The 55631-nt window shown below is 43.4% G+C and overlaps 3 protein-coding genes across 3 annotated transcripts; all 3 read left to right on the top strand.

Annotated features, from left to right (window-relative positions):
* The first annotated feature begins 623 nt into the window (after positions 1-623).
* On the top strand, positions 624-8799 carry LOC120033938 (neuronal pentraxin receptor-like). The gene is made up of 6 exons (XM_038980341.1): positions 624-635; positions 1796-2479; positions 6366-6672; positions 7111-7352; positions 8067-8246; positions 8557-8799. Exons 1-6 carry the CDS (start codon positions 624-626, stop codon positions 8797-8799), a joined length of 1668 nt encoding a protein of 555 aa, XP_038836269.1.
* A 20599-nt stretch (positions 8800-29398) lies between these two features.
* LOC120034354 (dynein light chain 4, axonemal-like) lies at positions 29399-32293 on the top strand. The gene is made up of 4 exons (XM_038980875.1): positions 29399-29497; positions 30132-30215; positions 30336-30419; positions 30874-32293. Exons 2-4 carry the CDS (start codon positions 30144-30146, stop codon positions 31036-31038), a joined length of 321 nt encoding a protein of 106 aa, XP_038836803.1. The 5' UTR covers positions 29399-29497; positions 30132-30143; the 3' UTR covers positions 31039-32293.
* Positions 32294-41566: 9273 nt separating this feature from the next.
* On the top strand, positions 41567-52290 carry LOC120033936 (extracellular serine/threonine protein kinase FAM20C-like). The gene is made up of 10 exons (XM_038980340.1): positions 41567-42114; positions 42310-42488; positions 47082-47160; positions 48874-48966; positions 49101-49216; positions 49589-49769; positions 50075-50184; positions 50455-50536; positions 51756-51815; positions 52038-52290. Exons 1-10 carry the CDS (start codon positions 41567-41569, stop codon positions 52288-52290), a joined length of 1701 nt encoding a protein of 566 aa, XP_038836268.1.
* Positions 52291-55631: the final 3341 nt, after the last annotated feature.

The raw sequence follows: 55631 nt of genomic DNA, 5'->3' as shown, positions 1-55631 counted from the left end.
TCTAAATGGTGATGTGGTTTAATTAAGTACTGCAATGTGATGCCACAGCTGTAGTCCTATATTGTCATTACATGTGGTGATCCAGTGAACCCTATGAACTCTCCTGGACTGGATTCAGGCCAGCTATGTAGTTGTTTTATGGATAAAACTGTAACCTTTAATACTTAATATTTGAGATCTATTAATGGAAATTATTAATTGGAAAACAGATGTCCCGTTACTGTTGGGTTGTCATCCATTGAATTTATCTCTCTTTCTCTCTCTTTTAATTATGAATTCCCCTTCAACCTCGGTCTCTGAGAGAGTGCCAACACCAGCCTATTTTACTATTCTTCTATTAAGCGAACCCAGAGCCTAGTATTGGCACACTTTGAGTCTAGGCATTTTTCTTCTCTCTGAAACATATGTTAGAGCATAGAACCTATTCCCTTGCCTCGCAGAGGAAAAGCTTTCCATAAACATACCTAGGCTGTCTACTCTTCTTTCACCACAATCTCCTTTTGCAGTCGTTTATGTGTGAGCAGCCAGCGAGAGAGAGTGCGCACACACACACCACTCTGCACGTATGTGCTGTGTTTAGATGAGATTACCTTTGCTGATCCGGTCGTGCTAGGAATGATCTCATGGTTATCCGGGTACGCTAATCGTATCTTGCCGGGGCGGCATGGGGCGCCGCACAAAAAATAAACAAAATAATTAATTAATACATTTAAAAAAAAGATTTTAAAATATTCAGAATGGTGACATTTGTGCGATCTGTTTTCTATCGCTCATTTGCACGTCAGGTCAATGATATCATGTCACCGTGTGGGACTGTGGGTCAATTAACCTTGTCGGAGTGGGCGCCCTGATTCTAGTTTGTGAGCTAGGCAGGCTACTGCCTGGGAACGTCTCCCATTCAGAAGTACGAGGTGGGGAGGGGGCGGGCGGTAGGTTGACCTCAGGTCCCCCCACTGGAAGCCCCAAGGTAGGGGGAGCGGGGGAATCTATCAAATAGCGCATCTCTAACTTTGTACAGTACTAATGCAATTAGTTGTGCAATTTATTTTGTGTGTATCTTGTTTTGAAGTGCAATAGGCCAGGGAGCCATACAAGCTAGAACCGCCACTGCTTACAACACTTCCACCATCAGTCTTCCTGTCTCGCGGGAACCTTGGATTTGACTAATGGGAGCGCGCGCTAGAATGTGCGCTATGTGCCCGCGCATCGTTCCTGATGAGAACCCGCTGTACGAGCTTTATGATACCCTAGGCTACTACAGTTCCACGAGAGGGCCTGTTTTGTTATTTAGGTTATGTATTCATCGACAGAAATACATAACATCAAGCGACCACAGCATATGAAAAGCACCTCGGTCTAAATGTGGTGTGATGCGAGACACCGTCTCATATCATTCGCACCATCTCCCGTTCCCGCCTCTTGATATTGACTTGCATACTGTTTCGCGCTCTCTCGCTCTCTCTCTCTCTCTCTCGCGCGCTCTCTCTGGTTGTCCTGGTGATAACGAGATAGAGAAGCCTTACAACACTGAAGCCAAGAGACAGAGGGATGAGATAGAAACGGTTGGAGCATGTATCTGCATTCATTATAGCCTAATTATTAAATGAAGTGGGACATATCCTATGTATTGACTAAAAGCCTAGCAAAGCCATAAAATGCGTCTTTCATGATATGTTCATGGATCCTTTGATCTGCCAAAAATGTTTTACTCAGGCTGCCCTATTTCAGTGTTGTTGAACTAGATAGACAAGTTATTTTATCATAATTATTGATTTCTTACGCCGCCAACCTGAAGTTCATCGTTATCATCTTGGCCGCCGGGATGGTGGCCTTCGTTGGAGCAGTCATCTGCATCATCGCCGCGGTCCATACCGGCTCCGCTGCCGAATCTACCCAGCAGCCCGTGGCAGACAACCAGTCGCAGTCTCCATACGCTGGAGTGCAGCAGACTTTCCCCGGGGGCTCCGTGGCGCGAGCGGGTCCCCTGGGCGCTATCCATGGTTCTGAAAGACAGGACGGAGAAGCGCCCACCTTCTTCCACCTCGCCAGCGGCTCAGATGCCGTTGGTGGAACTAGACAGGTTAGCCGACTTATCTGCACCCCATTCCCCGCCGGAGAATGCAACCCCAAAAACGTTCAGCAACAAGCGGACGATCCGTCGCTGTACGCTGGCGAGGACTGGGGATACCTCCGCACCACGGCAGAGGAACTACAACAGACAGTGCTCCAGCAGAAGGACCAGATTATTACCGACCAGCGGACCATTAGGGATCTGTCAGGCAAGCTTTCGGAGTGTGAGAGTGGAATAGAGGGGCGTAGAGGCGCGGGGCTCTGGGGAGGTAAGAGGGTAGATGAGGGCCGGCTCGTGGTCCGGGACAGTGCGCCGTCGTCGACTGTGGCACAGCTGCTCACCGCTCAGGCTGTGGACGAGCTGGAACAAGCTATCGTTCAGATGAAAGACCGCATAGAGAAACTGGAGGTAAGGGGAATGGGAGAAACGTGTGTGTGTCATGTCTGTTGGTGTTGAAATCCACTATCACATATCTTCATTTTAAACGAACTGTTATTGTATCGTTAAATAGAGCAGTGAGTAGGCTAATTCTGCCCCTCTTTTGTGTGTCAGTTGACCTGCTTGGCAGACCTCGATAGCACTCACTCAATCTGAATTTCTACTCACGTCTCTGACGGCAGTATGTCGGTGTGGGTGTGGCTGCGTGGTTTTACTGTTTAATTGAGACCATTTCCAGTTGATATAAATCATGGATAGTATTAGATTAGGTGAGATGACCACCTACAGGTAACTGCCAAAATAAAGGAAACCACATAAAGCCACCACAAGCCGCCAGAACAGCAAGGCTTGGCATAGATTCTACAAGTGCCTGGAACTCTATTGGACGGATGCGACACCATTCTTCCACAAGAAATTCTATCATTTGGTGTTTTGTTGATGGAAAACACTGTCACAGGTGTTGCTCCAGAATCTCCCATAAGTGTTCCAATGGGTTGAGATCTGGTCGCACGCACGCACGCACGCACACGCACGCACACGCACACACACACACACACACACACACACACACACACACACACACACACACACACACACACTTTAAACTTCCTATGCTCCTTTGAGACCCCATCTTTCAAAGTCACTGAGATCTATTTTTGTAGCCATGGTTAAAATAAAGGTAATTGCTATCTGGGATAATAATGGGCAACTGGGAATTTTTATACATGACCCTAAGCATGGGATGTTAATTGCTTAATTAGCTCAGGAACCACACCTGTGGAAGCATCTGCATTCAATGTACTTTATATCCCTCGTTTACTCAAGTGTTTCCTTTATTTTGACAGTTACCTGTATATCAACATCTTTGACTTATTGTCGCTGAAAATTGATTAGCTGCATTATATTAAAATTGATTAGCTGCATTATATTAAAATTGATTAGATGCATTATTTTCGACTTGGCTATAGCTTATTAGAGTTCAACTCAATATTGAGGAACCAATCAGTTACTTCACCAAAATGTATTTACATATTTTGGTATCACTTGTTGCTATTGCATCGTTACAATGTCTTCTCAACACTGCTTCACAACTCAAGTTAAATGTAGCCAATTTGATGAATGGAAACCACAAAACTAGAATGTTGTAGGATCATTGATGAGGCCTAGTCTACAGATACATGAGCATTTGTTATTCCAGGCACCTCTGCTTCCCAACATAACCAACCCAGGGGAGGAGAAGAGGGGGGATGGAGGAGGGAGGGGAGAGTAGAGTAACACAAAGCGGCTTTATAGCTGCCTGCCAAGCAACATGTGATGTACAACCCCATTTCTTCTGGAGAAAATATAATCAATTATTCATCCGACCAGTTACCTATATTTGTTGAGAGCAGAGACCATCATATTCTTTTTTCAGCCTCTGCCTAGCACACTACTATTATACTATATCAGTGGTGTACCTCTGTATCTGTGGTCCTACCGTCTTTGGTCACTGAACCCCCAGTCACGGTGCAACTGATCATTAGGCCTATAGTCTTAACAAATGTACCCCATGTGGAAAGGTGAGGTACCCCCAAGGGTACTAGTACCTCATGTTGAGAACCAGTGCTCTATATGTAACTTACAGCATGTGCCTCACTGTAAATAATATGTTGCGTTGTCTGTGTGTCTATTTGACTGCACTTTGCTTTGCTGAAGTTGTAGTGTTTTTCCTTGGCTGACTAATGACTGAGAGGACCTTCAATTACTTGTTTTCCTGGCACTATTTCTGCATTTCTCTGCACATAATTGATTGTCCATAATAAAAAAGAATAACAAATCCAGAGATTAGAGTGCATATCTAACACAAAAGGCCCACATTAATCACAGCACATTAAAAAGTGTGAGTGCAGCTCTGAAAATCGAACTGGCTTCCAGTGTTGCGTTCGAGACCACCTAAAGCGAGACCGATTCAAGACCAAGACCGGAGCATATCGAGTCAGAGTCAAAACCAAGATCGGAGGGGGGGTGAGACCGAGTCAAGACTGAGACCGGGAGGAGGACAAGGGGTCCGAGACCAAGTCAAGACCGAGACCAGAAAAATTTGAGTCCAATTCAAGACCATGATTGTAATTTAGTCAAATCGGCACCCTAATAAGAGTTCAAAATGTCCAGTATTTCTGTGTTCATATTTCAGAATAACATACAGTATGGATTTCTTAGACTTAGAATGGTGAAAAAATGCATGCGGAGGGCAAATAGAGCCACTCTACAAATGATTACTAACGCAAACACAGTGGGGAACAATGAGGACCTTCTACGCCTTCAGAGAAGGGCAAATGATTTATAAAATACTAATAACAATAATAATAATTATTATATTATTCTTTTTAATTATGTTCTGATTTAATCGCTTCAGTTTTTGTTGGAAAGGAAAGGGTTAACACATATCCAATCAGGATTTTTCTTTGGTCATCTCTGGGGCTAGCTAAGTCAGCCATTGGCTAGGCCATCAGAAGCTAGATAGAAGGCATCTGCCATTCAACTGTATTAGGGAAACATTTTGGAGTGACAGTGGAATCAATCAATCACATTTTGACTTGTAATCGGTGGGATCATTTTAACAAAAAAGCACTCTCTTCTCAAAGGCCAACGGGTCACTGCGCAACAGCAAGCAGTAGTTTTCACATGGTCTAGCTAGCTATCCTTTGTTGTAGACTAATCTGCAGCAGCTGCAGCAGGTGTTATCGAAGAGGATGTTGCAAATTTGTTAGCTTCTCCCTTTTCAAGAATAACTTTCAACAAGAAGTTAACCTTTTACTGCAGTGGGCTAAGTCAGGGTCACACAGAGTGATTCTTGGTACTTAAACAAATCTACTTTGAAACAAAAAACCACACACATGGTTATGGGATTAAAAAAAGACACCTGTACCATGTCAGATATAGAGTTGAAATTAATAAAAATGTATATGCAATACCCACTGAAAAAAAAGTGGGTAAACGGTGTATACCTGCATATAGTGTCACACCCTGATCTGTTCCACCTGTCCTTGTGATTGTCTCCACCCCCTCCAGGTGTCGCTTATTTCCCCCAGTGTATTTATCCCTGTGTTTCCTGTCTCTCTGTGCCAGTTTGTCTTGTAGGTTTCCAAGTCAACCAGCGGTTTTCCTGTTCCCCTGCTTTTTGCATTCCCCTTTTTCTAGTCATCCTGGTTTTGACCCTTGCCTGTTTCTGGACTTTGTACCTGCCTGCCTGACCATTCTGCCTGCCTTGACCACAAGCCTGTCTGCCACTCTGTACCTCCTGGACTCTGATCTGGTTTTGACCTTTTTGCCTGTCCACAACCATTCTCTTGCCTACCCCTTTGGAATAATAAACATTGTAAGACTCCAACCATCTGCCCCCTGTGTCTGCATTTGGGTCTCGCCATGTGCCTTGATATATAGTTTCCACCTCACCACTGGCCCTTTCTGTTTTACAAAAAGTGCGCTCTCGTACATGAGTGCGCTGGTATTTCCATTGCTGTCCTTTCAGAATCATAAACCTGTCACACACTGAAGGCCTAGGTCCAATAGGTTCGCCACTGCCCAAACATGTCTATAATAGATATAAAGACTGTTCAGGTATTAATGTTTCAAGACAGGAGTGTATATGGCTAAGCGGTTTTATGTGCTTATTGAATGGAAGCTTATAATTCCGAGTTTTTTACTCCGCTGGTCTCGGGAAGAAATTACGAGTCCTCACTGTCCTCACCGAGACAAGACAGAGACACTCAAAATGTGGTCTCGAGACCGGACTGTACTACAACACTGCTGGCTTCATTTGTCTTTTTATTTCATTGTCTGCTCTTCCCTCCCTCCCACACTCCCTCCCATGAAGTCAGATATCGGACCGCTGGCGTTCCCTCACAACCACACAGATGCAGCAACTGCAATGACTTCAAGAGGTGGTGGTGGTGGGCTCTCTGAGGCCCCTGATGGTTGGGGTGAGGCAGGGCCAGGGGGACAGGCAGGGGATGGACCAAAGCAGTGGCCACGGTTGGAGGATCTGGAAGGAGAGCTTGAGAGGAAGCTGGAACTCCTGGAGAAGGAGAGGAAGGCCCTGCGAAAGGAATCCCAAAGACACAGGCAGGAGATCGACCAGGGGATGAACTCCCTACACCACCGCATCGCTGGCCTGGAGGAGGGTGAGAGGAGGGGCAGAGGGTTGGGTGTAAGAGAAGATCAATGGTCATGAGTGATAGTCACACCTGAATGATATTAATTTATATGGTGGGAGAGGTTAAGAGTCGGGGACATGAAACCATAACTGATGTACCAGAAAGGTAACTTATTATCAATCTATGAAAACGACATCAACACATTATGATACAGAATAAGAAAAAAGTACATAACAAGAAAGAAAATCCAAGTGGATATATCATAGAAGAGAGATGAGATATGAGATATCCTGGGGGCAGGAAATAAGTCAAATGTGTGATGTAGCCATTGTATAAACCCCCAAATACACTACAAAGTCCTAATAAGGCAAGTCTAGTCAACATCCCCCCCCTACCAAATTACCTCATTACTCAAACACTCTTTCCCTCCCTCTCTATTTCTCCACCCATACCTCCTTACCCCAGGACTCTCAGAGTACACCTATCCAGAGGGCTACAAGCTGTCCTTCCCAGCGCGTACCAACTATATGTACGCAGTGGTGCACCACCCCATCCCTGAGCTGCGTGCCTTCACCGTGTGCCTCTGGCTGAGACCCACAGAGGGGGGTATCGGCACCCCTTTCTCCTATGCTGTAGCGGAACAGCCAAACGAGCTAGTTCTGCTGCAGGGCATGCATACCCCTGTGGAGCTGCTCATTAACAACAAGGTAATGGAGGAAACAGAGCAGAAGTATTTTATGGCACACTGAGTTAGACACAGCACAATTTAAGATGGAGCTATAACAGTACCTGAGAGTTTACTGTAGAATGATGTCTGTGACCAAAATGGCACCCTATTCCCTATGTACTGCACTACTTTTGACCAGAGCCCTGGTCAAATGTAGTGTGCTACATAGGGAATAGGATGCCATTTGGGACAAAGACAAAGCACCGTTTAGGCTAGAGCTGGGAGTGTAGTGTAGATCAGCATGATGCCATTATGGTAATACATTGCCTGGAAGGCATAGAGAGCTACCTAGCTGGCTGTGCCCTTGAGGAAGTGCAGTCTGTGCCTTTGAAAAAGTAATGCTGCAGTCCCCAAATGTTACTGTAATAAAAGTGCTGGATTAATATATTCCAGGGGGAAATTTGTTTAATGTCTCCATACAGTGTGTTATTAAGCAGCAAGATATCAACACTTAAAAAGCACAATATTTTATTTAATATAATATTGAGTTTTAGTCTAGAATATTCTGTACAACACATGGTTAGGGTCAGTACTGAGAACCACTTCGTCGTATGATTGATTGTCCATTGATTTGTTGCTGTTGCCATCTTAAATACTAAATTTGCAGTCTAATGTAGTCTGCAGTATCACTGCATTACCTGCACTATAGCACTAACACTCACACTAACCCAAACTGTTGTCCTCCCACCCCTAGGTGGCGCAGTTACCTCTGAACCTGTCTCGGGGAAGCTGGCACCACATCTGTGTAAGCTGGAGCCAGAGAGGTGGGGCGTGGCAGGCCTACCAGGGGGGTAAGCTGAGAGGAGAGGGGCAGGGCCTGGCAGCCTGGCACCACATCAGGCCTGGGGGAGTCCTCATCCTGGGGCAGGAACAGGTAAGACCTGGAGGGGTTGGTATTTTGGTGAGGTCAGGGGTGGCTGGTTGAAGAGACCGCAACGGCATAGACCTATAGGGGGTTGTTGTTTTTAAAGGAGAACATATTTTATTGTTCATTGAGATATAGGGACAGGGATGAAATGAGAGGGGGCAGGTGAGAGGAACATGCAAAGTTGAAGTGGGGGACTTGAGCATCAAACCCCAGTCTCTCAGGGCAATGCCAAGTCCGGAGTTACCACTAGACCAAACTCTGACACATCCCTTCCTCTCTTCACCCCTTTCACTCCTCCACCTCCTTCTGCCTGTAGGACACTCTGGGCGGGCGTTTTGACTCGTCCCAGGCCATGGTGGGGGAGCTATCCCAGTGGAACGTATGGGAGCAGGTCCTGACCCCCAGCGAGGTGTCCAGCCTGGCCCACTGCAGCCAGCACAGCCCCCAGCCAAAGGGTAACGTGGCCCCCTGGACCAACCGGGAAGTAGAGGTGTTCGGAGGAGCCACCAAGGTGCCCATGGAGCCCTGCGCTGCCAAATACACCAACACCCCACTGTGAGGGGAAGGGTGATATAGGATCCAGGGACCTTATTTACAAAGCGTCTCAGAGTAGGACAAGTGATTGGGGAAAAATCAATACAGTTACATATTGCAATATTCTTTTGGACAATATTATAGTGATACTTTTTGTTGTTTTTGCTAGGTAGTGTTAGCTAGCACTAGTCAGCTATGCCTGCACCAAAACGCTGGTATTTTGTTGCTCTCCATCTTCTTTTTAAATAGTGAGCCATCATGTTTTCAATGCTTTTATTTCCATGACTGATCAAAACTCATTGTCTCCTGCTCTCTCGTCTCTCCTCAGCAGACATATAGAGAGCAATATCTTTGGAACATCAAATTGCAATAAAATCGCAGTATCGAATCGCAATACATATAGAATTGTGAGAATCAGTATTGTCACCTAAGTATCATGATAATATTCGTGAGATCCCTGGCAATTCCCAGCCATACTGTACATGTCATATTATACATGATTTATTATGATCTAATAGGCAAAGCTGATTTTTCATCAGCATTTCTACTTTGAGACTGAGAGTCCTGAGCTGTGTTCAGTAGGGCGAAACATTGTGGAGGTAACATATTTCTATTTGAACAACTAGTTATGTAGAACAGCAGGAATGCCTCACTGACGTTCCGATTAAGGAATCATGTCAGCTATATTCATCACATTTCTATCTGCAATGTTCGGTATATTGCACATTGTGAATTTGTGAAGTGAATTTATGGGTGGAGCTTGGGTGAAAAGGGAGTAAGGGAATAGGGGAATGAGGCACGTGGTTAGAAGTGGGAGTAACACTGGTTCTGTAACTACTCATAAAGACTTTATTTATCCCTCAAGGGGTAATTTTGTTTTGTTTTGCATGTTTTATTTATATATGTTTTACATCTATTGTTGATTAAGTTTATTCAGAGCTACAGGATACAGTGGGTAGGCTAGGCATACATACTTCTGCATTTGAACTGCTGCTTTGGACTCGGTCTATGGCCAGGCACTGGGTCCGAGGAGCCTATTTTGTTTACTCAATAGGAGCAAACAATTGGGTATCGATAGCGTTCTCTATCATCTGACTTGTGTCTAACTGAAGGGGATAACTCAAGTGTACATTATGATTTTATATAACATTTTATATGCAGACATTAAGAAACACACAATCGTGTCTGTATAGCATTGATTTTTTACTGTATCTCTTTTCATATTCCTTCTCGTTAACATTTTTATAAATAGTCTATCTTAGTAATACAGCATGTCTAATCATTCCCTGTGACTAATATTAACTACAGAAATAGAGATATGAACTAATCTCTTTGGCACTGATTCAAATTCAATAACTGTATCCAGTAATGTCAACGTGTGTCTTGAATTGATCCAGAAAAGATGTCTTAGACTTGGGCAGTGCTATTACCCAAGCTCATTGAATAACTTTGTTGCACAATATGGTATAGCACAAAGTTTGATACTTTCTAGAACACTAGAATAGGTTTTGGTACCAAGTTGTACTGTCATGTATAAACTGTGTTATATAATGCTTATATATTCAATGAATGCAGTGATATGAATAACAATGGGTTTAAATGCATGTCATTTTACTGAATACATGTATTCATTTTACATAGCAATGCACATTCATATATAATTCAATGTATGAAAGCCCTCTTAATCTTCTACACCTTGCCATCCAGTGACGTGAGGTCTGAGGCCGGGTAGGCACATTCTATTGAGGCTCATAAAGCTGATTTTTGCTACGGTGTTTATCGGTATGACACGATCACAAAGATAACCATCAAACAGCAGCAGGTAGGCGGCACAACCATTAGACTCGCATTCACAGGCCGTAATTGCTTGTGCCCCACTCAACTGCCCTGCACGAACAGGCGACTTTCAGCACCACAGAGAGCGACCCAAATGCAAGTGAGTAGGTCTACTTGTAAACAGCGCTACACACACAACATCAAATTTGATTTGTCACATGTGCCCGAATACAACATGTGTAGACCTTACAGTGATATGCTTACTTACAAGCCCTTAATCAACAATGCAGTTTTACGAAAAAATAAGTGTTAAGTAAAAATAGATAAATAAAAGTAACAAATAATTAGAACAGCAGTAAAATAACAATAGCGAGGCTATGTACAGGGGGTACCGGTACAGAGTCAATTGGGGGTAGAAGCTGTTAAGAAGTCTTTTGGACCTAGATTTGGCGCTCCGGTACCGCTTGCCGTGTGGTAGCATGATAACAGTCTATGACTAGGGCTGCTGGAGTCTTTGACAATTTTTAGGGCCTTCCTCTGACACCGCCTGTTAAAGAGGTCCTGGATGGCAGGAAGCTTGGCCCCAGTGATGTACTGGGGCGTATGCACTGCCCTCTGTAGTGCCTTGCGGTCGGAGGCCGAGCAGGTGCCATACCAGGCAGTGATGCAATCAGTCAGGATGCTCTCGATGGTGCAGCTGTAGAATTTGAGAATCTGAAGACCCATGCCAAATCTTTCCAGTCTCCTGAGGGGGAATAGGCTTTGTCGTGCCCTCTTCACGGCTGTCTTGGTGTGTTTGGACCATGATAGTTTGTTGGTGATGTGGACACCAAGGAACTTGAAGCTCTCAACCTGCTCTACTACAGCCCCTTCGATGAGAATGAGGGCATGCTCAGTCCTCCTTTTCCTGTAGTCCACAATCATCTCCTTAATCTTGATCACGTTGAGGGAGAGGTTGTTGACCTGGCACCACACGGCCAGGTCTCTGACCTCCTTCCTATATGCTGTCTCGTTGTTGTTGGTGATTAGGCCTACCACTGTTGTGTCTTCAGCAAACTTAATTATATTATGGCCGTGCAGTCATGAGTGAACAGGGAGTACAGGAGGGGACTAAGCACGCACCCCTGAGGAGCCCCCGTGTTGAGGATCAGCGTGGCGTATGTGTTGTTACCTACCCTTACCACCTGGGGGCGGCTCGTCAGGAAGTCCAGGATCCAGTTGCAGAGGGAGATGTTTAGTCCCAGGGTCCTTAGCTTAGTGATGAGCTTTGAGGGCACTATGGTGTTGAAATCTGAGCTGTAGTCAATGAATAGCATTCTCACATAGGTGTTCCTTTTGTCCAGGTGGGAAAGGGCAGTGTGGAGTGCAATAGAGATTGAATCATCTGTGGATCTGTTGGGGCGGTATGCAAATTGGAAAGGTTCTAGGGTTTCTGGGATAATGGTGTTGATGTGAGCCATGACCAGCCTTTCAAAGCACTTCATGGCTACAGACGTGAGTGCTACGGTCGGTAGTAATTTAGGCAGGTTACCTTGGTGTTCTTGGGCACAGGGACTATGGTGGTCTGCTTGAAACATGTAGGTTTTACAGACTCAGTCAGGGACAGGTTGAAAATGTCAGTGAAGACACTTGTCAGTTGGTCAGCGCATGCTCGGAGTACACGTCCTGGTAGTTCAATTGCCGTGGATTGCCAGTACGCACCTCATTACAACGGCTGTTCTATCCTGCCCGAAAAAGTGCAAAACCCACCACCTGTGTCACGGTCGATGCTGGAAAAAGACCAAAGTGCAGCGTGGTGAGCGTATATATTCCTTTTATTATAGAAAAATGACGCCAACAAAACAAGAAACGAAAGAACAACCGTGAAGCTTACAGGGCATAAGTGCCACTAACAAAAGTCAACTACCCACAACAAAAGGAGGGAAAAAGGGCTACCTAAGTATGGTTCCCAATCAGAGACAACGATAGACAGCTGTCCCTGATTGAAAACCATACCCGGCCAAAACATAGAAATACAAAATCATAGAAAACAAAACATAGAATGCCCACCCCAAATCACACCCTGACCAAACCAAATAGAGACATAAAAAGGCTCTCTAAGGTCAAGGCGTGACAACCTGTATGTTATTTATGTCGTCATTAGGCCACGACTCGGTGAAACATAACATATTTCAGTTTTTAATGTCCCGTTGGTAGGATATACATGCTCGTAGTTCATCTATTTTGTTATCCGGTGATTGTACGTTGGCTAATAAAACCGATGGTAAAGGAAGATTACCCACTCGCCATCCGATCCTTATAAAGCAGACAGACCTACGTCCCCAATATCTCCATCTCTTTCTCCTGCAAATGACAGGGATGAGAGCCTTGTCGGGTGTCTGGAGTAAATCCTTCGTCTCCGACTCGTTAAAGAAAAAATCTTCCAGTACGTGGTGAATAATCGCTGTCCTGATATCTAGAAGCTATTTTCGGTCATAAGAGACGATTGCAGAAACATTATGTACAAAATAAGTTACAAATAACACGAAAAAACACACACACTGTAGCACAATTGCCGTAAAACAGCAGCCATCTCCTCCAGCGCCGTCTGTGCCTGTCACGTTCCTGACCTGTTTTCTGTTGTTTGGTATGTGTTTATTGGTCAGGGCGTGAGTTTTGGGTGGGCAGTCTATGTTTTCTGTTTCTATGTTGGTTTTGGGTTGCCTGGTATGGCTCTCAATTAGAGGCAGGTGTTTGACGTTTCCTCTGATTGAGAGTCATATTAAGGTAGGTTGTTCTCACTGTTTGTTTGTGGGTGATTGTCGTCCGTGTCTGTGTCTGCGCACCACACGGGACTGTAGCGTTCGTTTGTAATAGTCTGTTCCTGTTCGTGCGTTCTTCATGTTTTATGTAAGTTCTCTCGTTCAGGTCTGTCTACTTCGTTTTGTTGTTTTGTAAAATTATCAAGTGTTCTTCGTGTGTTTAGTTTCGTCTTGTTAATAAAGTATCATTATGTATTCACAACCCGCTGCACGTTGGTCCAATCCTTGCTACTCCTCTTCGGATGAGGAGAAGGAGGAGGCCCGTTACAGTGCCTAGTAGTCAGCACTACTAATTGACATATATACTTACACAATAGACATGTAATGTCATAATAGTAGATGGCGCTACTGTAAATAAACTCTTGCATTTACGTTTACCTGTTAACAAAGTCCATTTGTCTATCCTTCTGGGTAAAGACATCAGTAACTGAACTGTAAAACTCCTCCCTGTTTGCCCTCAGTTTTAAAAGTCTCTTGGTCTGAATGTGATGGAGATGATGGCAAGGGATGAGAGTCATCCTTGATCGGTCCGGTTTTCGACTGTATGTCTTTATCTGTTTCAGCGCAGAAAATTACTTCTCAATAGATACTATTATGGCGGTATAGTGAGGACCAGCTGCAGTAAATTTGTTGCCTCGGGACAGTCTGTGTCAGGTCATGCTGGAACAAAAAGCTGAGGAGCTGTCCAGGTGATTTGTCATGTACCATTTGTGAACTCTACAATCCGACAAGATCAGTCTTAAATCTAACAAAATCGAAGTACTTGGCATATTTTGACAGGCCTTGTTTGCTGGTGTCGAACTTTTGAGACATTGTTTCACCTTTTTTGCAGTCCACTAAGCCAAGGAAATTAAGTTCACAAAAGTGGTCAAACTTGGCTCTCATCTGAACATTGATATTGTCCAGTGTGTTGTTATAGATTTGCCCCCTCCTTACTATGATCGGCTGTTTACTACGAGTTTTGCTTCCTGCCAGGTCCAGATCATTACATTTCTGCTCAAATCACTCATAGAAGCGATCAAAGTCTTGTTGCTGCCGTTCCAGTGCTTTCATTGTGTCGCTGATCTGGGGATGGCAGACACTCACATCCATCACTTTGTTCTGCAGAACACGGAAGAGCGCATCAGTTTCCTTGAAAATTCCATCATAGGCCATGAGCAAAAAGGAAACACGGTGGCGGTCTCTAGATGGGTTGCTAACTGTTCATTTTTTTCAGCAAAGGCATATAATAGTTCCACATAGTTGCCCCTAGGCCTGTTTGATGTGCTGGCACTCTCATCGTTGCCGCAAAATGCCAACTTCTGTAGCAACAACTAGGTAGCATGCCGTAGCTTTAATTAGCTAGGGCTTTCAAAATCTCACGGTTCTCTTTTACCTTTGCATTGTGCATGCTGATATTCAATCTCCATTGTTCATTGAATGCCAGATCTATCCGTGAGCTGCCAAATGTCTGAAGAGCTATCTGGCTTTTGATGTGAGACACAGGTTTCTCACGCTTGTTGAACGCTATAGACCAATTGTTCAAGTTGCAGTAACCGACTCTTGTCCACACACTGTCGCTAGTGGAGAACAGCAGGCAGGGGAAGCAGTAGAGTCGACTGCTAGCAGTGCAGCCACAGAGCCAGTCTTTCCGTTGATACAACTCAGTTTGAAATTATCGTGTCATTTTCTGTCCCTTCTTTAGATGTAGGTCGCTAAACTCAGTTGTTGGTCTTCACACTGTTTCTCTAGAAAATCCAATGTGATGACTGCTATTTATCGAATAATTACCTACCACTTATAATTATTACTCTATTAAATTAATCAACAATTAGGTAACAATTACCTCATTAGGAATTAGGGGCACCACAGGAAAAGTTGTTTCCTGAGTTACTATCTCCCGACTTAAACTCTACAGATTATCTAAATAGCTCTTACATCAATAACAGTAAATTATTAATTATTACCTCATCAGTCTCTGTCAGCCGTCGTCGGGAGGAGACCAAGGCGCAGCGTGATAAGCGTACGTTCTTCTTTATTTAAAGAATGAACACTGAACAAAACGAACAAAATAACAAACCGAACCGTGAAGCTAATATGGCTAGTGCAGACAGGCAACTAAACATAGAATAAGAAACCACCAAACCAAAAGAGAAAATGGGAACCTAAATATGATCCCCAATCAGAGACAACGATAAACAGCTGCCTCTGATTGGGAACCAATTCAGGCCACCATAGACATACATATGCCGAGACTTACCAACACCCCTAGACGTACAAAAAACACTAGACAATACAAAACAAGCATACCCACCCTCGTCACACTCTGACCTAACCAAAATAATAAAGAAAACATAGATAACTAAGGTCAGGGCGTGACAGTCTCATTCTGAACGTTGTTGACTTCGTAAATCTGCACGAACACTAACCTAAGTGATGAATCAGCGATACACAAATTGGCTTAATTATTTATTTACTAACTAACTAAATAATCACACAGAAATACATAAACACACACACACACACGGTATAGGTTATTGATCACTAACATAATGCAATGACAACAGTCCCTATTTTTTATTTCATCTTTATAGGTAGGCCAGTTGAGAACAAGTTCTCATTTACAACTGCGACCTGGCCAAGATAAAGCGAAGCAGTGCGACAAAAAACAACAACACAGTCAATAACACAATAGAAAAATCTATATACAGTGATTATATAGTCCCTAGTGGACTAACCTGATATGACAGCTTGATAAACAATGGAAAGGGGGAGTATGTAAGGAGAGGGAGAGACAGAGTCAACTTCTCGTACATACATTTGGAAACTACGCTCACCGTAGTCAGAAGATTTAGCACCCTAACAACCGCTCATTCGGATTAGAAATGCAACATATATTTACACGTTGATGTCTTTCTCTGTCGTCTCTCTGTAGTTTGATGTAAGTCTCTGGTTGTCCACCATAGGTCACAATGTCCTTAGTTGTATGCTTCTTTGTTCTGGAGTGGTCTTAGAATGGATCCTTCAGGTGTACCACGCGGTGGTGAGAGGGATCTATTCCTCCATCCCGTCTTTGGTCAATTGTCCTAGACTACTTCACATACCAGCTGCAGACTGTGAATGTTTGGTCTAGTCTTCACCTTCTTCACTCATCGAGAGATTCAGAGGGTCTTACCATTTTCTGGTCTTGTAGTTTTAAACATTTCAACGTGTGGACCACGTCCTCACGTTCTCTGGTCTGTATTTAAATTGTCAGTGAGTCCTTTTAAGCACTCTGGCCTTGGAGGGCGTTCCGTCCTGTTGATACAATGTTTGTGCTAATGTATGTGCTCACGTGGGCGTGGTTACTGACTGGGCTCAAGTTTATATGAAAGGCAATATCTCATTCAGAAGGCTAAAATAACATTTCTATCTTCACAAAAGTATTTTATACTTAAAAAGTGTTCTTATACTTAATAATTTATTTTTTACAACATTTAGATGCAAACCTGATAACTAGGACATACAGTGGGGCAAAAAAGTATTTAGTCAGCCACCAATTGTGCAAGTTCTCCCACTTAAAAAGATGAGAGAGGCCTGTAATTTTCATCATAGGTACACTTCAACTATGACAGACAAAATGAGAAAAAGAAATCCAGAAAATCACATTATAGGATTTTTAATGAATTTATTTGCAAATTATGGTGGAAAATAAGTATTTGGTCAATAACAAAAGTTTATCTCAATACTTTGTTGGCAATGACAGAGGTCAAACGTTTTCTGTAAGTCTTCACAAGGTTTTCACACACTGTTGCTGGTATTTTGGCCCATTCCTCCATGCAGATCTCCTCTAGAGCAGTGATGTTTTGGGGCTGTTGCTGGGCAACACGGACTTTCAACTCCCTCCAAAGATTTTCTATGGGGTTGAGATCTGGAGACTGGCTAGGCCACTCCAGGACCTTGAAATGCTTCTTACGAAGCCACTCCTTCGTTGCCCGGGCGGTGTGTTTTGGATCATTGTCATGCTGAAAGACCCAGCCACGTTTCATCTTCAATGCCCTTGCTGATGGAAGGAGGTTTTCACTCAAAATCTCACGATACATGGCCCCATTCATTCTTTCCTTTACACGGATCAGTCGTCCTGGTCCCTTTGCAGAAAAACAGCCCCAACGCATGATGTTTCCACCCCCCATGCTTCACAGTAGGTATGGTGTTCTTTGGATGCAACTCAGCATTCTTTGTCCTCCAAACACGACGAGTTGAGTTTTTACCAAAAAGTTCTATTTTGGTTTCATCTGACCATATGACATTCTCCCAATCTTCTTCTGGATCATCCAAATGCTCTCTAGCAAACTTCAGACGGGCCTGGACATGTACTGGCTTAAGCAGGGGGACACGTCTGGCACTGCAGGATTTGAGTCCCTGGCGGCGTAGTGTGTTACTGATGGTAGGCTTTGTTACTTTGGTCCCAGCTCTCTGCAGGTCATTCACTAGCCCCCCCCTGTGTGGTTCTGGGATTTTTGCTCACCGTTCTTGTGATCATTTTGACCCCACGGGGTGAGATCTTGCGTGGAGCCCCAGATCGAGGGAGATTATCAGTGGTCTTGTATGTCTTCCATTTCCTAATAATTGCTCCCACAGTTGATTTCTTCAAACCAAGCTGCTTACCTATTGCAGATTCAGTCTTCCCAGCCTGGTGCAGGTCTACAATTTTGTTTCTGGTGTCCTTTGACAGCTCTTTGGTCTTGGCCATAGTGGAGTTTGGAGTGTGACTGTTTGAGGTTGTGGACAGGTGTCTTTTATACTGATAACAAGTTCAAACAGGTGCCATTAATACAGGTAACGAGTAGAGGACAGAGGAGCCTCTTAAAGAAGAAGTTACAGGTCTGTGAAAGCCAGAAATCTTGCTTGTTTGTAGGTGACCAAATACTTATTTTCCACCATAATTTGCAAATAAATTCATAAAAAAATCCTACAATGTGATTTTCTGGATTTTTTTCTTCTCATTTTGTCTGTCATAGTTGAAGTGTACCTATGATGAAAATTACAGGCCTCTCTCATCTTTTTAAGTGGGAGAACTTGCACAATTGGTGGCTGACTAAATACTTTTTTGCCCCACTGTATACATGTTCAGAGTTACAGTTATCTTGTTATATAATGACATCACAAAATAATAAATGATATGACATGATTACTGTTTGGATCCCCACCAACAATTCCAAATGTTTCTATTTCAAAACAAATGTTCCAATGTCCAATCTTTTGATGTTAGAGTTCTTAGCCAAGAGTCTCTCTCTACCCACAGCACATTCCTTTGTTCAGTACTGCAGGGCAAGAGAGAGAAAGTTTACGACCGGCGTTAGGTCATAAAACCAGCCCAACTCCCCTTCCTCTCTGGTGGGAGAGGGGTCTGGCTATCTGTCAGCCCTGTGCCGAGCTGATCTGGCAGCTTTGAGCCTCACCAAGGAGAGAGAGTCATGACAATAGGCAGGGGCGAGCTCTGACTATTCTCTTGCAAAGCTCTCTACCTGCCTTCATCCGTTAGCTGGCAGTATAAGGTGGAAACACGAATGCGCAAGTCATGTCAATTCCTTTCATTGAGTTTGAATTTGAAGGGCGGGAGAAAGGTACATGGTGAGGCTGCCTTTCCCCTCGCCTCCTTGTGCATTTTGTACCAGATCACTGCAAATTTGGGAAGTAGTAGTACTAGTTCAGACATCTATTTTATCATGCAGAAAAAAATGAAGTTGACAATGAATATTGATAAAAAGTATATTTATTTATTTTTCATTAGATATTTTATCATAGATTTTCCCACTGCCTACCCTGCGTACCCTAACCGCACGTCACTGTCACTTTCCCTGGTTATGACTAAGTGGCAAGTGCCTGTTTGGGTATCTTTACCCATATTAAAGAAATGTCCATTCATTTCTCGACTGTAGTTATGATTCCAACATCATTCTGCAGTGTGATCAGTGTTTTGCCTGCCTCTGGTCTGTTCGGCTCATGTCTGCACTTCTATGGTCTCTGTGATATTGTGTCAAACTGTACAGCTTAGAAAATGAATAAACAAGATATTTTCTCTATTAACCAAACAATGTCTTATAGCCGGTGTTTGGAAAATTACTCTTTGTATTACCTGTATTTTTTAACAGGTTTTTCCTTCATGTGTAGGTCTATGTTTAGGCAAATTTGGCATCTCTGTCTTTTTCCTCTTCTTTCCTGTCAGAGTTGGTATACTCTGTGTGTTCATGTCCTTGTCTTCACTGGAAAAGCTCAAATGGCCAAAAGTAAAGTCTGTTTCATATGTGAGTTATGTGTATTTCCTTTCTTTTCCTCTTTGTGTCAATTAATAACCTACTACATCTCAGTTTCAAAATTATTGATTATAATATCAGCCTTAGATGGTGGCTATAACACATGAATAGGAAACTATATTAATTGATTTCACTGTGCATGTTCTACATGTGATTGCATATATTTGGACTTTGCGTGTTGATGTGTCTGCGTCTTGCATAGGGTTAGAGCTTTAGGTATTACTGTAGCAGTAAACGCTCATACATACTTGCTTGCACAGGCTAGATAAGTGTGGTTTAAGCATATCTAGTAAGTAGACTTTTACTGTATGGTGAGAGAGGTGCTTGGGCGTGCATGCTTTTGCACACCTGTGAGCAAACAAATTGGCAGGATTAAGTGTGTGTGAGTGAGAGCGAGAAAGAGATAAAGCTCATGGCTATTTGGACAAACAGTGGGATTATACATACTGTGCAGATTAACAGTGTGTGTGGGACAAGGACTGTCCCTGTTAGGCTACTTAGTAACCACCCTGTTACTCACTGACACACAAACCCTCACTCGCACTGCTGCCAGTCACATCCTGTGCAGTCCAGGACACACGCCACAGGCTCAATTTAAAACACCACTGCTCCAAACACACTGAATTGTAAACACACACACACACACACCACACACACACAGACACGCAAACACACACACACGCACACATTCAGCATCAGTGTGAAGCCTTTTCTTCAAGCCACAGGTGCTTGAATAGGGCAGGGTCAATGGAAACCTGCGTACTGGATATGGAAAAACACAACACAGGATTATAAAAAAATATATAGCTTTTACTACAAATATTCAATGTATACATTTATGAATATGGATGTAGTCTGGTAAATGCAATAAATATCAGGCAGGACCAATACACAACCGTGTAAACAATAAATAGCATACCTGTCTCCAAGTCCAAACAGCCACAAGACAAAAGTTGTACTGAGAATACTTACAATTGCTATTTCACAAACACAGAGACTGGAAAAATGATTATCGTTGTGACATTGGAAATGTTGGTTGAGACTAGTTGCTCGGGGGCTCTGGCAGGCAGAAAGAAATGCATCACCATTCTTCTTTGTGTGGTTTTCCGGCAGACTAGACGCTGTGTTGCGTATCCGTGCTTTTCGCACGTCGGATTGCGGATTGCACATTTTGGTCACCCCCCCAAAAAGGAAAAGGGTAATGGGATAACTTAAATATCACCACCCTCTAACTCTGCACCTATACACTATACCAAAAACCCACCACCCCATTCCACTACTTTGGCAGTCGGCCTGGGATGATGGAACCCCTTCTCTCAAAACTTCCTGTAGATCTTCTGCACTCATCTCTCACACCCAAATATTTCTCTGCTGCTGCAACTAGGACATCTATCTTCTATGATTTCCGCTTCATCAGTGCAGTGCAGTTAATCACCATGGCTATAAATGCAAGAAATCCAACCCTACTATAATTCATCCTCTCTGGCTCTCTCTCTTCAGGCCTACTCACTGAGGGGCTACCAGTCATCTCACTCACCCTTGGGCTATCCTCTACTCTCTTCACTGCCTCAGCATAGGAAACTTTCTGCCCCACTCAGGCTCTAACAATCTCAACCTGTCTCTCTCTCACAGGGCACTTCGGATCCCTATCTGCATGGGGACCCCCACAGTTGACACGCAGTGCTTTCTCTATCCCAACTGTATATTCCCTCTGACTATGTTCTCCTGCCCATTTCTCACATCGTGGGATCTCCACGCTGCTGCAACATGTCCGAATCCTTGGCACCTAAAGCACCATAGCAGGTTCGGAACATAGGCCCTCACAGAATAGCAAATATAACCTAACCTGACCTTATCAGGTAGAAACTCTGTGTCATAGCTCAACAAGACAGACAGGGTATTCTTAGTCACTGGGTCTAAATCTCACTAAATGGCGTGTGTCACAAACACTAGGAATATTCCTTTTCATTTGATCCACCTCAACACTCAAGGCAACCACACTGATCACCTCTTTTAGCAGCACCCTGCTCCGGAGTCCAAAGCAGGCCACAGGTTGAGCCCCTAGCTGTGTGACTCAAAGCGCCGCTTCCTCTGGGAGGCGGATACACAAAAAATCAAAACAATTCTACTTCTCGAAACATTCACAGATGTAACCATTTCCAGTTTGTCCTTTACCCAGCATGACACAACATATGGGTTGGCCAAAAAGCAGGAAATGGAATCCACTCATTCCAAAAGTCTCACTCCTACCGGCCCAAAATCATGGTAAGATCTGGTAAGATTCTCAGGGCAAACATTGGAAGTCTCTACCACACCTGTTGCTGCGGGTAGACCCACTACATCCTGAACTGGCTCAACTTCAGAGCGCGCACCACTGCCGACTGACTCCATTTCAGGTTCTCAAGAGACCCTGAAGACCTGTCACACTACTAGCCACCTAGCAATTTTATGAAGATGGCTTTAGCTAGCCCAGATAGGTTCCCAATCTCCCAACCTCATAACTAGCTACCAAGAATTCATTTTTAGGCTATCAATCAAGTTAGAGTAGCTTGCTTGTCTAACTATCTTAGCTGGCATGCCTGTTAACAAGGTTAGTAGACTTTAGAAAAGTAAGCCATCACTAAATCTACTGAATAAGACTTACATTCCTTTCAATATTTTACCAATATTTTGACAGAGATGCAGGAAAGCATATTTAGTTTCTTGAAATAAATAACCACCAGTCAGGAGGATACAGACACCTCAAAAGGTATTCTCAAAAAACATGTTTTTTTTTACATAGAATTAAGCATAAGGGAAAGTTTGATGTTTTGGACTTTTTTTTAAAAGTCTATTGAAAAAGTTTGGTTACTAGCTAGCTACCTTTGGAGTTTGGATCGCGCCACGCGGTTGGCATCAGTTGCTGGGACAGCTACTATCTGTCCAGTTATCCTGCTGACTAAGGCCAGGTCTGAGGAGCTGCTTGGTGTAGCAGCTAGCCTAGTTGCTAGCCAGTTGCCGATCAAGCTAGCTGGTTTTTCTAGAGGGCTTGAACGCAGCCCGCAACGCAGTTAGCCATTGTGGCTAGGAGCGCGGTTTATCCCGGGCTTATGGCTGTCTAGATCCCTGCTGTTTGTTGTTGTTGTTTCCAATCTTCCCTGCGACCTGCCCTGTCTGGAACTGCAAGGAGTAACAGCGTAACCTAAAAGAAGGTTATTTTAAACAAACATAAATAGCTTCATGTGTTGTGTCCAAATACTGGTGGAGTCAACTAATAAAAGAATGGACGACCTGACCAGAGAGGTCCAGGACCTGAAGAACAGTTTGCAGTTCTCCTAGGGACAGCTCGATGAGTTTAATTAAGAACGGCAAGATGACAGCAAAGTCATTGAGAGAGGACATCAGTTCTGTATGTGAATCCATGATAACAATGACGGCAAAATCTGATTATCTCGAGGGACAATCAAGGTGGAACAACATGGTTGTGGATGGAATTGCAGAATCTCCACATGAAACCTGGACGGAGTCTGAGGATAAAGTGAGGAAAATGATCTCGGAAAAACTGAAGGTGGAAAACAGGGAGGTTGAGGTGGAGTGCGCCCACAAGACTGGAAACCTCACCACAGGCCCAGGTGACAGGCCCATGCCAATAGTGGTCAAGTTCCTGAGGTTCAAGGACAAGGCATCTGTTATGTAAAGTGCCAAGAACTTGAGAGGAACATACATCTTCACCAACAAGGACTATCCTGAAGCTCTGTGCAAGAAGAGGAATGAACTGATCCCAGACATGAAAGCTGCCAGAGCACGTGGGGACATTGCTTACATCCGCTATCAATCAATCAATTAAATGTATTTATAAAGAACATTTTACATCAGCAGATGTCCAGCCTACAGAAATCCAGCCTAAAATCCCAAACAGCAAGCAATGCAGATGTAGAAGCACGGTGCCTAAGAAAAGCTCCCTAAAAGGCAGGAACCTAGGAAGAAACCTAGAGGAACCAGGCTCTGAGGGGTTGCCAGTCCTCTTCTGGCTGTGCCGGGTGGAGATTATAGGAGTACATGGCCATTTAAGGCCAGATTGTTCTTCAAGATGTTCAAATGTTCATAGATGACCAGCAGGATCAAATAATAATCAGTGGTTGTAGAGGGTGTAACAGGTCAGTACCTCAGGAGTAAATGTCAGTTGGCTTTTCATAGCTGAGCATTCAGACAGCAGGTGTGGTAGAGTGAGAGTCGAAAACAGCAGGTCCGGGGACAAGGTAGCACATCCGGTGAACAGGTCAGGGTCCCTAGCCGCAGGCAGAACAGTTGAAGCTTGAGCATACTTAAATTCACACAGGACACCAAATAAGACAGGATAATTACATTAGATATAACAGACTGACCCTAGCCCCCCAGCACGTAGACTATTGCAGCATAGGTACTGGAGACTGAGACAGGTATTGGTTCGGTGGACACTGTGGCCCCGTCTGACGATACCCCCGGACAGGGCCAACCAGGCAGGATATAACCCCAACCACTTTGCCAAAGCACAGCCCCCACACCACTAGAGGGATATCAACAGACCACCAATTTACTACCCTGCGACAATGCTGAGTATAGTCCACGAAGATCTCCTCCACCGCACGAGCCCGAGGGGGTGCAAAACTGGACAGGAAGATCACGTCTGTGACTCAACCCACTCAACCCACTCACCCCTCCTAAAGACGGCATGGAAGAGCACTAATAAGCCAGTGACTCATCCCCTGTAATAGGGTCAGAGGCAGAGAATCCCAGTAGAGAGAGGGGAGCCGGCCAGGCAGAGACAGCAAGGGCGGTTCGTCGCTCCAGTGCCTTGCCGTTCACCTTCACACCCCTGGGCCAGAATACACTCAATCATAGGACCTACTGAAGGGATGAGTCTTCAGTCATGACTTAAAGGTCGAGACCGAGTCTGCGTCTCTCACATGGATAGGCAGACCAATCCATAAAAATGGAGCTCTATAGGAGAAAGCCTCCAGTTGTTTGCTTAGAAATTCTAGGGACAATAAGGAGGCCTGCGTCTTGTGACCGTAGCGTACGTGTAGGTATGTACGGCAAGACCAAATCGGAGAGATAGGTAGGAGCAAGCCCATGTAAATGCTTTGTAGGTTAGCAGTTAAACCTTGAAATCGGCCCTAGCCTTAACAGGAAGCCAATGTGGAGAGGCTAGCACTGGAGTAATATGATCACATTTGTTGGTTCTAGTCAGGATTCTAGCAGCTGTGTTTAGCATGGATAAGCTTTTCTGCATCATTTTTGGATAAAAGGTTTCTGATTTTTGCAATGTTACAAAAATGGAATGACAGGCTCCTTGTCCATCCTCCCTCCCAAAACCTGGAAGGGATGAGCATGCCAAGCCTATGGGTTCGTAGCTTCAACGCCGCAGAACACACACACACTTACACACATCAACTGATTAATGGATTGCTGAATGTATATTTTTTCTCTTGCTTTTTTTTCTCTTGACAAGTGCTAAATAATATGCGTGAAATGCCTGATAGTGTATGTGATGTAAACAGAGAGGTCTATTTTCTTGGAGACCTGAACATTGACTGGTTTTCATCAAGCTGTCCGCTGAAGAGGAAGCTTCTCACTGTAACCAGTCGCCATTGGCGTCGGCTAATGACGTGGATGTCGATTAAGGCAGCCGCCCGCACCTCTCTGATTCAGAGGGGTTGGGTTAAATGCGGAAGACACATTTCAGTTGAACACATTCAGCTGTACAACTGACTAGGTATCCCCCTTTCCCTTTCCCTAATGGGGATCCTAATAAATAAAATAAATCATGATTATTGCTCTAGATTGCAGGAAAAGCTGTTTCAGGTGTTGGAAGAAAAAAAAACTCTGGACCATCCCTCAGCCATACTCACATAATCGTGCCCCCTCAGACATTTGGCTGCCATAGAAGAGAGGCACATCCACCCTGTTACAGTAGGACTGTACAAGACCAATAAAATGTTCTGGACATTAACTAGTGTTTTCAATGTTGGCTCGAGACTAACTAATACATTTAGTTATGGATTTCATGGATTCGATCACTTTTGATTTCCGGAAGACATACCCTCACGTGCTCATTCCTCTATGGAATGAAAGAGAAACACTGGGCCAGTTTGATTGGTAAGGTGAAAGCAACCGACTCCAGACGAAAGTCGAGGAGTGAAGTCGGGGAAGGTTCATCTTCGACAGCTGATAGTCGGATACTGATGTGGTTTTCCAACAGCAAAGCTCAGTGCAACAAGTTAATGTGCCATTGTTTATAATAACCATTTCTCCAACCCCCATATCACAAACTGAAAATATATACACTCCCGTTCATAAGTTTGGGGTCACTTAGAAATGTCCTTGTTTTTGAAAGAAAAGCACATTTTTTGTCCATTAAAATAATGTCAAATTGAACAGAAATAAAGTGTAGACATTGTTAATGTTGTAAATGACTATTGTAGCTGGAAACGACTGATTTTTAATGAAATATCTACGGTTGCCCGTTATCAGCAACCATCACTCCTGTGTTCCAATGGCACGTTGTGTTAGCTAATCCAAGTTTATCATTGTAAAAGGCTAATTGATCATTAGAAAACCCTTTTGCAATAATTTTAGCACAGCTAAAAACTGTTGTCCTGATTAAAGAAGCAATAAAACTGTCCTTCTGTAGACTAGTATCTGGAGCATCAGCATTTGTGGGTTCGTTTACAAGCTCAAAATGGCCAGAAACAAAGTACTTTCTTCTGAAACTCGTCAGTCTATTCTTGTTCTGAGAAATGAAGGCTATTCCATGCGAGAAATTGGCAAGAAACTGAAGATCTCGTACAACGCTGTGTACTACTCCCTTCACAGAACAGCGCAAACTGTCTAGCACCAGAATAGAAAGAGGAGTGGGAGGCCCCAGTGAACAACTGAGCAAGAGGACAAGTACATTAGAGTGTCTAGTTTGAGAAACAGACGCCTCACAAGTCCTCAACTGGCAGCTTCATTAAATAGTGCCCGGAAAACACCAGTCTCAACGTCAACAGTGAGGAGGCGACTCCGGGATGCTGGCCTTCTAGGCAGTTCCTCTGTCCAGTGTCTGTGATATTTTGCCCATTTGAATCTTTTATTTTTTTAGCAACTCTGCCTAGAAGGCCAGCGTCCCGGAGTGTATGTGTACATTGTACTGTACAATCAATTGGTGACAGAGACCCAAATATCACATTCATTTGTACATAATCCACTGCATACATGAATTGTGGCAAAGTTGGTTTCTGTTTCAGTCACATCTTTGGTCACGTTTGTGTGGGTCAAACAAAAACACACTAATGATTGGTTAACAATAGAGCCTCACACAATGCAGGTGAAGGCTGCAGGATGAAGTTGCTGTTGATTAAGTGAATTTTGTAAAGTTCATGCAATCGACATGTAGGTGCAAGTCGGACAACTATTATAACCCCATAATGCAACGATGGTCACCGACTTGACAAGTGTGGTCTGCTCAAACACAACCACTCTTTCCACGCCATTTCAATACAGCTACGACTGGAAGTGACTTTTTCATAGCAGGTTAGGAGAACTTATGCAGCAGGTCAGGATAATTTATTTAACAGAGTAGGATAATTAGGTTAAGGTTAGGAAAAGGGTTAGGGTTAGCGAAAATGTTCTCCTAACCTGCTACGAAAATCACTTTTAGTCATAGCTGTCTGGAAGTGTCGTGAAAAGAGTGAGTGCGTTTATGCAGATCCCTTTTGTCAAGCCTTGAGCCTACTCCACAACTGCATGAAATTTACAAAAAGCATGTGATCAAAGGTCATGACTGCAATCGACTGCAAATTTCTTCAGTTGATCTTCACCAACTTCATCCTGCAGCCATCACCTGCATTGTGGGTCAACCAATCATTAGGGTGTTTTTGTTTGACCCACGAGAACATGAGCAAAGATGTGATTGAAACATGAACCAACATTGCTGTGATTCATGTACAGTGGGTATCTACAATTTAATGTGATATTTGAGGCTCTCTCTCACCAATTGATAGTACAACATACACACATATATTTACAGTTAGATATGGGGGTTGAAGACGTCTTTTTTTACATTACAAAGAAAAACGTTCATTAACAATGGCAACACTGCCATATTGCTCTAAGCCTTGCTGTAAGTATTCCCTGTTCACCCACGACTGCGTGGCCATGCACGCCTCCAACTCTATCATCAAGTTTGCAGACGACACTACAGTGGTAGGCTTGATTACCAACAACGACGAGACGGCCTACAGGGAGGAGGTGAGGGCCCTCGGAGTGTGGTGTCAGGAAGATAACCTCACACTCACACTCAATGTCAACAAAACAAAGGAGATGATCGTGGACTTCAGGAAACAGCAGAGGGAGCACCCCCCTATCCACATCGACGGGACAGTAGTGGAGAGGGTAGAAAGTTTTAAGTTCCTCTGCGTACACATCACGGACATGCTGAATTGGTCCACCCACACAGACACCGTGGTGAAGAAGGTGCAGCAGCGCCTCTTCAACCTCAGGAGGCTAAAGAAATTTGGCTTGTCACCAAAAACACTCACAAACTTTTACAGATGCACAATCGAGAGCATCCTGTCGGGCTGTATCACCGCCTGGTACGGCAACTGCTCCGCCCACAACCGTAAGGCTCTCCAGAGGGTAGTGAGGTCTGCACAACGCATCACCGGGGGCAAACTACCTGCCCTCCAGGACACCTACACCACCCGATGTCACAGGAAGGCCATAAAGATCATCAAGGACAACAACCACCCAAGCCACTGCCTGTTCACCCCGCTATCATCCAGAAGGCGAGGTCAGTACAGGTGCATCAAAGCAGGGACCGAGAGATTGAAAAACAGCTTCTATCTCAAGGCCATCAGACTGTTAAACAGCCACTACTAACATTGAGTGGCTGCTGCCATACATGTAAAAAATGTATCACTAGCCACTTTAAACAATGCCACTTAATATAATGTTTACATGCCCTACATTACGCATCTCATATGTATATACTGTACTCGATACCATCTACTGCATCTTGCCTATGCCGTTCTGTACCATCACTCATTCATATATCTTTATTTACATATTCTTCATCCCTTTACACTTGTGTGTATAAGGTAGCTGTTGTGAAATTGTTAGGTTAGATTACTCGTTGGTTATTACTGCATTGTCGGAACTAGAAGCACAAGCATTTCGCTACACTCACATTAACATCTGCTAACCATGTGTATGTGACAAATAAAATTTGATTTGATTTTGATAGCAAAGGCAGCTCTGAAGGAGGATGTAGATGTGGTGGTCCTGTTAGGGGGGGGGGGGGGGGGGGGTGGAATGTAGGATCACCATAGCAGAGGGGTTGACAGGAGTGGCAACGTGAGTGGGATAGAGGGCACTGGGGAAGGCATTTTTTCTCTATCCAGAATTCTGTAAGTAGGGTCAGTAGGTATACATGGGGAATGAAAGAAGGGATGGGGTTCTGTTGACCAGGCTGAGATTGGGCCATTGTTAGTGGGTAAACACCCAGATGGGAAATGTGAGTTGTGGGGAGGTAGAGACTGTGAAGCATGTCCTGTTGCAGGCGGTATACTGAGGTTAGGATCACTTTTTTATGTGAGTTGGATTTAAATGAGAGGCAGAGCGAAATACCAAGGAAGCTGTTGTCGTTTCTCTATTCCATCGGCCTGCTACGGGTGTGAGGCTATTAAATATTTAAATGTGTAATTCGCACTCCGACCTGAGAAAGGTAGCAATACGCAAGACTGAGTCTAGTCTGCCAGAAACGCACAAGAAGAAGAAGGGTAGTCTGGTACGAAAGAAGCGGTTGCTATGGCCGACATGTTTCCATATCAACAATAAATGGACCTAACTTGTTGTGGTAAACTAGCCAGAGGTAAGTCGCTAGGTATTTAGTTAACTTGCTATCCATAATCAAGTAGAATTCAAAGAAGAAAGTCTCATAACGGCGTGCAATGTTTCCAACTCTTTCATTAACTTGCAGCGTTGGTTGCATTGCAACTAAGAGAACGTTAGTGAGGAGGCAAGACAACAACCTACACAAGCCACAAGATAACTAGCTACAGTACAGTACAGTAGCTAGCTAACGTTACCGTAGGCAGACTCTTTAGTAAGATGCCTAGTTAGGTAGCTACCTGTCAAAGTCATACCTAACGTTACACGTATAAAGACTAACGTTACTTGCTAGCTAACGTTATCTAGTCAACTCTGTGGGTACCTTTCACCCATTTTTGATAATTTACTAAATATGCATGACAATGTCATTCATGCATGTCACTTCCCTGGCCATAGTGACTAACCCTGCAGTCACTACATTCATTGCTTGTGTTGTCATGGGTAGAAGTAAACAAATACGAAGTGAGCAGGACTAGGAGGGTCTCTTTAGTTCAGCCTTTGCTCATACCTACTGTAGTGCTTGACAAACACGGTGGCAACATATAGCTAACATTTTTAACCTGCCAAATAAACAAAAAGGCTTCCATTCAAATGTGAGTGTGTTTTCTCTCCAGAAGGAGAAGGGGATGGCAGAGACAACAGAGAGCAAGAAGGAGGAGGCCGATTACAAGAGGCTCCACAGCTTCCCACTCATCAGGGTGAGACAGATCGTTTCGCTGCTGTGACACATATGTGGTTCACAAGTAGAGGCTATGTGACCGTCGGTTTCGTGGAGTAAATGGGGAGTGTCGTAATGAATTGCTCTGTTTTCTTCACAGCACACAGACATGCCAGAGGAGATGAGAGTGGAAACGATGGAACTGTGTGTCACAGCCTGTGAGAAGTTTGCCACCAATAATGAGGTCTGTCTGTCTGTCTATACACTGTGCGAAGTGCAGCTTGATTAGTACAGCACACTCACTATTGCTTTAATCCACCCATTCACCTGACCCTGTCACTTTTTAAAACCAGGCCTCCACCCACTCAGCCAGTCTGGAATTGTGTCAGCCTGCCTCACCACTCATCCCAGCAAACCTGTGTGTCCATCTGGACTAGAACACTGGTTCTCTCTCTCCTCCTCCCCTCTGTATTTTACCTCCTCCATCACTTCCTCTCCTCTCTCATAGGCCCAATTCCAAATGGATCCCTCATCCCTATCTATGCTTGTTATGGATAAGTGTTCAGTTTCAGCCATATTGCTGACTTCTATCCTTTACTCTCAAATCCACAAGGCAGTGTTGACAAGGGCTTATGGATAGGAGCCAGGGATTTGGTTTGGTTTCTGTATCTTCTCTGACCTCTCTCTTTCCATTTCAGAACGCGGCGAAGATGATCAAAGAGACGATGGATAAAAAGTTTGGCAGCTCGTGGCACGTGGTGATTGGTGAGGGCTTTGGCTTCGAGGTGACACACGAGGTCAAGAACCTGCTCTACATGTTCTTTGGAGGCAGCCTGGCTGTGTGTGTGTGGAAGTGTGCTTAGCACACACACGCAAACACACAGGCACACACACACACACCCCTCCCATCCAGTCTGTCTCTACCTAACGAGTGTGTTTATATATTTATATACACATCCTGGATGATTCACCCATCTCTGAGCTTTGCAGTATTTTTCTTTGTTATTTACTGATCGTGTGTGTGTGTGTGTGTGTGCGTGCGTGCGCGTGTGTCTGTGATGTCCCATATATCATTGATTGATTAGGCTAAGTCATTCTTGATATATTGTATTCAATATCAGCATGTCACACTCTTGCCTTGTGTGTGCCCAAACAGTATGAAAATGACCAAGTTTTATCTGTATACAAATGTGATCATTTCTACAGAGCAGTGAGTTCACTGCATGAACGAGTCTGCTGTCTCTCCTACTATCCTACTGATGGAATTCAGTGAGGCTGAAACACTTGCACTCTCTTTCCCTATTACTTTCTGCTCTACTTCTTTAACTCGAGGCGGTGTGTGTGTGTGTTCTCATCAACATCCCCTCATGCTCACCTTTGGAAAAAAATGCATCCAGCTCCGTGTCTTTCCTCCACTCCGCCTGTACGTTGGCACACTGTCGTCTCGGTGGGCTGCCATGCCATCTGCTGAAAAACATCCTTACACACAGAAACACACACACTCGCTCAGTCTCTCTTATTGCTCTCAATTCACACTATCTCTGTTTCTCCAATCCTCTCTATAGATTATTTTTGATCTCCTTCTACAGTCTTTTAGTCTTCACCTTTCAGACATAAGTTCCATAAGTCACCCTTGTCTGTGTCTCTACTCCTCCTATAACTGATAAGATATCACAGGGACTTTTATATCCTCTCAATGTACATTAAATACTTGAATTTGAATGTGAAGATGGAATCTGATTTTGTAAATGATCACCATGGGCTTTTTATGAAAGAGCTTATTGTTGAAATAATAGTTGTTTTCTGTCACGCCAATGTTTATAAGATAGTCATGGATAGGTGTCGTTGTTGTTTTGAATTTGTATCACAACTGATGATATTACATGAGCTACTCGGACTCCCTAGGCCTAGGCCTAGGCATTTCAATGAATATCAACTAGGCATACAGTCTCAATGCCACATAGAAACCTTTATGTTGTCAACCGTGGATGCAACCAGGTACCATAACACCGATGCATTGTATTGTTGTTTTCACTTCAACACTGTGTGTTTTGAGTAAATTCATAAATCCATTGCACATGAAATTATTTCTGAAAGTGATAAAAATGTTTTAGTTTTTTCAAATCTTCCGATTGTGGGTGTTGTTTGTTGAAAGTATGTGGACCGGGGATTTATATATACAGTATGTCCCTAGTGTCGATTCACGATGAAGCAAACGGGATGAAATGGGGAGGGACCTACCTGAATTTGTCCAGTAAGAAACACTTGTTTTGGTTTTTCCGTTGCAAAACATTTGACTATGCTATGCGCTATTGAATACACCCCTGTTGTGGACTAGGGGGAAAAGGGAGGCTGCTGGAGGTCTAGGAAAAACCAAAACCCTACAGAGTTCCCTTTTAATTAGCCACCATGCTAACACTATGACCGAGGGCAACCCGACCTTTAAGACGCGACAACCAACAGAGCAATCTGCCCTTTGATGTAATAGTTTCATATTAGAGAAGGCAATTTACTGCTAGGCCCTTGGTGGTCCTTCTTATCTATAGGTCAAGTTCTTGAAGTAAATAGTTCTATATAGCAAGACACTAATTACTCATGTACAGTGGGGCAAAAAAGTATTTAGTCAGCCACCAATTGTGCAAGTTCTCCCACTTAAAAATATGAGAGAGGCCTGTAATTTTCATCATAGGTACACTTCAACTATGACAGACAAAATGAGAAAAAATCCAGAAAATCACATTGTAGGATTTTTAATGAATTTATTTGCAAATTATGGTGGAAAATAAGTATTTGGTCACCTACAAACAAGCAAGATTTCTGGCTCTCACAGACCTGTAACTTCTTCTTTAAGAGGCTCCTCTGTCCTCCACTCGTTACCTGTATTAATGGCACCTGTTTGAACTTGTTATCAGTATAAAAGACACCTGTCCACAACCTCAAACAGTCACACTCCAAACTCCACTATGGCCAAGACCAAAGAGCTGTCAAAGGACACCAGAAACAAAATTGTAGACCTGCACCAGGCTGGGAAGACTGAATCTGCAATAGGTAAGCAGCTTGGTTTGAAGAAATCAACTGTGGGAGCAATTATTAGGAAATGGAAGACATACAAGACCACTGATAATCTCCCTCGATCTGGGGCTCCACGCAAGATCTCACCCCGTGGGGTCAAAATGATCACAAGAACGGTGAGCAAAAATCCCAGAACCACACGGGGGGACCTAGTGAATGACCTGCAGAGAGCTGGGACCAAAGTAACAAAGCCTACCATCAGTAACACACTACGCCGCCAGGGACTCAAATCCTGCAGTGCCAGACGTGTCCCCCTGCTTAAGCCAGTACATGTCCAGGCCCGTCTGAAGTTTGCTAGAGAGCATTTGGATGATCCAGAAGAAGATTGGGAGAATGTTATATGGTCAGATGAAACCAAAATAGAACTTTTTGGTAAAAACTCAACTCGTCGTGTTTGGAGGACAAAGAATGCTGAGTTGCATCCAAAAAACACCATACCTACTGTGAAGCATGGGGGTGGAAACATCATGCTTTGGGGCTGTTTTTCTGCAAAGGGACCAGGACGACTGATCCGTGTAAAGGAAAGAATGAATGGGGCCATGTATCGTGAGATTTTGAGTGAAAACCTCCTTCCATCAGCAAGGGCATTGAAGATGAAACGTGGCTGGGTCTTTCAGCATGACAATGATCCCAAACACACCACCCGGGCAACGAAGGAGTGGCTTCGTAAGAAGCATTTCAAGGTCCTGGAGTGGCCTAGCCAGTCTCCAGATCTCAACCCCATAGAAAATCTTTGGAGGGAGTTGAAAGTCCGTGTTGCCCAGCAACAGCCCCAAAACATCACTGCTCTAGAGGAGATCTGCATGGAGGAATGGGCCAAAATACCAGCAACAGTGTGTGAAAACCTTGTGAAGACTTACAGAAAACGTTTGACCTCTGTCATTGCCAACAAAGGGTATATAACAAAGTATTGAGATAAACTTTTGTTATTGACCAAATACTTATTTTCCACCATAATTTGCAAATAAATTCATTAAAAATCCTACAATGTGATTTTCTGGATTTTTTTTCTCATTTTGTCTGTCATAGTTGAAGTGTACCTATGATGAAAATTACAGGCCTCTCTCATCTTTTTAAGTGGGAGAACTTGCACAATTGGTGGCTGACTAAATACTTTTCTGTAAGTCACTCTGGATAAGAGCATCTGCTAAATGACTAAAATGTAAATATAAAGTGCAGGTTGTGTGTGAGCACAGCACTGACCCTGAAATTTGAGTTTCTATGGATGTGAGTGAACCTACGTGCGTCCTATCACCTAGACTAGAGAACGAATGACATACTGCTCCATATTCTGTCTCACACTGTTATTGGGTGCAAGCAGTAAGAGTGGTTTTAAATCTTAGCTCTCTTTTCCTCTTCTAAGTCATCCTAGATTCCCAGAACCCTCTAGTCTCTCTCGCTCTCTCTCCCCGAGTCATCCGTTTCCCTCATGTCTTCCTTTGTATTTGTTGCTCTCTCTGCCTTAGTCTCATTTCTCCCTCTGTCTGTCTATTCAGCTGGACCAAAATAATATTGTTTTTCTTTCTCTCTTTCCCGTTCAGGTCTTCATTCTGCCTCTGCTTTCTCTAATTTGCTCCCTTGCCTCTCCATCTCTATCCCCCCACATGAAAAAATACTATAGTGTAATATGGTATAAATATTACAGTATTCACTGTAGTGTTTTTGCAGACATTACTGTAGTATTTACTACTGTGTTTTTTTTCTTTGGATAATACTGTTGTATTTACTATAGTATTCTCTAGTATACTACAAAATTCTATAGTAAGTAGTACACATCGAGGAATACTATTGTTTTTAATATATTATTTTAAAGTATACTACAGTTTACTACACTGAACAAAAATATATTAACGCAACATGTAAAGTGTTGGTCCCATTTTTCACAAGCGGAAATAAAAAATCCCAGACATTTTCCATATGCACAAATTTCTCTCAAATTTGGTGCACAAATTTGTTTATATCTCTATTAGTGAAAATGTCTCCTTTGCCAAGATAATCCATCCATCTGACAGGTGGCATATCAAGAAGCTGATTAAACAGCATGCTCATTACACAGGTGTACCTTGTGCTGGGGACAATAAAAGGCCACTCTAAAATGTGCAGTTTTGTCACACAACACAATGCCACAGCTGTCTCAAGTTTTACAGTTGGCATGTTGACTGCAGGAATGTCCACCAGAGCTGTCGCCGTTTTAGAGAATTTGGCAGTACGTCCAACCGGTGCACTCCTGCCCAGTCATTTGACGGCCTAATGAATTTATTTCAATTGACTGATTTTCTTATATGAACTGTAACTCAGTAAAATAATTGAATTTGTTGCATGTTGCATTTATATTTTTGTTCAGTATATATAATTCTATAGTAAGTACTGTAGTATTCTATAAAAAACGGTAGTATTTTTTAATGTGGGGGCCTCCCCCTCCTATTTTCCCTCTACTTCCTCCATCTTCTCTCTCACCAACACACACAGTCTGACACACTGACTTACACACACACTCTCTCTCTCTTCCTCTATAGCCAGTGACAGATTGTCCCAGTGGGAGACAGGGAAGGATTAGCACTGTGATATCCCACAAGCTGTTGCCTTGGAACAGCGAGAGGGAGAGAGGGGATGGATTGATGGAGAAAAAGAGTTAGGGAGTTAAAGAAAAAAGGCATTATGAGGGTGGGATAAGGATAATGATGACAGTCCTTTTGGAATGCCGGGATGCAGGATTACACAAGGATTATTTAACTGTGTGCGTGTGTGTGGCTATGTGTGTGGAATCTCTGCATCAGTCTTATCATGACACATTAACACGTTACCAGCACTATGTTTTGGTATTCCACGTGTCCCCTCTTGCTGTTCATTTCCCATGCATGATATTTCTCCCTCTCCTCCCACTCTTTTTCTTCTCTCACTCTCTTCAGCTCTCCATCCATCTCTCTCTCTCTTTCTCTCTCTCTCTCTCTCTCTCTCTCTCTCTCTCTCTCTCTCTTTCACTGGATTGAAATGAAATATTCATTGGTAGCCAGGGAGTAACTGAACCACCAGCGCAACCCACAGTGACTCTGCCATCAAAGAGCTCTACCCTCATCTCTCTGCTGGCCATGCCATCACTTCACCCACCATCTGTAACAAGAAACACTCTCCCTCTCTTCTTCTCTCTGTCTCAACACTGTATAAGTAAGTCTGCCACGGCAGTGAGGTGCAACACATTAGTTGACTGGGCCAACGTTGTTCTTGTACCAAGCCTTTCTTTTTTTTGGTTTGAAGTAACAGACAATTATGGTGAGAATTCTGGATAGTTTCCAAGCAACCGACATTAACTGCTTTGAGGGAAACAGGACGGACTCTGAAGCTTTGATCTGTCTGTCTGTCTGTGTGTGTGTGTGCGTGTATGTGTGTGTCTGAGTGAGTGCGTGTGTGTGTGTGTCAGGGAGAGAGATCGACAGACACTGAGAGAATATCAAATCAAATGTATTTATATAGCCTTTCTAACATCAGCTGATATCTCAAAGTGCTGTACAGAAACCCAGCCTAAAACCCCAAACAGCAAGCAATGCAGGTGTAGAAGCACGGTGGCTAGGAAAAACTCCCTAGAAAGGCCAAAACCTAGGAAGAAACCTAGAGAGGAACCAGGCTATGAGGGGTGGCCAGTCCTCTTCTGGCTGTGCCGGGTGGAGATTATAACAGAACATGGCCAAGATGTTCAAATGTTCATAAATGACCAGCACGGTCAAATAATAATAATCACAGTAGTTGTCGAGGGTGCAACAAGTCAGCACCTGAGGAGTAAATGTCAGTTGGCTTTTCATAGCCGATCATTGAGAGTATCTCTACCGCTCCTGCTGTCTCTAGAGAGTTGAAAACAGCAGGTCTGGGACAGGTAGCACGTCCGGTGAACAGGTCAGGGTTCCATAGCCGCAGGCAGAACAGTTGAAACTGGAGCAGCAGCACGGCCAGGTGGACTGGGGATAGCAAGGAGTCATCATGCCAGGTAGTCCTGAGGCATGGTCCTAGGGCTCAGGTTCTCCGAGAGAGAGAAAGAAAGAGAGAATTAGAGAGAGCATACTTAAATTCACACAGGACACCGGATAAGACAGGAGAAGTACTCCAGATATAACAGACTGACCCTAGCCCCCCGACACATAAACTACTGCAGCATAAATACTGGAGGCTGAGACAGGAGGGGTCAGGAGACACTGTGGCCCCATCCGATGATACCCCCGGACAGGGCCAAACAGGCAGGATATAACCCCACCCACTTTGCCAAAGCACAGCCCCCACACCACTAGAGGGATATCTTCAACCACCAACTTACCATCCTGAGACAAGGCCGAGTATAGCCCACAAAGATCTCTGCCACGGCACAACCCAAGGGGGGGCGCCAACCCAGACAGGAAGATCACGTCAGTGACTCAACCCACTCAAGTGACGCACCCTTCCTAGGGACGGCATGGAAGAGCACCAGTAAGCCAGTGACTCAGCCCCTGTAATAGGGTCAGAGGCAGAGAATCCAAGTGGAGAGAAGGGAACCGGCCAGGCAGAGACAGCAAGGGCGGTTCGTTGCTCCAGAGCCTTTCCGTTCACCTTCACACTCCTTGGCCAGACTACACTCAATCATATGACCCACTGAAGAGATGAGTCTTCAGTAAAGACTTAAAGGTTGAGACCGAGTCTGCGTCTCTCACATGGGTAGGCAGACCATTCCATAAAAATTGAGCTCTATAGGAGAAAGCCCTGCCTCCAGTTGTTTGCTTAGAAATTCTAGGGACAATTAGGAGACCTGCGTCTTGTGACCGTAGCGTACGTGTAGGTATGTACGGCAGGACCAAATCGTAAAGATAGGTAGGAGCAAGCCCATGTAATGCTTTGTAGGTTAGCAGTAAAACTTTGAAATCAGCCCTTGCCTTAACAGGAAGCCAGTGTAGGGAGGCTAGCACTGGAGTAATATGATAAATTTTTTGGGGTTCTAGTCAGGATTCTAGCAGCCGTATTTACCACTAACTGAAGTTTATTTAGTGCTTTATCCGGGTAGCCGGAAAGTAGAGCGTTGCAGTAGTCTAACCTAGAAGTAACAAAAGCATGGATTAATTTTTCTGCATCATTTTTGGACAGAAAGTTTCAGATTTTTGCAATGTTACGTAGATGGAAAAAAGCTGTCCTTGAAACAGTCTTGATATGTTCGTCAAAAGAGAGATCAGGGTCCAGAGTAACGCCGAGGTCCTTCACAGTTTTATTTGAGACGACTGTACAACCATCAAGATTAATTGTCAGATTCAACAGAAGATCTCTTTGTTTCTTGGGACCTAGAACAAGCATCTCTGTTTTGTCCGAGTTTAAAAGTAGAAAGTTTGCAGCCATCCACTTCCTTATGTCTGAAACATAGGCTTCTAGCGAGGGCAATTTTGGGGCTTCATCATGTTTCATTGAAATGTACAGCTGTGTGTCATCCGCATAGCAGTGAAAGTTAACATTATGTTTTCGAATGACATCCCCAAGAGGTAAAATATATAGTGAAAACAATAGTGGTCCTAAAATGGAACCTTGAGGAACACCGAAATCATTCACAGAGACAAAGTGATATCTTTTCGACAGATAAGATCTAAACCAGGCCAGAACTTGTCCGTGTAGACCAATTTGGGTTTCCAACCTCTCCAAAAGAATGTGGTGATCGATGGTATCAAAAGTAGCACTAAGGTCTAGGAGCACGAGGACAGATGCAGAGCCTCGGTCTGACGCCATTATTAAAGGTCATTTACAACCTTCACAAGTGCAGTCTCAGTGCTATGATGGGGTCTAAAACCAGACTGAAGCATTCCATATACATTGTTTGTCTTCAGGAAGGCAGTGAGTTGCTGCGCAACAGCTTTTTCAAAAAAAAATTGAGAGGAATGCAATATTCGATATAGGCCGATAGTTTTTTATATTTTCTGGGTCAAGGTTTGGCTTTTTCAAGAGAGGCTGTATTACTGCCACTTTTAGTGAGTTTGGTACACATCTGGTGGATAGAGAGACGTTGTAACGATCTTCGTTGGGAGAAAGAGAGGAGGACCAAAGCGCAGCGTGGTAAGTGTTCATGATGAATATTTAATGGAACAAAACTGAACACTGAAATACAAAACAATAAAGTGAACGAACTAAAACCGAAACGGTTCCATGTGGAACACACAGACACAGAAGACAACCACCCACGAAACCCAGGTGAAAAAAAGGCTACCTAAGTATGATTCTCAATCAGAGACAACTAACGACACCTGCCTCTGATTGAGAATCATACCAGGCCAAACGAAAAAAACAACATAGAAAAATGAACATAGATAACCCACCCAACTCACGCCCTGACCATACTAAAACAAAGAAATAACAAAATAACTAAGGTCAGAACTGACAGACGTTTATTATGTTCAACATAGGAGGGCCAAGCACAGGAAGCAGCTCTTTCAGTAGTTTAGTTGGAATATGGTCCAGTATGCAGCTTGAAGGTTTAGAGGCCATGATTATTTTCATCATTTTGTCAAGAGATATAGTACTAAAACACTTGAGTACAACAACATTACAACAACATTATTTGAATGTATCATCATTACAAATGCATTTAACCAGCATACACACACCAATAAATACATTTACGCTAGCTCTCTTTTGTCTCAACACTTTCGGTACAAAATACCTCAGGTTAAAATTCATCTATGAACATCTATAGGGAACAGCCCATAAGTACCATGATATGCATTATGCATGTCATTTCTCTCATAGCTATGGTGCTTCACTAACAACGACTGTGTACTGCACGCTGAGGAATAAACTGGCCCCATCAGGAAATAATCAGGGTTGGAGGGAAGGAATTACAGGGATAGAGGTAGATGAGGAATGCATTTATCAGCAGGTAAGAGAGCTGGAGGGAGGGTAAAAGGAAAGGGGGAGTGTGGGAATTGAGGAGAGATGGATGAAGCTGAGAGAAGAGAGGAGGAGGATAGAAGGAGTACAAATATTTGATCTGGTCTGTGCTCATGGGTGCTTTGTGAAGTAATACTACTACAGTATGTTACTACAACACTCTCTACAAACATGTGAAGTTGAGTGTGTGTGTGTGTGTGTGTGTGTGTGTGTGTGTGTGTGTGTGTGTGTGTGTGTGTGTGTGTGTGTGTGTGTGTGTGTGTGTGTGTGTGTGTGTGTGTGTGTGTGTGTGTGTGTGCGTGCGTGCGTGCGTGCGTGCGTGCGTGCGTGCGTGCGTGCGTGCGTGCGTGCGTGCGTGTGTCTGTTTCTGGAGGGAGGGCCCTGGTGGTCAAAAGTAGTGCACTATATAAGGAATAGGGTGCCATTTGGCATGCAAGCTCAGTAGACGGAGGGTTGGGGCTGTAGACTAATGAGGCTGAAAATAGAGAATGAGAACCAGTCAATAGAGAATGAGAGCCAGTGGGTGACGACCCGTCAGAGTGTGTGTGTCTGTATCAGTGTGTGTATGTCTTGTGTAATAAATCCCATCTACAATTCAATCCAATTACACATTACGATATGTATTTCTATTGAAAGTATCTGGTGTTCTAAAAAACGAATCCAAAAATATAGGGGTAATGTGTATGAATGTCCCCTCACTGTAACGTCCATCCCGGTCACTCTAACCTGGCTCCTCCCTCTGTTCTGTTTGAACTAGCGTGACCACACAGATAACAGGATCACTATCAGCTGTCTGTCAGGGAGAGAAAGGGAAAAAAATTGACTAAATGAAAATGTACTACAAGTGTAATTTTGCCCTGTCACATTTATTGAGGATCCAGAGAGAGCGAGAGAGAGGAAGAGAGAGTCTCACAACTTCTTGGCACATTGTGAGAAAACAAAGTAAGTAATGCATTAGCCATCCTGCTGCTGCTTCATACTGTGAATGTTGGAGCAGTGGGCCTTCAATAATATATTGATTCTCTTTAGCGGTGCTTGATTCTCAGGGTAGCTAACTGGAATCACATTGTGTCTGTGCTTTGATGGGGAGAGGAGATTGTTAGATTTGTTTCTGGAGCACCAGGAATACTGGCTGGCTGTTTCTGGCTGGCTGTCTGGTGGCTGGCTGCATAGCTGGTTGGCGGGCCGGATAGCTGTCTGTCTCTTTCTGAAGCACCAGGAATACTGGCTGGCTGGATAGCTGGCTGGCTGTCTTTTCTGTCTGTCTGTCCGCCTGCTTGCCCGGCTATGACTCTGTCACATTTTCCTTTGTTTCCTTTATGCCTGTTAATCTGTCATGACTCTTGACTCAACAACTGCCTTCTTCAGAGTTTTGAATATTATAAAGCAGATTATATTTGGAGGTAATGTGAATTGAAGTTTTCACTCTCTCCCAGCATGGCGAGGCAGGGCGTGGGTCGTCTCTCTCATTCCGTCTGTTTGGTATTGACATGTCTGTCCCTGGCTCTCCACCTCATCCTGGCCTTCTTCTGTCTCTCCGTCCTCCAAACATCCTGCGTTATCCCCCCCCCCTCCTCCTGTTCCTCCTCTTTTCCTGGAACTATTCCCCATGGAAAACAGGGGAGATCTCACCCCCTTTCCTCACAAAGCAGCTCACACAAATTACCAGTAAGTCGCATGAATGGAGACTTTACCAAAATGGCCGCCCACATAGACCACAAGGTGGAGGCCTCACTCAACATTGTCAATGAGAAGGAGAAGGACAAAAAGCTGATTCAAACCAAAATGGCCACCAAAGTGAGCCAACGGGTCAGCAGTCGCTCCAAGCTGGAGGCCCTCTTCAGCCACCCGCTGTATAACCTGCCACGCAAACATCTGCTGGAAGACGATTGGCTGCTGAAGTTGAAGCCAAAGAACAAGGGAGGGGACAGTGAAGAGGAAGATGAGGAGGAGGACAGTGACAAAAGCAGTGAAGATAGTGAGTGGTGAGTGAGAGAAAGAGGAGTGGAAGACCACTGATAACAACAAAGTAGAAAAATTAAAGAGGAAAGAAAATGCTTTCTAGATAACAACAAAGTATATCATTCTGTCATAGCATATTACTTTTCTCATACATTTGTGATACCCATTGCTTAATTGGCCTGTTTCCCCATCCATCTTCCCTTGCTCTTTCCATATAGGCAGAGTGACAGCGAGGAGGATGGCTATGACCGAGCTAATTGGACGAGAAGTGCGGACACCCACCCTGCCTGGCTGAGGTACCACCTTGGGATCTCTCGCTGGGAGCTGTATGACAGGAATGACCCTAGCGTTGCCGAGGTGACTCAACAGATGGCCACACAACGCATCCTCAGCGCAGGTGAGAGGGTTGAGCTGGGGTGTGGACATGTAGCTAAGATTAGGATTAAGACTAAGGTTAGGATTGAGCCGGGGTGTGGACATGGGGAAGCTAAGGTTAAGGTTAGGGTTTGGGTTATGGCTAGGGTTAATGTTGAGCTGGGGTGTGGACAGGAAGCTAGGGTTAGGGTTGTGGTGGTTGAGGCTAGCGTTAGCCCAATGACTGGAAGGATACTAGCAGGCTAGTTAGCATTAGCTCACAAAATTACCTATAAATCAAATGTATTTATTTTTATATATAGCCCTTCGTACATCAGCTGATATCTCAAAGTGCTGTACAGAAACCCAGCCTAAAACCCCAAACAGCAAGCAATGCAGGTGTAGAAGCACAGTGGCTAGGAAAAACTCCCTAGAAAGGCCAAAACCTAGGAAGAAACCTAGAGAGGAACCAGGCTATGAGGGGTGGCCAGTCCTCTTCTGGCTGTGCCGGGTGGAGATTATAACAGAACATGGCCAAGATGTTCATAAATGACCAGCATGGTCAAATAATAATAATCACAGTAGTTGTCGAGGGTGCACCACCTCAGGAGTAAATGTCAGTTGGCTTTTCATAGCCGATCATTTAGAGTATCTCTACCGCTCCTGCGGTCTCTAGAGAGTTGAAAACAGCAGGTTTGGGACAGGTAGCACTATAACTTTCTTCATATTGGACATAGAGACTTAAAAATTGTATACAGGAGTTCACTTGACTCTGGGGAAGTACATAAAAGATGATGTATTCATTACCAAAATCCCAAAGTATCCCTTTAATTTATACTGCTTTTTTGCGTAAACTAAGCCACAAATATTGTAATTCAAACACGACTGTCTGCAGTACAACAGCCTGTGGCACCACTGTAGCTTGCTTTTAAACTAAAGTACTGTAGCTATTCCAAGTCAGTTGGGTTAAATGCAGGAGCCTTTGTGGTGATGGTACTCTTTTATCTTTCAACCCCAAGGGGAAGCCCAAAATCCACAAACAAATCAAATCAAATCAACAAGATGATGACTGTGTTACTAAGCAGAGTTGAGATCAACTCTGTATCAATCAGCATGAACTGGACATGGCGTAAACTACACTGAACAAAAATATAAACGCAACATGCAACAATTTCAAAGATTTTACTGAGTTACAGTTCTAATAAGGAAATCAGTCAATTTAAATAAATTCATTAGGCCCTAATCTATGGATTTCACATGACTGAGAATACAGATAAGTATCTGTTAAAAAAAGGTGGATCAGAAAACCAGTCAGTATCAAATCAAATCAAATGTTATTTGTCACATGCGCCGATTGCAACAGGTGTAGTAGACCTTACAGTGAACCGGTTAGTCGAGGTAATTGAGGTAATATGTACATGTAGGTAGAGTTAAAGTGACAATGCATAGATAATAAACAGAGAGTAGCAGCAGCGTAAAAGAGGGGTCTGAGTAGCCCTTTGATTAGTATCTGGTGTGACCACCCTTTGCCTCATGCAGTGTGACACATCTCCTTCGGATAGAGTTAATCAGTATGTTGATTGTGGCTTGTGAAATGTTGTCCCACTCCTCTTCAATGGCTATGCAAAATTGCTGGATATTGGCAGGAACTGGAATACACTGTCGTACACTTCGATCCAAAGCATCCCAAACATGCTTAATGGTGAGAATACAGTCCATGGAAGAACTGTGACATTTTCATCTACCAGGAATTATGTGCAGATCCTTCCGACATGGGGCCATACATTATCATGCTGAAACATGAGGTGATGGCGGCGGATGAATGACACGACAATGGGCCTCAGGATCTCGTCACGGTATCTCGTGCATTCGAATTGCCATCAATAAAATGCAATTGTTTTTGTTGTCCATAGCTTATGCCTGCTGATACCAGAACCCAACCGTCACCACAGGGCACTCTGTTCACAACGTTGACATCAGCAAACCACTCACCCACAGGACGCCATATACGCTGCCATCTGCCCGGTACACTTGAAACCAGGATTAATCTCGGAAGAACACACTTCTCCAGCGTTCCAGTGGCCATCCAAGGTCAGCATTTCCCCAATTAAGTTGGTTACGAATCCGATCTGCGGTCAGGTCAAGACCCTGATGAGGACGATGAGCACGCAGATGAGCTTCCCTGAGAGAGACGGTTTCTGACAATTTGTGCAGAAATTCTTCAGTTGTGCAAACCCACAGTTTCATCAGATGTCCAGGTGGCTGGTCCCAGACGATTCTGCAGGTGAAGAAGCCAGATGTGGAGGTCCTGGGCTGGTGTGGTTACACATGGTCTGCGGTTGTGAGGCCAGTTGAACGTACTGCCAACTTCTCTAAAATGACATTGGAGTTGGCTAATGGTAGAGAAATTAACATAAAATTCTCTGGCAACAGCTCTGTTGGACATTCCTGCAGTCAGCATGCCAATTGCATGCTCCCACAGAACTTGAGACATCTGTGCCATTGTGTTGTGCGACAAAACTGTACATTTTAGAGTGGCCATTTGTCCTCAGCACAAGGTGCAGCTGTGTAATGATCATGCTGTTTAATCAGCTTCTTGATATGCCACACCTTTTAGGTGGATGGATTGTCTTGAAAAGGATAAATGCTCACTAACAGGGATGTAAGCAAATTTGCGCATAACATTTGAGAGAATAAGCATTTTGTGCATATGGAACATTTCTGGTATCTTTTATTTCAGCACATGAAACATGGGACCAACACGTTACATGTTGCGTTTATATTTTTGTTCAATATATGCCATTCTTGAATTATACAGACCACTAGCAATAACCCTAACCATAGCTTCATGTCCACACCCCGGCTCAATCCTAAACCTACAATGAAGAGATTACCCTGGGAGGCTGTAAAACATTGTCTGATGGCCCTCAATCCTGTCTGTTGTGAGACTGTTCAGAAGCCTTTGTTGGGAACCATTTGTTTATCTATCACATGTAAACAGGGAAGTAGCAGTACTCTAAAAAATGCTAGGTTGTTTGGTTGACCATGCTGGGTTGCAAGCGTTGGGTCACTTAGTTGGGTTGTTTTCTTTAAAATCTGCTGGATTATTGGTGCTGGGTGCTGGGTTATTGGTGCTGGGTTATCAAGATATGACTCAGTGGGTGAGCTCAGAAGACTAGAGGATTGTTTTAGCAGGGGCGTGGCTTTTAGATAGTTATTTTTGGCCACCCGTGAAAGTAAATGTCATTCCGGTTCATCTGCTTTGTTGTTATTTCATGTTAAGGTTGAACACTGCCACTTTAATCAATGTTTCCCAAGACCCTATGGATATTTCAATGTTGGGATAGGTAGATAATAATGTTATGAATTTTATGTTATAATATGTCATGTGCAAAAAAAATGACATTTGCAGTGTACAAACATGATGAACAGGAAATACATTTGCAATTACAGGTGGCCAAAAATAATTGTCTGAAACCCATGTCTCTAATAGGCCACGCCTCCTGAAAATAACATATGGAGCTGCTATGTCATCCCAACTAATGGTTAAAAAAAACAACTGATGGTAAAATAAACCCATGTTTGTATAATCCATATTAACGCGACCCAACTGGCTGGGTCAAACTAACCCAGTGTGTGTTCTGTCCAATATTTACCCAGCGCTGGTTTGCCAAATAAGCCAAATAGGGTTGTTTTTAACCCAGAATTTTTTTGTGTGCCAGGCTACTGTGTATGGGTTTAAGCGTGTGGGGAAGGGGAAGGGGAAGGGGGAGTGTGAGTGTTGTGTGTGTGAGTGATTGAGTGAGTATAATAATTAAACACAATCTAAAGAAACAAACAAAAGCCCAAAGCAATTCTTAAACACTAACCAATCAACCATAGACTGTGAGGATGAAATGTAAAACCACTGAAAGCAATTATAAGTCTTTAAACTGCAAAATACACAAAGTGGATACACCAAACTAGAACGTCAGCAAATGGACGACAGTAAAGAAACAATCAGAGTAGAAACTTGAAAGCCAGATCATCGAAATCTCCAGCTCCTCTGATCTTTTGTTCTGAGGTCAGTCAATATAATCCTGCACTGATCATAAAAAATCCCACTCACACATCCACGCATGTAAACACACACCAAACATATGCTCACACACAAACACACGCATACACACAAACACTTTGAATACTGTATGGAGATTGTGTTGAGCATAAAAGATTACGCAATAATCAGCTTGTGTGTGGGCTGGCCCATAGCCACATTTCATATACTCCTCCTCATCTTCCTCTTCCTCCTCCTCCTCTCTAAAGTCCCCTAGATTCTAGAATCACCACTAAAGATACCAGACCGTTTTTGATGTTCAGCCACATACTGTACTTTATGTAACGAGGACACCCTGTGGAGAACTGGGGTAACTGCATTTATGTAAAATCCACTAGAAATACTGTACTATTACCAGAATAACGCCATCAGTGCAGTCAATGACAAGTACCTATGGTGTATTTCCTTTATGTTGTGGAGACCCTGTGACTTTCATGTGTTTTAATGTACGGTAAGTGTGTCTGTGTGTTCTGAGGGTCTGCATGCTGGTGTGTGATTATTATGGTGATGCTGGTGTGTTGTCTGTTATGTGTGTTTCAGTGCAGAAGAGTGGGGGTACCCAGCTCAAGCTGATCATGTCATTCCCCAACTACGGACAGGCCCTCCTCAAACCCATGAGGTGAGAATCCACGATACGATATGATATATGATACGATATATGATATTTATTTATTTGACCTTTTTTTGACCAGGTTAGTCTCATTGAGATTAAACATCTATTTAGTAAGAGAGGCCTGGCCGAAAAAGCAGCACACAAATTGTCAACATTTACAACATAAAACACTACAGTTTAAAAACATCAGCTAATACATTTAACAGGCCCATTGGAGTGTTTCAACTAGGGGTCAAAATATTGACCGCCCCTTAAATCAATTTCCACCATACTTTTTACCCTAGCTTTAAAATAATTTAGGGAGACGAACTCCTGTAGTTTCAAGTCATTTTGTAGCTCATTCCAAGTAGAGAGGGCAGAGTACTGGAACACTTTTTTACCTAGCTCTCCACAGGCAATAGGCACCATCAAAGAGATGCTGTCCTGTGAGCATAGGCGATAATTGTCATTCATCTGATGGACAATGTAGGTACACAGGTAAACTGGGAGCAGTCTTAGCATGGCCTTATAAATAAAAACGTACCAATGACTTAGTCTCCGAAGAGCTAAGGAAGGCCAGCCCACTCTCATATAGAGGGTACATTCCGTGTAGCTCAGTTGGTAGAGCGTGGCGCTTGCAAACCCCAGGATTGTGGGTTTGATTCCCACGGTGGACTAGTATGAAAATGTATACACTCACTACTGTACGTTTCGATTGGATAAGATAAAACTAAAACATTTGCAGGGATGAAGGAAGGCTTTGGAGTTTGTAACAAACCTCAGCAGTGTACAGTGTCCAGCATATGTAATGATGCCACAGGGGCAAACATGTACAAGTTATCACCATAGTTAATTACAGGCAAGAAGGTAGCGGGTAAAAGTATTTTTCTCACTTTTAAAGAAAAAAACGACTTATTTAGAAAATAAAACCCCAATTTGAGCCTGAGCTTTTTCACAAGACCCTCTATGTGGGGTTTAGATGTGAACCACTCATCTAACAAGAAACTCAAGTACTTGTAAGTTGATGCCCTTTCTATTTGCTTGTCCTGCATAGTGACTATACATGGAAGAGTCTAAAAGGCTCAATGCGACATCTGCAGTGTCGGCCGTACAGCATTTACTGCGACACGGCCTCTGCAGAAGTCAGGGTATTTATACTCCGTGCGCTTCGTAAAGCAGAGCTGTTGTCAAGGAAGTACGTTTTTTTTTATACTGGACCTCCCGCCCCACCTACCATCAACCAATCATGTCAATGCAGAGTAATATATAGCCCTCCGCATTGTTAAAATTTGGGCAGCGCACGGCGATGCAGTACAGAGCTCAATTTGACCTCTGCATGCCTCCGGGGGGTCTGCAATTGCGTCACACCCTCCATACGGCACCTCCGACCCCATTTTCAGATCAAGCATAAATTGGCTTTAATGGTTTCATCTTAGATTTCATGAGAACCATTAACTTTGTCTTATCAGCATTTAAGAGCAACCTCGGCTGACAGAGCTGAGCCTGGACAATAGTAAAGGCACATTGCAGTTCATCAAAGAACAATATGATATACAATACAATATGGCGTACAATCCGATATACTATGGTATGATATACCATATGATTTACAATGCGATATGATACTATACAATACAACACAACAATACACCTTTATTGTATCAGTCACATAACACTCTGTCACAGTAATCTTATTTTGGAGGGGAAAAAATCACATTGTTCTGTGTGTGTTTTATGCAGGCAGGAGAGAGATGCAGAGACAGACTTCAACCTGTTCTACTTCTCTGACTTTGAGAGACACAACGCAGAGATTGCTGCCTTCCACCTAGACAGGTGAAAACAATAAATTATGGACCTCCCATCTGAGATTAATCTGTGTGTCAAAAGAAAGAGAAGAAAATAACTACTAAATCGCTACCACTGATTTCTCTCTCTTTATCTGTGTCTGTGTGTGTCCTCTCTCTCAGGGTGCTAGGTTTCTGTAGAATCCCTCCAGTGGTAGGTAGACTCATCAACATAACCACGGAGATCAGAGCTATCACCACAGACCACAAACTATCCAGAACCTTCTTCACCTCTCCTGGTGTGTGGCGGTTGGTCCAATCAGCTTTCATAATCAAATCTAACTCTCCCGGTGTGTCCAATCAGCACAGATAGCAACCAAATGTCCCTCCTTCTCTGTTATTACGCTTGTGTGTGTATAGTGGCTTGCACTATGTGCTAGTCCAGAGTTTTCCAAATGGTTGGTCGGGTTGCACTGGTGGGCTAGTTTACTTTCCGTTTCGTTCTGGGTTCATGACTGGTCACAAGAAAAAGTTCTAAATGCTTTTAGATGGGTTATGACCCCAAATGTTTGGCAACAACTGTCCACTGTAGGCCTACTACTTGCATTTGGTCAGTTTACTGTACTATTCACCCAACCCCTTCTCTCTCTCTCTCTGTCCGCCTCCCCCAGTGGGTAATTTGTGTTTCCATGGCCAGTGTGAATACTACTGCTCCACAGAGAACCCAGTGTGTGGTCGACCCCAGGTCTTGGAGGTGTCCCTGGCCTCCATGCTGCCTGACCTCTCCCTGGCCCCCAGACGCTCCTGGAGGTCCCCTTGGAGACGCTCTTACAGCCGCACCAAACTGGCACCGTGGGTAGTGGGTACCGAAATGGGCCCCTTGCCTGGGGGTCTCTAACTATGGGAGGGGTTGTGAAGAAACCATGTGAAGTATATATCTGTATTAGTGGTTATAAACTGTACAGTAGATGGCAAACCGATGGGTTGGAGGTATAATTCAACGTTTGGATTGCATTGATAGGATTCAACTGATCAATGCAATGTAATAATGTGTAGTAGTATCATATTGTCCCCCATTGGGAATAACCCGTGCATTTGACTAAAGCATACACGTGTTCGAGTCCATACCTCACATGCTTCATACCTCACTGTTTCAGATGGGAGAAGAACCCAGATTACTGTGACACCGTGAAACAGACTCCTCCATACAGCCAAGGCACCAGACTGGTGGATCTAATTGACATGGTCGTTCTGGACTTCCTCATGAGTCAGTAAGCACACTGAACAACACAGCTTCTACTACTATTACTACTTCAGTAATTCCAATATTCTTGAATCAGTAACAATTCGACACACTACCTTGATTTTTGCTCTTTTTCTTTTTATTGAGTCACCGAAGCAATACATTCCATAAGAATGACAAAATGTTCGGAACATTTCCCCCACATGACCAGGTTTGAGTCCACTGATAATGTGGAACAGATTTTGAATAGACAGAAAGCAATAAGCTATTGTTTTGCTTTAATTCCTACTAAAGGTAATATGGACAGACATCACTACGAGACTTTTGAGAAGTTTGGGAATGACACTTTCCTGCTGCATCTAGACAACGGGAGGGCGTGAGTACCATACCTTCCTTCAATACCTTATAATGTGATACATACTGTATGTTCAGTGGCGATTTTAACATTAAAATATTGGATGTATCCAAAAAAAGCTAATATGCATCGAAAACACTACTCACACAAACGTTCTAACATTCAGTTAGGATCAGTTTACTTCCCATAGTTAAATTCAGCATGGGTCTACAATATTGCTACATTAATAAAGTTTTGGAACGCAGCCAATACACTATTCTGAGTGTGTCTGCCTGCCTTTTACCAAGACGCTCTGTTTTAGAATAAAGCAACACAATTTATAAAGTTAATCCCTCACTTCATCCATTGCATAGTTCCAGTTCCATGGGTATAACAGTGGCATCAAGCATTAACGAGCCGCGTCGTATAGCTACCTCAAAACAGATGTTAGCCACTGCTTCTATTCACCACCAACCACAGTTGAATCTTCTTTTCCAGCTTGCTTTATTTTTAACGGGTGGTCTTATTTCAATGTTCAGTGGCTGATGAGCACCGAAATGTTTTATCTCGACATTTTCTACATGGCTTGAAAATGATTTGCTAGGAGATAGTCAACATGATTCATGATAACTTTTGAGCTGGCAAGAAGAGGTGGTAAACGATGAAGTTGACACACGTCAGTCCAATCACTGGGGAAAAGATGTAGACTTATCTGTGGCAAATGACCTTGAGCCTTCTTGGACGGGCACTGCCAATTTAACTATGGCAGTACCCAAGGGGCAGAAGCTGCCTGGTCGTCAGTGAGCTCTTCCAGTAGGTGCTGCGGTGTTGTAAGTGACATCACCCTGAGCCAATCACGCGCAACCAGAGAAGATCAACAACGCCTACGCTCTGTGCTTTCTCTGGCTGCCCCTCCGCCACAGAAGGCACATGAGCGAGGCTGAAACAGCTGCATTCTGGATCTGCCTTACACAAAGAAAATTGACCACAACAATGATATGACATGGAGGAGTCAAGTATGCTGCTATATTAACTCAAGCAGTTATTTTGTTTAAATTGTTTGCTAACTGATACGATATAATACTGTGACACTAATTAATGCCAGAATTACATGCAGAACAGGGCCATCTGCTGGACAGTGCTTGGGCTGTGCCTCACTTGCCCTGAATGATGCGTCGCCAGTGCATATGTTGAAGTTGTTGTAGTTTATACATACCGATATAACAGTTATGTAATATTGTGGAAATTATGTTATTTTTAGGTTTGGGCGTCATTCTGTGGATGAACCCTCCATATTGGTGCCCTTACAACAGTGTTGCAGGTAAAACTATCAGCTTGTATAAAGATCTGGACAACTGCAGCAGAAAAAAAGTGCAAGAGGAGACTCATCTCTCCCTTCTCGTTCTCTTTCTCTCTCTCCCTTTCCTCCTCTCTCTCTCTCTCTCCTTGTCTTCCTTCCCTCTCTCTTTCTCCCCTCTCTCTCTCCTTGTCCTCCTCTCTGTCTTTTTCTTCTCTCTCTCCCAAATCTCTTTCTCCGTCTCAGGATCCGTCGTTCCACTCTCATGCGTCTGCGTCTCCTGTCCCTCCCGGGCTTCCGTCTGAGTGATGTCATGAGGGAGTCTCTATCCCAGGATCCCCTGGAGAGTGTGGCCCCCCTCCTCTCTGTACAACACCTCTCCGTGCTGGACCGTCGTCTGAAAACCATCCTGCAGGCTGTACACACCTGTCTGGAGCACCATGATGACGTTATCTATGATGACCTAGAGGGATATGATGTTAACTTATACCGGCACTAGACAATAATTAAGACTGAACATCCATTTACAAAACCATCACTGCAAGATGTCTATCATTGGATTCAGCTGTGGTTGATGATAAGATGATTGTATTTATCAATCAATCAGTTCATTATTTGTGTACATGCATGGCACATTTGAACTGCGTGTGCTGCCTTATGAAATAAAAAATGCTAAAGTGTTGTAGCATTACCAGGGTGGAGTTGTGTTACTGGAGTTTTCAGACAGCAAGGCCATTTGATCACAACAATGCCAGCACTCAGTAGAAAGATAACGCAGTATATCAGGAAGTTATGGTGGAAATTAAAATCATTGCAACCTCCTCTTTGTTTCAACAGCAACAGATTAAACGACTCAAACCCGTTCCTACCAGTCATGTGTGTACGTGTGAGTGAGTGTGTTTGTGTGTCTATGTATGCTTGTTTTCCTACATTATCTGGACCCCAATGTCCTAACATTTCACCTGACAAGAACAGTAGTCAGATGATCAGACAAACTGATGGTCTCCCCATCACTGAGACATAAGGTCTCCTTAGTGCTGAGAAGACTCCCGGGCAGGGCAATCCAAAAGCGCTGGAGGTAAGAATTTCTGTTTTAAATCATTTTTTGTTTGACGTAATTGCAGAATAGAAAAAGTGCATTTCCTGCTTTGTACTTTGTTTTTCTCGCACAGACATAAAAATATATATATATTTCATTTGACGAAATGCTTTAGAAATAATGACTTGTCTTAACTAATGACTTTTATCAACGTATCTGTATTTGGATAGGCCTATGCCATTCATACACTCATGCATTTCAGTTTGTATTAACTTCTTTGTGGGAGTAATTCAACTTGAATTTGAACTTTGGTCATACTATAGAAATGTATGTGTCCCAAATGGCACAGTATTCCCTATATAGTGCATATATGTAGGGAATAGGGATACAGTATTCATATGGTGCACTATGTAGGAAATAGGGAGCCATTCAGGACGCAGATTTGAATAACATCTTCATTGTTCCTTCTCAGTATGTAGTTCCAGCCTCTCTCACTGTTGCCGCTGACAACAAACTGAACAAATATCAGCTCCGTAGCAGCTGAGACAAAAAAAAATTCAATAAAGTTTATGCTTTGAAATGAATAGAGTTCCACTCTATTTGAAGACATACTGTACAATAGGTCCTCATGTTTTTGTTCATCCTGCTTGTTTTCCTCCCAAAACACAAGCAGTGGGGTGGGCACTGGCATTGACTGTGGATTGCCCCTTTAAAGAAGTGTAATAACAGTGATAAGGAATAATAACACAGTGAATTCGGTATTGCATTTTATTCTTCAGACCCATTATTCTCCACAACCCATTCCCATGTCTTCTTTCTGCTCTCTCTCTCTGTTCGCTGGGAATGAATGTTGTCACCACGGTTACTGCTCTTACTGGCATCATCCTCCATTCTTTAGACAGTGCTGGAATCATGTTGTACTGTGACTATCCATACCATAATCCATACTATGTCTGTCAACAGTACTGGGTATATACCAAATGCATATTCCTTTTTAACTTTCATTGGTCAGAAGATATTTGTTAATTGATAAAGGGGTATTTATCATCTATAATCTTTTATATTGTAGTGTTGAATATTTTTTATTAGGCTCATTTAAATGATGCCTATATTACATCGCCAAGCAATAGTAAGGTAGATAAATGAATTATAAACTAACTTTATAGCAGTTTAGTCCACATTGAAACTGTGAAAGTTCACAAAGTGTTCATAATTGCTCCAAAATGGTGTAGTGTAGTGTAGTTCACTGCTGTTTCCTGTTCCTCTCTGTCTAAAGCGTAGGTCACGGGGAATTTCAGGTGTTTTGGCTTTTTTCTCCCTGCTGGAGTTTATAGTGTCTATCTGTGTCTTATCTTTCGCCTGTAGAGCTGTCTGCCTGTGCTGCCATTCCACCCGAGGTGAGTCTATAGACTTAGATTTCTGTCCATTTTTTTTTTTTTTACAAAATGTTGTAAATCTCAAGGTTATTTACATTACCCAGGTACTCTGATATTATGAGTTAAGTACATATTTCACAAGTGGAATTTCGTTCCAAAAGTCTCACTTTGGGGTCATACTGTATGTTAACAGAATATGTAATTTAGCCTATTAAATACAGAAACTGTGTTTCAAGTGAGAATTAAGCATGTCTGATACCAAAAAAGAAAGGAAATTATTGGCTACTTCACCCATATTTAATAGAATTTCAGTACTTCGCTACGCATGCCAAAACATGTATTAACTATTGAAAAAACTACCTAGATTTGAATTTAGTTAAACTACCACCAAGCTACTGCAAAATGTAGTTAAATTACTAGTTGAACTACATGTAGTTCACTACTCCCCAACGCTGGGCGGGCAAGAGGTCAAAAAGACTCCCAAGGTACAACTAAGAGATAACTAGTCATCCTAAACCACAGAGAGGGGAGAAATATACCAGCGGGCCGAAAGAGAACAGTCAACACCCTTGCTTTTGGGGTTGCCCCGGGCTCAAAGAAAGCGTATGGCCAGACTAGCAGCCAAGAAGAAATCTTTAAGCATAGACAAATCACGATACGTCTGGTCATAGGCGATGCGCCATCCTAAAAAGAGAAATAACAGAGGGTTGGTTATAGGATGACCATGTTAATGTCAATGCCAGGGAATGGCAACAATTACATAATACAATTACAAAATACATAGAAAGATCAACGTATCAAAATAAGACTACATATACTTGTATTTATTTATTTTTTAATTAAAATTACACTTACTTTGTGTTTTACAGTGCAGGAAAACATTAGCAGGTAGGCTGACTGAATAGCAACAACATTCTCAGTAACGGTTTCTCAGAAATGTTTTACTTGCTGTGATATGTTGTTGTTTATCTACCTTACTTGAGCAAGTCCCTCTGGATAAGAGTGTCTGCTAAATTACCAAAATGTACATGTATATAGGAAAATGATCCAAAATAAACCATAAAGCACACTGGGTATTATTATTGGCCTTGTTTTGAGGCGTAGCTCATTAGAATAATACTCAGCGTGCTTTGCAATTTTTCATTGGACACTCTTACAGGCTGACTACACCGCTCGTGTCGTGTGCGCTAGCGTTGCAAAATAAATGTCGAAATCTATGTTATTGTCACGTTCACTGTCTTCAAACTCCCTGTCATAGATGAGCCAAGGCGCAGCGTGCATGTAATTCCACATTTCCTTTTAATCGTAGTGAAACCTTCACAAAAAGAACAGGTAAACAGAAACAAACGTGACGCAACCGTGGCGCACACAAACACACACAGAAAATAAATAATTACCCACAACATTTGGTGGGAAAAAGGCTGC

The sequence above is a fragment of the Salvelinus namaycush genome, chromosome 41 (assembly GCF_016432855.1).
Source record: "Salvelinus namaycush isolate Seneca chromosome 41, SaNama_1.0, whole genome shotgun sequence".
Lineage (NCBI taxonomy): Eukaryota > Metazoa > Chordata > Actinopteri > Salmoniformes > Salmonidae > Salvelinus > Salvelinus namaycush.
Note: the sequence above shows the minus strand (reverse complement) of the source record. Positions and strands in the feature narration are given on the sequence as shown.

Bases quoted from the DNA above. Each gene is read 5' to 3' on its own strand.
- LOC120033938 (XM_038980341.1), top strand. The intron at 2,480-6,365 runs GTAAGGGGAATG...CCTCCCATGAAG, and splicing joins ACCGCATAGAGAAACTGGAG to TCAGATATCGGACCGCTGGC. The intron at 8,247-8,556 runs GTAAGACCTGGA...TTCTGCCTGTAG, and splicing joins TCATCCTGGGGCAGGAACAG to GACACTCTGGGCGGGCGTTT.
- LOC120034354 (XM_038980875.1), top strand. From the start codon at position 30,144: ATGGCAGAGACAACAGAGAGCAAGAAGGAGGAGGCCGATTACAAGAGG. The intron at 30,216-30,335 runs GTGAGACAGATC...TTTTCTTCACAG, and splicing joins ACAGCTTCCCACTCATCAGG to CACACAGACATGCCAGAGGA. The intron at 30,420-30,873 runs GTCTGTCTGTCT...TTTCCATTTCAG, and splicing joins AGTTTGCCACCAATAATGAG to AACGCGGCGAAGATGATCAA.
- LOC120033936 (XM_038980340.1), top strand. From the start codon at position 41,567: ATGGCGAGGCAGGGCGTGGGTCGTCTCTCTCATTCCGTCTGTTTGGTA. The intron at 50,185-50,454 runs GTCAGTAAGCAC...TTCCTACTAAAG, and splicing joins CGTTCTGGACTTCCTCATGA to GTAATATGGACAGACATCAC. The intron at 51,816-52,037 runs GTAAAACTATCA...TCTCCGTCTCAG, and splicing joins CCCTTACAACAGTGTTGCAG to GATCCGTCGTTCCACTCTCA.